The 72,089-nt window shown below is 42.0% G+C and overlaps 2 protein-coding genes across 2 annotated transcripts; one reads left to right on the top strand and one right to left on the bottom strand.

The window, feature by feature from the left end:
• Positions 1–20,668: 20,668 nt before the first annotated feature.
• On the bottom strand, positions 20,669–61,701 carry LOC138967613 (importin-13-like). The gene is made up of 28 exons (XM_070340217.1): positions 61,618–61,701; positions 60,169–60,277; positions 56,517–56,636; positions 55,862–55,920; positions 55,534–55,642; positions 55,078–55,173; positions 54,387–54,440; positions 52,641–52,713; positions 49,842–50,058; positions 48,961–49,045; positions 48,203–48,331; positions 45,862–45,942; positions 44,896–45,034; positions 44,225–44,274; positions 43,654–43,755; positions 42,752–42,899; positions 40,693–40,874; positions 39,765–39,926; positions 39,133–39,279; positions 38,319–38,399; positions 37,687–37,824; positions 37,287–37,383; positions 36,902–36,951; positions 35,052–35,118; positions 33,530–33,588; positions 32,989–33,078; positions 28,266–28,447; positions 20,669–27,477 (listed from the first exon to the last, which is right to left on the bottom strand). Exons 2-28 carry the CDS (start codon positions 60,211–60,213, stop codon positions 27,369–27,371), a joined length of 2,871 nt encoding a protein of 956 aa, XP_070196318.1. The 5' UTR covers positions 60,214–60,277; positions 61,618–61,701; the 3' UTR covers positions 20,669–27,368.
• Positions 61,702–61,880: 179 nt separating this feature from the next.
• On the top strand, positions 61,881–69,758 carry LOC138967610 (uncharacterized). The gene is made up of 4 exons (XM_070340215.1): positions 61,881–62,082; positions 65,552–65,692; positions 66,689–66,912; positions 68,361–69,758. The coding sequence occupies exons 1-4, from the start codon at positions 61,950–61,952 to the stop codon at positions 69,474–69,476; spliced, it is 1,614 nt and encodes a 537-aa protein (XP_070196316.1). The 5' UTR covers positions 61,881–61,949; the 3' UTR covers positions 69,477–69,758.
• Positions 69,759–72,089: the final 2,331 nt, after the last annotated feature.

Below are 72,089 nucleotides of genomic sequence, written 5' to 3'. Positions count from 1 at the left end.
GATCGGTCCGTTCATTCTTGAGATCTATATGCGAACACAAACACAAACACACAAACAAACAAACAAACACATCGACCGAATCCTATACACACCCCTATACCGGGGGTGTAAAAATAGGTGTGGTTACGGTAACCCGACCTACCCTATTTTTAGGGGCCGACCCTATAACTTGTTATTACATTTGTCAAAAAACCCAAAAAAAACACAAGAGAACGAGTGCAGAAAACGCAATGAAAGCGAAAGCGCGCGAGTCGCACACTTATTTCCCTGTCAAGTAGGTTTAATTTGTACACATTAGAAAAAAAAGTTTTATAAAAAAAAGTGATTGCCTACCCTTCCTACCCTATTTTTTTGGGCTATGTTACCGTAACCACACCTTCTTTTTTTTTTGGCCTAATGTATTTTGACTTTTTTGTTCAAATTTCAGTGTGATAACTGTAAAGGATGATGAGTGTGGGTGTGCACACAACTGACCATCTGTACAGTCATACTCTGTATTGTTTTTTTGTGTGTTTCACCCTTAGGGCCTGAACAAAAACCAACTTTCACACCTCCATTAATCCATTATTGGATCCTGCATTGTGTGCAGGTGTAAACTGCAATCATCGCGCCTTTTCACAATTTCAGAGAGACAGTAGCCGGCACTTTCTGATGAGACATTTTATGGTTTATTTGCTGAATGTGAATGAGTAAAATAAAATAAAACGTGTTTGACTTCTGCTCACTGTGTAGGAGCTTTTTATGCTGACCTGTGAGTATTCTTCTTCTTCTTCTGCGTTCATTGGCTGAAACTCCCACGTACACTCATGGTTTTGCACGAGTGGATATTTACGTGTATGACCGTATTTACCCGCCATTTAGGCAGCCATACACCGCTTTAAGAGGAAGCATGCTGTGTATTTTTGTGTTTCAATAACCCACCGAACTGGATTACAGGATCTTTTCCGTGCGCATTTGGTCTTGTGAATGCGTGTACACAGGAAGGGGGATAAGGCACTAGCAGGTCTGCACATAACTTGACCTGGGAGATCGGAAAAATCTCCACCCTTATTAACCAGGCCTGGCCGGGATTCGAACCCATGACCTTCCGCTTGGGAGGCCGCTGTCTTACCACTAGGCCACCGCGCCCCTCACCTGTGATTATAAATAATGTAAGTGCTGTCAAACACAAGTTTTTCTCTGCAATATTCTGCGCAGCCATTTCACTGTGTGTGTGTGTGTGTGTTTGTGTGTGCGTTTGCGTGTGTGTGTGCGTTTGTGTGTGTGTGTGCGTGTGCGTGTGTATGGGTAGTGTGTGAGTGGTTGAGTGTGTGTGTGTCTGTATCCTTGCAGTGTTTGTGTGTGTGTTCATGTATGTGAAAGTGTGTATGCAAGCACATGTGTTTAAAGTGATAATGTCTAACAAAAAAACCTGTCTCTCATTGCCCCAAAAGCTTTATCGTTAAGGTTGTGTGTGATTGTTTGACTGTGTGTGTGTGTGTCCTTGCACCGTTTGTGTGTGTGTTTGTGTGTGTGTTCATGTATGTGAATGTGTGTACGCGCGCACATGTGTTTAAAGTAATATAATGCCAAGTAAAATAATGTGTGGGTGGGTGTGCGTGAGTGTGTATGTGTGTTTGTGGCTGTGTGTGGCTGTGTCCTTACAGTGTCTGTGTGTGTGTTCATGTATGTGAATGTGTGTACGCGCTCATATGTGTTTAAAGTGTTAATTTATAACAAGAAAACTGTCTCTCATTGCCCCAAAAGCTTTATCATTAAGGTTGGGGGTTGTAATAATCATGTGACCACACACCAGGAATACCTTAAAATAAACGTTTAAGCGCTGAGTTACTTAAATTCAAAACAGCTGTGTTTTGAGTGGGAATCCCAGACTGTAATTCTCATTGTAAAGTCCTACCTTTCGCCCCCGAGTTATTCATGCCCTATTCCTAGAGATACAGATTTGATTTTCAGCCAAAAGCTACAGAGTTCGTGTTGGGTGTTGAATAGATGACAACACACACAAGGAAGGTCTTAGAATTAGTGTTTGAGTGTTCTATTTTCAAATCTGAATGCTGTGTTTGGTAGTAATTTCAGACCGTGATATTCTCCAGCGGACTGTGTGTTTGTTTATATTACGCAAAGCATTTTAGCCCTGTATGGCATGGAAAAAGCATGCGTTTGCTAGACTGTAGGTTTGACTTCCTCAATCCAACGGTCTTAATCTGCTTTGACAAATGGGTATCAATGAGGACTAAATAAAATATGATGACGAATGTAATCCGGCTCCTGACACAGGAGAGCTGGGTGAAGCAAACCGCTTGCTGATTAAAATACATTTAATTATTTGGCATAGTTTCGGAGCAGTTTTGAGCAAATCAATGCAGGTGTTTCTAAATTACAGTACAAGGTCCAAATCATCAGAAAACTTTCCAAAATGGTGCCTTCGGTGGGGGCTGGGCCGCTATTGCGCGGGTCCACTATTGCGCGGGGCCCTAACCCTGGTCAACCTCACCAATATTAGTATGTTATTCAACCCTACTCAAAAAGTTATGAACCGATTTTAAATCTCTTTTCAGATTTTGGTAAAGCTTAATGAGTTCGACATCTCCTGTAAGTTTCATTGCCAAACCCTAATTAGTTTAGCGGGTATTCCCGAAAAACCACAGGGTCAGTGCTAATATTGGTGTTTATGGCCTAACCGGAAAAACTTAAAGTCCAAATTAAACATATCCTTGATTTTTTGCGGCCTTTTTTAACCCCGCACATGATCATAAAATAACATTTGACATATGAAAAAAAAGATTTTGGTCATGAAATATATCCGGGGTAGATTATAATGAATTTTTGTGTAAGTGGACATGTTGGTGACATTTTGGTCACTTTTTTCAAAATTGATATTTTTGGTATACAAGTATATATCAATCGATTCTATATCAAAAATGAATGTATTCTGTGCAAAAAACTCATTCCGGGTCAAATTAGGTCAAAAGTTATTGACAAAGTTATTTTAGTCATAAACAACACCGATATTAACCCTGGCCGAAAACTAATCTATAAATAGCTCAGCTATTTTTCAAGATAGAAACTTGTACCTTATATGTTTTTTCATCTACGCATCATTCTCAACACGATGGTATCAATTTTAATTTAAAAAAATTAAAACCAATTTTTAAAATTTTTGACCATTCACTACACCTTCACCGTTCAAGATACACATTTGTTCCTTCTTTCAGAAATGCAAAATTCATCAACAGCTACCTCCTACAACAAACAGAAATCAAATCCAATAAATCAATCAAAAGTTATGACATCAAGAAAAAATGAACACCAATATTAGTGACTTTTTCACGTTTCAACCCTAAAATAATGGTTGCCAGGGTCAAGCATTTCCACTTAATTCTCAAAGGGCTGTGTTATATATGTTAAATGGCATTACAAATAAGGCACAATTTCAAAATATCTCAGCTCTAACTTTATTTTTCAACCTTTGAGAGCCATAAAACAATTAAAGCTTTCTTTTGCCTGTTACAGCCTAATGCATAGTCATAGGGTGGTCAAACTAGAATAATATACATAAGAAAAAGGCCAGGATCATGATTACGAAGAAAAAAAACACTTAAAATCAATATTAAAAAAGTTAGCTTTTTGAGTTGAGTGAAATTTTTCTAAGTCCAATTTAGTCTTGGACTGCACCAATATTAAGGTTAGGATCAACCCTGAGATTGTAAAAAATAATCATAAAAAATCAGTGCTTGTTCTTCTATTACTTTTAAGTGCACATACTAGTCTGTAAAAGTAGCGGCTACAATATCAAGGGTTGAAATGGTGAAAATAGGTGAAAATAAAATAAAAATCCTTCTTTGACCCAAAATCAGCATTTGCTTTCATATGACATTAAGTGTCAAAATTTAACCTAGGATTAGTGTTAGGGTTCCAATTTGTTGCTTGCATTGTACTGAATCAATTTCTATCCATGCACACATGCAAAAAATGGACATGGAATTTATTAGAATTTTTTCCAATTTTTGGGGTTGAAACATGACAAAGTCAACTAATATTGGTGTAAATCGTAAGAAGGTTTTTTTGGCGCCAAAACTATTAAAGAGAGACAAGTGATTGCTTGAAGTAATTAAGGCTTGGAAAAGGTAGATGTCAGTTCTGTACATCATTTAAAGTGTTGAAACTTGAAAAATACAATCTAAAAAAGGGTTAGCGCCACTGTTGTAATTTTTTGACTTTTTCATTAATATTGGTGTAGAACATGACTATTTTCAAACTCAGTAAAACATACATATCTAATGATTGGATAGGCCTAGAGAGAAAAGCTAAAGTGATTTGGAATCATCATTGTATGCTCTACCAAACCCTGTTCGACCCTTGGGGTTTTTAAAAAAAATCGCAAAAATTCTCAAAAAACTTGAGGTGTTGAGAAGTTGCATCTTGAAACGACCTGTTGCTGCATTTTTAGCTATATCTTTCTCAAATATATTTTTCGTGTTTTTTCTTTTCAGAGACAGGTAGGTAGTCATGCAAAGAAGGCACCCTGTGATTTTCAAGGAAATCTAATGATAAATATAGCTCTTAAGTCGACTTTTTGGAGCTCTAACCCTAGACTAATGTTTACTAATATTGGTGTAAATTTAAAGAAGTTTTTTTTGTCTTCATTTTTTTTTGTCATTAGACATTGTTTTCACCAAAACTAACATGGGCATTGTGTAAAGATGCCTTCTCTGCCAAAGGGAACTTGATTTGACTAAAAATAGACTTTTAGTGAACTTAACAAGATGTGGTCTTTCTTTTGTTTATACTGATGAGAGTTTTGCTTACCCAAAGCCCATATTTTCAAAAAGTGCCTCATTTGGGGTTTTATTAAACATAATTGAGAGCCAGGTATTGAAGTGACCTAGAAATGTCTAACCCTGAGCTCATGATATTTTTGTGCCTAACGTTTCTAATATTGGTGAGGTTCATTCTTTCACTTCTTGTGACGTCACTTTTAGGTTTCAAACACCTATATTTTCAAAAAGTGCCTCATTTGGGGTTTTATTAAACATAGTTGAGAGCCAGCTATGCAGGTGACCTAGAAATGTCTAACCCCAGAGCTTGATTTTTTTGGTCCTAACTTGCTAATATTGGTGTAAATCTATATAGCAATACTAAAATGACCACATAATGGTCAGTTTTTAATGAAAAGATCTGAAGATCACTATGTGCCTTCTTTGAACACTTCCAGTAAAGCCCAGTCAATGATTTTGAGAATACATCAAATTTAAGGTGTATATATTTTTTTGCAAAGTGTTTTTTTATTTGTGAATTTGTAATATGGTTAACTTAATATTTGTCTGTGTTTATGTATTTCGTCGGTTATTGTTTTTGTGTGTCTGTGGGTATACTACACCATACAACCCAACCAAGTCCACCCTACACCATACAAACACCATACAACCCCAACCAAGTCCTACCCTACACCATACAATCCAACCAAGTCCACCCTACACCATACAACCCCAACCAAGTCCACCCTACACCATACAACCCAACCAAGTCCCATACTACACCATACAACCCCAACCAAGTCCCACCCTACACCATACAACCCCAACCAAGTACACCCTACACCATACAACCCAACCAAGTCCCATACTACACCATACAACCCCAACCAAGTCCCACCCTACACCATACAACCCCAACCAAGTCCCACCCTACACCATACAACCCAACCAAGTCCCACCCTACACCATACAACCCCAACCAAGTCCCACCCTACACCATACAACCCCAACCAAGTCCCACCCTACACCATACAACCCCAACCAAGTCCCACCCTACACCATACAACCCCAACCAAGTCCCATACTACACCATACAACCCCAACCAAGTCCACCCTACACCATACAACCCCAACCAAGTCCCACCCTACACCATACAACCCAACCAAGTCCCATACTACACCATACAACCCCAACCAAGTCCCACCCTACACCATACAACCCCAACCAAGTCCCACCCTACACCATACAACCCAACCAAGTCCCACCCTACACCATACAACCCCAACCAAGTCCCACCCTACACCATACAACCCCAACCAAGTCCCACCCTACACCATACAACCCAACCAAGTCCCATACTACACCATACAACCCCAACCAAGTCCCATACTACACCATACAACCCCAACCAAGTCCCACCCTACACCATACAACCTCAACCAAGTCCCATACTACACCATACAACCCCAACCAAGTCCCACCCTACACCATACAACCCAACCAAGTCCCATACTACACCATACAACCCCAACCAAGTCCCATACTACACCATACAACCCCAACCAAGTCCCACCCTACACCATACAACCCAACCAAGTCCCACCCTACACCATACAACCCAACCAAGTCCCATACTACACCATACAACCCCAACCAAGTCCCATCCTACACCATACAACCCCAACCAAGTCCCACCCTACACCATACAACCCAACCAAGTCCCATACTACACCATACAACCCCAACCAAGTCCCATACTACACCATACAACCCCAACCAAGTCCCATACTACACCATACAACCCCAACCAAGTCCCACCCTACACCATACAACCCCAACCAAGTCCACCCTACACCATACAACCCCAACCAAGTCCCACCCTACACCATACAACCCCAACCAAGTCCACCCTACACCATACTACCCCAACCAAGTCCCATACTACACCATACAACCCCAACCAAGTCCCATACTACACCATACAACCCCAACCAAGTCCCATACTACACCATAAACCTCAACCAAGTCCACCCTACACCATACAACCCAACCAAGTCCCATACTACACCATACAACCCAACCAAGTCCTACCCTACACCATACAACCCAACCAAGTCCCACCCTACACCATACAACCCCAACCAAGTCCACCCTACACCATACAACCCCAACCAAGTCCACCCTACACCATACAACCCAACCAAGTCCCATACTACACCATACAACCCCAACCAGGTCCACCCTACACCATACAACCCAACCAAGTCCCATACCACACCATACAACCCAAACCAAGTCCCACCCTACACCATACAACCCCAACCAAGTCCACCCTACACCATACAACCCAACCAAGTCCCATACTACACCATACAACCCCAACCAAGTCTCATACTACACCATACAACCCCAACCAAGTCCCATACTACACCATACAACCCCAACCAAGTCCCACCCTACACCATACAACCCAACCAAGCCCACCCTACACCATAAAACCCTAACCAAGTCCCATACTACACCATACAACCCCAACCAAGTCCCACCCTACACCATACAACCCCAACCATGCCCCACCCTACACCATACAACCCCAACCAAGTCCCATCCTACACCATACAACCCCAACCAAGTCCCACCCTACACCATACAGCCCCAACCAAGTCCCACCCTACACCATACAACCCCAACCAAGCCCACCCTACACCATACAACCCCAACCAAGTCCCATACTACACCATACAACCCCAACCAAGTCCCATACTACACCATACAACCCCAACCAAGTACCATACTACACCATACAACCCCAACCAAGTCCCACCCTACACCATACAACCCAACCAAGCCCACCCTACACCATACAACCCCAACCAAGTCCCACCCTACACCATACAACCCCAACCAAGTCCCACCCTACACCATACAACCCCAACCAAGTCCCACCCTACACCATACAGCCCCAACCAAGTCCCACCCTACACCATACAACCCCAACCAAGCCCACCCTACACCATACAACCCCAACCAAGTCCCATACTACACCATACAACCCCAACCAAGTTCCACCCTACACCATACAACCCCAGCCAAGTCCCACCCTACACCATACAACCCCAACCAAGTCCACCCTACACCATACAACCCCAACCAAGTCCCACCCTACACCATACAACCCCAACCAAGCCCACCCTACACCATACAACCCCAACCAAGTCCACCCTAAACCATACAACCCCAACCAAGTCCCACCCTACACCATATAACCCCAACCAAGCCCACCCTACACCATACAACCCCAACCAAGTCCCACCCTACACCATACAACCCCTACCAAGCCCACCCTACACCATACAACACTACATTCTGATTTAAAAAAACAACTCAAATATTCGAACGCATAGCCATAGGGTGATCAAAGAAGAGAAAATGACAACGGGAATACTTATTGACCATACATATGAAAAGAAAATAAATTTAAATCAATATCACAAATTTTGGCTTAGGAGCAAAATCAGCATTTACTTTCATATGACGTTAACTGTCAAAATTTAACCTAGGGTTAAAGTTAGGGTTCCAATTTGTTGCTTGCATTGTAATGAATCAATTTCGATCTGTGCACACATGCAAAAAATGTGCATGGAATTAATTATGATTTTTTTAAATTATGACACTATATAGATTGACACCAATATTAGTTCCGTTAGGCCAGACCCCAGACCCTGACTGACTTTTTCATCTAATATTGGTGAGCCCTGCCTAATGGAACTAATATTGGTGAGTTTTAAAAAAATGACCACAGAATGCTTAGTTTTGACCCCAAAGGTCTGAAATTAACTGTGTGTACTATTTAAATGCTTTTGAACAGACCCGATGGAACGAAAATTCGAAAAAATGTTTTTTTACACTTTTGAAACTATACTTTTGGTCATTAAAGTCATAATTTTTATTTCATCAAAATTTCCTTTTGTATATCGATTTATAATGACCTTAGGGTTCATAACGCCAAATTTCAATCATCTAGAACAAAAACTATGACTTTGAGAGCATTTTTAAATTTCTTGATTTTTAAGTTTAAATTTGTCAATATTGGTGTTTCTGGACATACACCACTATTAATTGACCACTTTGACCCCAGGAAGTCAAAACCCGACTTTTGCCATCAAAAAACCCTAAACCCATGAAAAAGTCAGAAAAGTCACCAATATTAGCTGGGGCCTCACATATATCAGATTTGGATAGTCATAATATGCACCAATATTTTTGAGCATGACGGAGGATCTAATATTGGTGAGGTTCAGCTAATATTGGTGCTGTTGGACATACACCAATATTATATGACCATACCCGCTATTGCGCGGGTCTAACCCTAACCCTAACCCTAAAGATTCGCGCAATAGCGGCCCCGCGCAATAGCGGCCCGCGCAATAGCGGGCCGACCCCCTTCGGTGTACATTCTTTAAAGGTTCTCATGAATATTTAAAATATACATAGTTTATGTGGGTCATCAAATGCTTGAAATCTTTGGTAGTTATGAATATAGGCTGTAAACAGACATGCTGGTCCATGTTCATTTTGATCCCAGACAATAAACCAGAGATACTCCTCCAATCTGCATAATTAAAGTAGTAAAAGTCAAGACAGAGAGACAGAAAGACACAGACAAATACAAAGACACGTATAAACAGACATATCGTCAGTGGCCTTCGAAGACCTCGTAACTTACATTTTCCCGATTTTCGGATTTGTACATGGTTCCGTCCCTTGATTTTTTTCCTATCATCTGTGAAAAGCTTGTAACTCTATCTATTTTGCAAAGGTCTTTTTTTCCTGATTTTAAAAACCTCGTATTGCCGTTGGGTGTTGAGACATTAGCGACATTTGCGGGAAAACCTCGTATTGTCTGTTTGAATCCCTGCGAGTCTGTTGAAAATCCTCGTAATTGTTCCTTAAATTCAAAACAAAAAAGTGAAAACCTCGTATCTACACGTTTTGATCTGGTGAAGAGGAATTTGATTTTTAAAACACTCATTATCTCAGAACTATGATTTTGAAGATACGAGGTCTTCGAAGGCCACTGACGATATGTGCACCCACATACACCCAAACAGACGTTCTCTCTCTCTCTCTCTCTCTCTCTCTCTCTCTCTCTCTCTCTCTCTCTCTCTCTCTCTCTCTCTCTCTCTCTCTCTCTCTCTCTCTCTCTCTCTCTCCAAATACACTCCCTTCCCACACATTCAGGATGAAGAGAAACACAATCATTTTATTTAAAAACAGATTTATGCAGCTTTGGCTTTTGTCCCGGTGGACTTCGATGATAAGGTATGACGGAAAAACACAGCTATCAACATTCAACTATGGAGAAACTTGGCAGAAAATTGTACACGTAACACTCACAGACACAGACAAAACAGAAACCTGACTGCCAATACTCTCACTTTTACAAGACGAGCATAAAGCAATCACATAAGAAGTAAAAATCAGAAGATTTGTCTAAATTGTACGCACACATACAAACCAGTCACCTTATTTAGACGATAAGCTGAGGAAGCAGAAGGATTGAAAAGCGGTCTAAGTGAGAAAGGTATGGCAACATGGCACTCAACACTTAAGTTTCCTGTAAAAGGAGTTGTTTACCCTCACAGAATAAGTCAGAAATAGAGACAGCTTTGTCGATAAAAGTAATGAATCGAAAGGAGATAGTTCTGAAGAGACAGAAAAATCGTACGGACATGCATAATAGAAAACTTTGTTTGTGTGTGTATGTGTCTGCATTAGCACATGTATGCCAGCTTGGTTTTCTTTTTCCCCTTCTCTTTGTATGTCATTGTGTGTGTGTTCTCTCAATGTGTGTAGGTCTGAATGAATGCATGCCTGCGCGTATACATACATGCAAGTGGAATTTTGTTTTTGTCCCTGTGCTTATGTACCTGTTTGTGTGAGTCTGTCTCTGTCCATGTGTGTGTACTATATTGAGAGTTTGAGTATACAATCAACCATTAAAACCCAGTACATGTTCTACAACAGCATTCAGTCTAGATCTGGCCCACTAACCTTTCTAAATCTGAAACCAGCCGTACGCTTGGTTTCAACAGGAGTTTGTACTCAAATTTAACACCCAACCCCCCCCCCCCCCCCCCCCCCCCTGATTGTAAAATGAACCGGTGGGTATTGTCTGCGAAGATTCATAGCAAAACTAACACTCAATTCCAGTCTTTTAAGTGAATATGAAAAACTAGCACCCAGTTACAGTCTTAAGTGTAAAACTAAAATTGTATCACCATGGCTTCTTACTGAATGCAGTGTGTATCACCATGGCTTCTCACTGAATGCAGTGTGTATCACCATGGCTTCTCACTGAATGCAGTGTGTATCACCATGGCTTCTCACTGAATGCAGTGTGCAGGGGCGGCCGAGGGGGGGGGGGGGGTTTCTGGGGTTCCCAGAAACCCCCCCCCCCCCAGCCAAAAAATAAAAATATTTTTGTGTGTTTTTTGGGGTTGAGTTTCAATTTTTGGGGTATTAATCAGTGACAAAATCTGCTGCCTGAAACTGGTAATGATCATCCTCAGAATGCACCAGATTGCACCATTTTGCATCCTTTTTTTCAAAATTTTCCGGGGGGGCATGCCCCCGGACCCCCCTAGCAAACTAGGCGCTTTGCGCCGTCGGCTCGGTGCTTCACACTGTACCCATATCTTCACAATATACTTTTGGAAACCCCCCCATAAAATGATCTGATCCGCCCCTGGTGTGTTTCACCATGGCTTCTCACTGAATGCAGTGTGTATCACCATGGCTTCTCACTGAATGCAGTGTGTATCAATGACAATGGTTGTTGCATTCACAGGGCCTGAATGATATCGTCATCCCAATCACTTGATCATAAAACTTGCAAAGGAAAGACAGGGCAAAGCATTTTTTTTTATGATGTGAAGCTGATGGGACACGTAACTAATAACACACAGAAAAAGATTTATCTCTAATACACACGAGGAATCCAAGCACAAAAAAAGTCTACCCAGTAATTTCATTTTAGTTTCAAGCTAGTACATTATCTTTCTTTGGTAATTAAGCTCAGTATCTACATCATGTCTTCTTTCTAACCATACCTTGTATCTGGAGCTAACTTCTATACCTAACACTTAAGTTTCAGTTAATAATATAGTCAATCTGTTCCTTACATTCAGTATGACAATCTTTATAGCAATGTATTTTTTTGAAAAAACGATAAAGTGTACTTAGTTTGGTATAAAAACTGGTAGCAGCCACCTTGTAGAGTCCTACTTTGGGTGTAATCCACCCTTAAAAAACACGCGATGAAGTTGCGGCACAGATGGCTGGCCATCAATGTGGCGGGCCACTTCCGATTTCTGCCGCCAATGTTTTGGTTTTTGAGAGCAGACGCATTCCATGATTTGACACGTCATTACAACGCTCATGTAGGGAAATGTCACTCATCATCAGCTGTTGTGTGGATAACACACGACTCCTACCAAAGCAAGGTTAGAATGGAAAAACAGAGCAGTGTAGCGATATTCTGTCGCGATTCGAGCGCGTGCTTTGCGGTCACGTACACCGCTGGACTGCCGAACCGGCGTGTCAGTTGAATCGCTGCATCATCCTTTTGCGACAAACTACACATATATGTAAGTGACGTTTGTTTACAATTTTGTTTTATTGGAGTACCTTTACTTCACTTTGAAAGTGCATGCGGGTTTTTTTCATGATGCGTAGGAAAGTGCAAGTGTCTGTGCATGCAATCATTATTTTGGTCGCCGAGTGAAAAAGTATGGTACGCGACTTTTGACATATTGAGAAGAGAGCAAGGTCACAAAACAGCTTCGTTTTTTTGGTAAGGATAGCATATTATACTGAAAAAACAGTTGGTTTTGCTTCCCAGACCCTACGGCTTTCAGTGTCAACGTTCGTCTTTCATTGTTTATTTATTTATCTTTGTTTTTCTGTTTTTAGGAGCAGTTCTGTCTTCTATAAACGGAGTGCGTTTGAAAAAAAAATCTTGTATATATTTTTTTTATATATTATTTTTGTTTATTTGTTTGTTTATTAAAAGACCCTTTTGCTCTCAGAAAAGGCTTACACCATATTTGAGAAAAACTATTAAGTTACGTTAACTTTTTTCTGCAGGAAAAATATGGCGAAAGACTACAAAGATGTTGATCCATTTTGTGAACCCTCAACTTCACAGTCACCTGTTGTTGACTGGAGTCGATGCATTTTCTGTCAGAACAAGACAACAGAACATCTGAACTGCCCAGCAGTGGGTACAAGGAGTGGCGAAGGATACACTTTGTTTGCTGAAAATGTCCAACAGTTTCTTGCATGCGGTTTTGACCTTCCTGTAACTGTGGGGGTATTTCAACTAGATGATGGATCTGGGATTAAAGAGACTGTTCAGAAAAATAGTGCATCGTGGCATAAGTCTTGCAGAGAAAAAATGGGCAAGCGAAGTTTGGAAAGACTTCAAAAGAAAGCTGAGAAACGGCAGGCAGAGGACAGAGCAGCCACCTGCAGCTCAGCCAAAACAAGACGATCTGCTGGCACTCCGGCGTCATCCAAAGATATTTGTTTCTTTTGTAATGAGAGCTCTGGCAAGTTGTACAGCGCAGCAACATTTGGACTGGACTATAAGGTGAGACATGCAGCTAACCTTCTTCAAGACAAGGACTTGCTTAAAAAGCTTGCTGCTGGAGATATGATTGCTACAGATTCACAATATCATCTGAAATGTTTGATTTCCCAGTACAATCGTGCCAATAAATACGAAAAGGAACTGAACTGTGACCAGAGCAACAGTTCTGTTTGTCATGGCATTGCTTTTGCTGAGCTGGTGTCATATATCCAGAGTTTTGAACATGACGAAACAACAGCCACTGTGTTCCGTATGTCAAAACTTTGCACACTGTACAATACTCGACTACAGGAGCTTGGAGTTAGTTGCAGTCTGCATACCACAAGACTCAGACAGAAACTACTGGATGCATGCCCTGAGCTTCAAGAATGCAATACAGGTCGCGAAAGAGATGCTACTCTTGTCTTCAAACGTGACCTGGGATATGCAGTGAGCAAGGTTGTTGATCATCATGATTCTGACGCCTTGCTGCTTGCACAAGCCGCCAAGATTGTCCGCAGAGAGATTTTCTCGAAGCAGGAAAACTTCAATGGGGATTTCCTTGAAAACTGCCAAGAAAATGCAACACCATCTTCGTTGAAAGCTCTCGTCAGTATGATTTTGGATGGGCCAGGAAACTCCATCAAAACAAGCAATTCATCACAAGAGGAGGCTGCATTAGGACAAAAGTAGTCACAGGCAGCGCTTACCATTTCTCAGCTCCTCGTATTTAACAGCAGAAAACATGCACCAAGAGATCCCTTGAAGGACACCCGTCGTAACCATGCAAAAGAGAAGGAAACTCCGCTTCCTGTTTAACTCGGACTGAAAATACACGCCGAGACCAGGAAGTATGGTATTATTGATATTCTGTACAATCTGGGTCTGTCAGTTTCCTATGATAAGGTTATACGTATTTCCAATGACCTAACTGACTGTTCTCTGTTTTCAAGGTTATATATAGCCTGCCAGGTAAGACAAGGAAACATGGAAGAGTTTTTCAGACATGAAAATCAACCCTTCCCCCCTTCTCTTGCCAAGCTGTCAGAAATTAGGTCTGGTAAAAAGTCTGATTTACTTGCCTGCCTCGAGCGCTGTGCATCAAACGGGGAGTATGCTTCTGCTGAACATGACCGCTTGCTGTATGACAATGCCAAAGAAAGTATCCCTGAAGTCGTCATGCCCACTGAGGAAGAGCTCAACGTTCTTGATGAGCTTCTTGACGCAGAGCTGACTCCTGTCCACAACGACACGCTACTTCTGGGCGTTGAAACCCAATGCCAAGACATCACTAATCATTCTGCAAAGATCCTTGATGGTGCTTTCATTATTCAGATGTCTCCAAAGCTGTGCAGGACATTTCACGACTACAGTGAAACGGTTTTCATGCCTTACATGTTACAGCAACTGAGCAGTGTACAGCGAGTTGATGTCGTCTGGGATGTTTACCGCGCAGACAGCCTGAAGACAGCAACAAGACAGAAAAGAAGCCAGGGACAGCGCAGGAGAGTCTCAGGTGCAGCACCAATTCCTACAAACTGGAAAGGCTTCCTAAGCAACAACGCAAACAAAGAAGAGCTCTTCCAGTTTCTAGCAAAAGAAATTTCGAGATGTGTGGTTGATCCCGGAAAACTGATTGTGAGCACTTCTAACGAGAAAGTTGTTTGCTCTAATAACAGTTACACAACCGAAGGCTTGGAGCCGTGCACGCATGAGGAGGCAGACACAAGGCTCTTTCTGCATGCTGCGGACTGTGTCAAACAGGGCCAAACAAGGATCATCATCAGGACTGCAGACACTGACGTCATCGTATTTGCCGTCTCCGTTGCACGTAAACTTCAAGCAGAGGAGATGTGGGTGGCGTTTGGAACTGGGAAGCACATCAAGAACATCCCAGCGCACGAAATTGTGTCAGCCCGGACAAGTGCACGTCGTTACCAGTATTCCACGCCCTTACGGGGTGTGATACGGTTTCCTTCTTTGCAGGGCACGGAAAAGCTAAGGGATGGCAGACGTGGAGCGTGTATCCTGAAGTCACAAAAGCATTTCTTCAGATCGCATCCTGCAGCGAGCAAGTGACTTCTTCAACCTTTGAAATCATAGAACGTTTTGTGGTCTTGATGTATGACCGCAGCAGCTCTTGTTTGAAAGTGAACGAGGCACGAGAAAAACTCTTTTCTCAGCGGAACAGATCCATCGAGTTCATTCCACCAACATCTGATGCTCTCAAGCAACATGTCCTCCGAGCAGCTTTTCAAGGACGCGTGTGGAGCCAGTGCCTTGAAAAAACTCCGGAGCTTCCTTCTCCTTCTGAGTATGGATGGAAAAAGGAAGGCCAGCTCTGGCAGCCTGTGTGGATGACACTGTGTCAGGCCCAGGATGCCTGCTACGAACTCATAAAGTGTGGTTGCAAGAAAGTGTGCAGAGGCCGCTGTAAGTGTGCATCAGTGCATCTGAAGTGTACTGCGCTTTGTGGCTGTGGTGGGGATTGTTGGGTGAGTGAAAACAGATGTACGTCATGCTCAGTCCTTGTAGAGTTAAGAGAGATCTGACTGGGCAAGAGCTATACAGGGGCGGATCAGTTGCTTTGTAAGGGGGCGGGGGGGGCACTTTGAATCGAACGTGAATATGATGGGCGCGAAGCGCCCGACTTTGCTAGGGGGGTCCGGGGGCATGCCCCCCCGGAAACAATTTTGGCCCAATGAAGCAAAATGGTGCCATCTGGTGCCATTTGAACTTAGAAATGGTCATAAAATCAGCTTTCCAATTTTTATTTTATTCGGGGGGGGGGGAGGGGGGGCACGTGTCCCCCCCCCCTCGTCCGCCCCTGGCTATAAAATATTTCATTTTGTCCTAACGAGTGTGAAAATTCATACTCAACTTGTTTGTGAAAGCTGAACTCATGAAATGTTTGTGGTTTTTTTTGTTGTTTTTTTTTTTTTTTTTGGGGGGGGGGTAGATTTTTATGGGGTCAGGCCAGACACTTAAAATTGTATTTTTGAATCTTGTTATCTGTGTGAAGTAAATGTTTACCTCTTATCATTGTTAAGCTGTATTAGCATCAAACGTGTACGAAAAGTAATAACCTGTGCTCTTGATTAGAAATACGAGCATTCTAAGGGTATTTTATTTGACCTAGATTGCGGACACAGCCCTGTCTAACTTAGAGTGTTCAAAATTGGCTGCTACCATTTTTTATATTCAGCATGGTGTTAGGTATCATCACAGCAAATTTCAGATTGCTATATAAAAATGCCTTCTGATGGCATTTTTTTGTGCTAAACAGATTGACTAATAATAATAATAAATAACTTTTCTATGGCACAAGTCCCAGCAATTGGCTCCAGGCGCTTTACAATTTCATTCTACATTCTACAGTTCTTCATCGTTGTTTTTCCTTGCTCGTTTTGCATCGTTTGAATAAACAATAAAGGACGGGAAACAACAAGGATGTAGTTCTACTCCAGATAAACCAACTTTTATGATCTCTCGGCCTATTTAGACTAAGTAAATGTTTTTTCAGCTTGTTTTTTTACAGGACACCCAGCATTAGAGAAATCTTTACAGTGCCTTATATAACACTACAGCAACACACATTAGACAAGGAAATTCGCATTTCTGACAATAGATGGAAGCAAAAGGTAACAATTTCTCACAAACTATAATTATTACGGGAATTTGGGCCTCTCCTTGTAAAAAAACAAAAAACATTTGCTGGATAAGGAGGAGGGGTACGTTTCAGTATCCTTGGAAACCCTCCGCCCCCTTAGATTCAGCCCTGCCTTACACATTGTGGTCTGAAAACATCTTTCTTTATTTGGTGTTTAACGTCGTTTTCAATATATGTAAGACTTGTCAAAATTATGAACTTTACCACTTATTTACCAATCAACTAAATTTATATTTAGAACCCCCCGAAAATGGCGTATGGCTGCCTGAATGGCGGGGTAAAAACGGTGATACCCGTAAAAACCCATGCGTGTAAAAACATGAGTGAACGTGGGAGTTTCCGCCCATGAACAAAGAAGAAAAGAGATATTCAGAACAATGTCTACCATTTAAATATTGTTTCTAACACCAACAGCAGTCATTCATTTCTTTATTTGGTGTTTAACGTCGTTTTCAACCACGAAGGTTATATCGCGACGGGGAAAGGGGAGCCACTTGTTAATTGTTTCTTGTTCACAAAAGCACTAATCAAAAAATTGCTCCAGGGGCTTGCAACGTAGTACAATATATTACCTTACTGGGAGAATGCAAGTTTCCAGTACAAAGGACTTAACATTTCTTACATACTGCTTGACTAAAATCTTTACAAACATTGACTATATTCCATACAAGAAACACTTAACAAGGGTAAAAGGAGAAACAGAATCCGTTAGTCGCCTCTTACGACATGCTGGGGAGCATCGGGTAAATTCTTCCCCCTAACCCGCGGGGGGACCAGGGAGGGGTAAATCCTTCCCCCTACCCCGCGGGGGGACCAGGGAGGGGTAAATCCTTCCCCCTAACCCGCGGGGGGAACCAACAGCAGTGATCAACAATGAAGGAAATGACGAGCAGAGAAAAAAGACTAACAACACTCAGAGAAGAAAAATCCGTGCATACACAAAATTACTGTGGATGTATGGCTGAATAGAACAAGTACGTTTGTTTTTTCGATGACCGAGGAATTGCATAGATCTAGAGGGTGAGCATATCAAAACACACACACTTGACTTTAAAAACCCTGTTGCTTTTGTGGAGGCATTGGTCTTCTACATATCAGAATAATGTCAAACACTCACACTCACTCAAAAAAATACATCAACTCATTCAAGAGTCAAACTCTACTGAAACACAGCCAAATCATGAGAAGAAAATATTGAAATCTGAAATTTAAAAATTTTTAAAATATAAGAATGAAAGGAAAACTTTTTCGAAAATATGAAGAGGCATCTACGCAGCTTGTGTGTCCTTGTTCAAACTGTGAGAGGTGTAGCTGGATACTTTAATCACAAATATAGCATGACTTCCCTTCTTTGTCTCCGTTATTCTAGTAGTGAGAAAATATCCAGCGATATTTCTCTGTAGGCCTAAAGTTCGGCCTTGACCTAGGCAAAATAACTTGCGCAGCCGCAGTGACAAGTAAATGGAAAACTTGAATGAAATGTACAGCTGCAGCACGTGGGTAGCACCCGCACATCGTTATCACTTAACGTTTATTTCGTGCGTAGTGTTCTTCTTCTTCAGCGTTCCAGCGTAGTGTTAAAATTGCGCCTTGCCAAGACTGACACAAAATATAGTTCTACAACTTCTCCTTACTTTGGTTATGCCATATGTGCGTTACAGCTCCGAATCATCCATAGTATCGCGTGGTATTTTGTCTCGACGGGGTGAATGAATATAATGAAGTCAGTCTCGGCAGAGCCTCGAGTGACGTCATCATATTCATTGACCCAGTCTCGACAAAATACCACGCGATATCATGGATGGACGGAGCTGTAACGTATACATATAAAAGTCAAATGAAAGTAGGTAATCTTGTCTAAAATAAAAGGGATGGACAGAGAAAGAAAGAAAGAAAAAGAAAGTGAAAAATTCAACACACTCAGCTCACGAAAGAATCTGTTGCATACCGACAGAGGGAAGGGAGACTCAGACAGCTGAAATTTTGTGCACGAAAATTTGGTCAGAAGTTCTCGTATTTTGTTTGGCAGGAATGTAAGCAGCTGGTCGTTAATGGAAGAAAAGCTCAGGTTTCACGAGAAAAATGGAACAAAGACAGATATAACAATAAAAAAAATAAAAAAATATATATAAAATAAAAAAATATTACAAATAATTTTTTGTTAAAACACTGCACAAGACAAGAACATAATCTGCCACTACCTCTTCTACCAAACCCACCACAACAATTACAATCAATGGCTGAATAGTGGTACCTGCCATAAAAGGACACCACCAAACAGTGGCCCTACATTGTAGGTGTTTCTGCATGACTGGTATGTTTTGGTCATATTCACAGACAAATGGATACAGGGCCGAGTGCACGAGAAAGTTACCAATCGGATGAGAGTCGGCCACAGTGTTGGATTGGTTGGAATTGAAATTTGTTGCGATTTGAACCAATCAGACCCCGCGGTTTGTTCTCACCCGTTTGGGTCTTACCAACTTTCGCTTCGTACCTCAGCCCAGGTGTCCTTTATTGGGAGGTGTCCTCTCATCAGAGGGGCCTCTCATCCCAGTGGCCTCTCATCGGAGGGGCCTCACATCCCAGTGTCCTCTCATCGGAGGGGCCTCACATCCCAGTGGCCTCTCATCGGAGGGACCTCACATCCCAGTGGCCTCTCATCGGAGGGACCTCACATCCCAGTGGCCTCTCATCAGAGGGACCTCACATCCCAGTGGCCTCTCATCGGAGGGACCTCGCATCCCAGTGGCCTCTCATCGGAGGGACCTCACATCCCAGTGGCCTCTCATCGGAGGGACCTCACATCCCAGTGGCCTCTCATCGGAGGGGCCTCACATCCCAGTGTCCTCTCATCGGAGGGACCTCACATCCCAGTGGCCTCTCATCCCAGTGTCCTCTCATCGGAGGGACCTCACATCCCAGTGTCCTCTCATCGGAGGGACCTCACATCCCAGTGGCCTCTCATCAGAGGGACCTCACATCCCAGTGGCCTCTCATCAGAGGGGCCTCACATCGCAGGTACCACAGTAACTGTGAAAAGAAGCCTTCCTAACTTTTTTAAACCTAAGTGATTGTCCAAGGGTAACCACACCATCTGCACGAAAAACTGAGTACAAAACACACCGATCTAACTCAGAAAGCTACATCTGAACACAGCAAGCCAAACACTCATTAAGTACTTTCAGCTAAAAGGGATAGAAAGAGGATGACACAAGACTAAACAAAAACGAAAAGTTGCAGTACAGAAGAAAAGAGAGAAGGAAGGAACTAGCAGCAAGGCAGTACAGTTTAGTACTGTGGTCTGGGTGTGTTACACAACTCACACCATCTCCAACTTCATTCACAAGTCAATACAAACTTATCAAACTACCAAACACCAACAGGAAAGGAAGCCTCTTGTACACAGGCAGACACACATACTAACAGCAACAGTAACACACACACAAACACATGTACACACACACACATATATATGAACACAGACTTGGACACACACAGGCTAACAGTAACACACACACACGCACACACACACACACACACACACACACACACACACACACAGCTATATGCATACACCCACATACACATGTATACAAACACACACAAATGGTTCTACTCTACTTTTAATGTTTATGGCACAGAGTAGCGCTGAGTTAAAAAAGACATTCCAAACTCGCTCCACAACCAAAACGCACAACTCGGAAGCATGCAGCACTAAACTAATAAAATGGTTCAGTGAAAAGCAACACAGGGTAAACATCACTACATCGCTCTGCCCCTCCCTTACCCTACCCCCCCACCCCCAACACCAGTTGGCATATATAGTGAATAAAGATTTGCATTGAAATGTCATGATCTTTTGGCTTTCTTTATTTGGTGTTTAACGCCGTTTTCAACCACGAAGGTTATATCGCGATGAGGAAAGGGGGGAGATGGGATAGAGCCACTTGTCAATTGTTTCTTGTTCACAAAAGCACTAATCAAAAATTTGCTCCAGGGGCTTGCAACGTAGTACAATATATTACCTTACTGGGAGAATGCAAGTTTCCAGAACAAAGGACTTAACATTTCTTACATACTGCTTGACTAAAATCTTTACAAAAATTGACTATATTCTATACAAGAAACACTTAACAAGGGTAAAAAAGAAACAGAATCCGTCAGTCGCCTCTTACGACATGCTGGGGAGCATCGGGTAAATTCTTCCCCCTAACCCGCGGGGGGATCTCAAAACATCACAAGGGGGGTAATAGGACATGCACAGACAATTCATTTCTAAGGGAGATTACTACCCGGAGTCAAGCTAAAACAGACGCACAACCAAACCATCTATGTACATATAAGTACTTGAGTGCACACACTTCAACTGATTGGGATACACAGTCGCACAGACAAACAGCTAACAAAAGCGCTAACAAATAAATATGCATGCTATGGTTTTTAACCTACACCTTAAGAATGTCACACCCAGCAACACTGACACTACAGTATCATAAATTACCCTACCCTAGTGTTAAAGGATCACTCCGCCTCGTGAAAACACATGGCCTCACTGTCTCAGATCTAGCCAGGCTTTAACATGGAATAAAACCACCCTTCCTCTTGGTTGCATAGCAAAAATTAACACCCTGACCTTTTGTTGTGATGAGATAAGGCCTAAAAAAAAAATACGTGTGGTTACGGTAACCCGACCTACCCTATTTTTAGGGGCCGACCCTATAACTTTTTATTACATTTGTCAAATTTTTTTTTAAAAAAACAAGAAAACGAGTGCAGAAAACGCAATGAAAGCGAAAGCGCCCGAGTCGCACACTTATTTCCCTGTCAAGTAGGTTTAATTTGTACACATTAGAAAAAAAAAGTAAAACAAAAAAAAAAGTGATTGCCTACCTTCCTACCCTATTTTGTTTGGCTATGTTACCGTAACCACACCTCTTCTTTTTTTTTGGCCTAACATTTTGTGATTAATTCATTTCGGAAAATTTCACGAAAAAAACATTTTTCTTTTAATAGCACTGTGCACAAAGAGGACCAAGGCTCTTCAATTTGGGTATGTGACCAAGTGGAGGGATGGTCTTATCCCATGTTAAAGCCTGACCAGATCTGAGACAGTGGGGCCAACTGTTTTCACGAGGCGTAGTGGAGCTTTAAAATACATCATTGTACATAAATACATGAATAAGATCAGTCATTTTCAGCATCTTTGTGATCAGAAACAGGAGGCGAAGAATCCGACATGAGTACATTTTCAAAATAAATCATATGTGTACATGTACAGTACAGGACCCCAACAGTAACCCACGTTATTTGGTATGTACCAGTATAGAAAATGTTGACTTAAATTTTGATCATTGTATCTGTTCATTGTATGCGCTGAAATCAACAACAGAAGAACTAAGATTTACCTTTTTGGGTGGTTGTAAAAATGTGTATGTGCTGTTCTTGTATTGGCGAGTACACAATTGTTTTGTTTTTCAACTTTGTTAATCTCACCCTGTGACTTTGTTGTTGACTATGTTGTTTAGATTTTTGGTTGTAAATAGATAACCAAAATAATATAGGTTATGTTGAAATGTGTCCCCAATACGGTAGATGTCCACATATGATTTGTGCATATCATGAGTCCCTTGAGACAGCTGGCAGAGGATACAGTGGCCTTTACGTCGCACATACACACAAAACACACACATGTAACGATAACAGTATGCATATTTGTACTTTAAGAAGCAGAGTGGTGAAACTGAAACGTTCCATATTGCTGTGGCTAGCAGTAGCAAGATCACAAATTCTCTGTCAATTTTTAAATTAAAAAAAAATACACATCTGAAAGAAGAAAGAGAATATTGGTATCTTTTCCAATGATCTTACTTTCTCTTATTCTATACCTATACATGCATTTCATTACTCTAAGAGTCTCACAGAACATTGAGTATAAGCAAGCTACTTTTGTGGAACAATAAATGATATCTCAAAATCACTCAGACTTCCAAGAACTGAGCATTAGAAAGTTTGTTTGTTTGTTTATTTGTTGCTTAACGTCCAGCCGACTACGCAGAGCCATATCAGGACGAGGAAGGGGGGGGGGGGGATGAAGGGGGCCACTTGTCAAGCGATTCCTGTTTACAAATGCACTAACCCATTACTTGTGTCCCAGCAGGCTTTAGTAAAACTAAATTAATACCTACTGGAAGATTACCAGTTTCCAGTATGTTAAAATAGGCTTAACCTATCTACTGCTGGACTTACATCAGAACACGAACAGATTAAACTATACATGAATCGCGAGACAAGCGGCAAGAGAAGAGATTTTTGGAAAAAATACAGGTGAATGAGCAAGAAGGCAGAAAAAAGAAAAGAATTCATGAAGAAAAAGAGAGCATGACAGGAAAGAGGAACCAAAAATCTACCTAACAGCAAACTAGAAAGCTCCTGCGGTTCCAAAAACAGGAGGGGCCTTTAATTTCATAACCGCAGTGCCCCACTGCGGGAGCATTAGAAAGTGTGTAAGGAAATGTTTCCCAAAAAGAACTAGTGTTACACATGGTTTTTCACTGACCATCATTTTAAGTCAGATCTGTAAGTAAACTACAAAGATTTACATATTTTGATCGATCATTTCATTCAACTTTTCTAAAAATATTACATTTTCCTCATAAATAAATTTTCTAATGATTACATACTTTTCTAGTAATATACAATTTCTTTCCTAGAAAAGACAAAGCTAGAATATTTGCTTTGGTCAACTGTCCTAACTTATATCGTTTAGAATAATCTATAAGTTCATCAAAAACTACTGTACTCATTTACATTTTTGACAACAAAACAGGACATAATTTGTAACATTCACATCCACGAGCAGAGCAGATGTCAAAAATACACCATCACACTTTCAGAACATCACTTCGCAAAACGTTTGGCAAGAAGACCAGCTACAACTAGAAGCAACAAATGTTCAGATGTCCAAATACCCAGTAACTTAACAGAAATAAGACAGACTCAACAGCGTACAAAGATTATCGGTTCTGTACAACACACAGCGCTGAGGTGCCAAGCAGATAAAACAGACACTGACTATTGGTGACTAGGAGTGGTCAAAAATCGTGAGAAATTCACACTGATCTTAGCAATATCAAACCATATTTGGAAGAGAAAACAAAAACAAGAAAAGGAAAAACGAAGCAAAGAAAGCAGATTAAATTAAAAAAATAAAAATAACAATAACATCTGAATAACCAAGAAAAGTAAAAATAATGTTTGCATTTCAAAAAAAGATTGTGTTGAAATTAACTTCAATTCATCATTATCTCGACATCAATGCTTCCCGCTTAAAAAGAACACCAAAATGTAAGCATTATATAACTCAGTCTATGTAACTCAGTCTATGTAAATGAGATTCCTTAGACCTTTCACCCGTGACACGAACTTTCATCAACCTCAATGACATTTTTGCTTTCAATTTATCTGGATGGCTAAGTCACATGATAATAGTAGAAACAAACCTTCCCCAGAACACTGCTCACCAACCACTTTCTTTCCTCACAATCCTATTCAACAAATGCAAATACTTTGAAAGTCTGCATTTTCTGTTTTTTTGCAATCCTTTTTGGTAGAACGCTTGATTGTTTTAACAAGATAAATGACACAATAACAAAAATCACCGAAGTCCAAACAAAAATGCAAAAATAAGATTCGGAGCAGCTAACTCTTCTGTGATCAAGTACATATTCAAAAAGCCAGAAAAATATGACAGATGGATTTCATTGTGAGAATTACGAAGAAAAACTGTACAGAATAGTTGTCTGACTGTAACAGCACATGGCACCATTTTAACCTGTCTATACACACACCTGTACACATGAAAGACTTGACTTGCATCTTTAGTTCAACACTAGGGTAGCTATGCATTATGCTTATTCCGGCACTTCACACGCACGTTCCTTCTATGTACACTGGCCTAGATCTTGCATGGAAAATGAATATCACGAACTAACTCCACTCTGAATTAAAACAGAATTATCTACACCTAAAGGCATATTAGTACACTCATAATTGAAAGCTAAACCACATCACAGAATTACTGTTATTGCTAAGTAACATTAACCTGCCATTCAATTCTTCTTTAACTGACAATATCACTATGCTACGAGCCCAATAGTTTAATCACAGGTAATTTGACATGAAACCTGCATGTTATTGATACATTTTTTTTGTTTCATGCTAATTCCAAATACATTCTCAACATTTGACCATCAACCCAAACCTTCCCATTATCCATGGCTGGTCATTTGCAATTTACACAATCAACATTTTTGCCACCAATATTGTCTGAACAAACTCCCCTTTAAAAACCAAGTAATTCTAAAAATGTGGTTCCATAATACAAGTCTTATTCATAGCCCAGACTTCACTTCCCTGCGTTTGTAAATTGTCCTTTTATTTACTGCTATCTTGTCATTAATTTTGCCATAAAATATGCTGAACGTGCCAGGCTTAGGCACAATTCAAATTTTCTTGCCATTTTTAGAGGTACATGTACATGTTTTCCTGTTTCCTGTAAAACAGGCACACAAAATGCCCCAGAAAGAAAGTTTACAATACAAAATATCCTCAAAAGCACCTGGCGAAGATAAAACTTTACAAGCCTGACTTAGATGCAAGAACACACAAACTTCAAAAGCTACACTCGACTGATATGGATTACAAAGCAGTTACAATCTTAAACGGCAAAACGTCATGGTCCTCATAGTTATAGCACAAAACCGACAGACTGGCTTGCACATCACAACCCTACACTCCATTTCTACGGCATGGCAATTTGAAACACGATTAAAATCCATCACACGACAGCAATAAAACGTTACACAAATCATACAGACCAAACCTCTTTCTTCAGCTTTCACACAGTCCTTCAGTATTGTGCTTTTTTGTGCTTTGTGAATTGAAGTTTGTTTTTCTTGGAGGAGCTGATTCATCTCTTCAGCATGCGGGCGAACACGGACTCCTGCAGAATGTGCACAATGTCTTTGGAGAGTACGCCCACACTTTCAGCATCACAGACAGGAGCATTCTTTTGGCAAGTTCACACACTGTAGTCCACGAAGACAGCCTCAACTGAACGACTTCAAAGCCCTTCAAAGCCCCCCAAAACATGAAAACAGCAACTGATCTCTATAATCTTCTGAATGATTCAAACTGTTCACAACTGAACATTTCCACACAAAAACGTCGGACAACTTTAGTAATAAAGTGTCTGTAACTGACTACCGTAAATCTCTGCTATTTTAGTATTTACAGTTTCTTTTTTTGGCCAAATTCAACGTGTAAGGTGCTTGAAAATCATGGTTGATGTTCAGCAGATGTAACACCTCCCGAGGCACAGCAGCGGCCGTACCTGTTGCTTCTTTCTCAATCACTTCACTGAATAACTGGCGTCTTCTGCTGACTTACACAAACACTGGTGTAGCTACCACACTCTCCAAGAGATTCTGTGCTGAAAATGCAAACTGGGAAAGAACAACATCTGCATCGCTCTGTCCGGCTTCACAAAACGTGACTGCTGCGAAAACGTCTTCAGCGTTCAAGGTCTTCACACCTACAGTATTGACAGTGACACACCACAGTGCAGCAAGCCGGCACCCAATGTACCAAGCTCACGTCCAGGTAAACAACAGTGAAAAGTTTGCCCTGTGGTTTCTGTAGGAAGCATAGTCCTTGCACTGATATCCGAGGCAACAAACTAATGTTGCTTTTTGGTATTTGTGAAAACTAAAGCTCATCATGAAGAACTGACATCTCACTTCTTTTTGTTCAGCTGTCTTGGCCCGCAATGCATTCACAAAAAGCTGATCATTGAAATAAAGATCTGGTTCTGAGGAAGCAGCTACGTTTGCTTTTTGGTACGTGTGAAAATGACATCCCCTCAGGAGAGAAACAGACATCTCTTTTTCCCACAACCTTTAACCTGTCTCAAGCAGTGAAACATTCACTAAAAGCTGATCACTGAGAGCAAGAGGAATCCTGTAAGCTTGCTGAAAATTGGATCCCAAGAAGCTGAGTGGTACAACCGTTGTTTCAGTATCCATAAAAACTTCAATCCTTTGGGAAATAACTGGCTTTGACTTTTTTCCACTGTCTTCATCACCAGCAAAACGTTCACAAACTGTTGATCGTTGAAAGAAAGAAGAGTCCCATCTCCTTCGAATCACTGACAACTGGACTCAAAGAAGGTCGGTGGTATGACCTTGACCTTGTCTCCACTACAAAAGTCTGCTGAAAACTTAGATCCAGTTCCAAAGAAGGTTGATGCTACAAGAGTTGCTTGGCGACCTCCACGTACTCTGTTCCCAGCAGGCCTCGGCACAGGAGGGAGAACTCTTTCACCTGGTCCCGCATTTTGCGCTTGTTGTTCTTGTCGCTGGGAAACAAAGACAAGCTGGTCAACGTTCTGTTAGAGTCATGTTTTGAAAAGAGTGGCGTTACACAAAGTGATGGTAATACTCTCTGTCTCTTTCTCTATCTCTCTATCTCTCTATCTGTCTCTTTCTCTATCTGTCTATCTGTCTCTCATGCATGCATGCACGCACACACATACACACACAAACACACTTCCAACTCTCTCTCTTTCTTTTAGTTCTCTAACCCTCTTTTTTTTTTTTTTAACATAATAATAGTTAGGCAGTTCACGTACTTCTATGTATATGTTGTAATGATAAACCAGTCAGCCATCTTTTTATTCTACCAAGAAAACAAGCCTGTTGAAATCCAACAACCCATCAAATCCCCTTCTTCCACCCAACCCTCCCTCCTTCTACATAACAAATGTTCAAAACAGTACAAGCAATTAGATCTTAATGTCAGACTACCTCATGAAACAAATCAGATGAAAGTCGTTGCTCATTTCAATGCTTGTTATTCTCTAAGGTGCCAGGAGGCTGGTTCCGTATGACTCTCACTCTATTGCGCATGTCGTATGCATTTAGAGCGCTTATTCCCCTTTGTTTGTCATACCTCATGAGACTTGTTCCATAGGATTCTCATTGCTCTCATTGCTCTATTGTGAATGCTGTATGGTGAATGCTGTATGGTGAATGCTGTATGGTGAATGCTGTATGGTGAATGCTGTATGGTGAATGCTGTATGGTGAATGCTGTATGGTGAATGCTGTATGCATTCAGAGCGCTTACTCCCCTTTGCTTGTCATACCTCATGAAAGTCTTGAGGAAGTTTTCTTTGTCTTCCTGCTGAGCGCGCGGAGAAGGGTACCCCTCGGTCTGCAGACACGCTCGCAGCGTGGTATTCAGCACGGGGAAGTGGAACTTGAAGCACGCAAACAGCACGTCGGACATTATCTCTGTCGTCTGCCGCACGGCTTCTCCACCTATCGCCTGCAAGCACACACCAATTTACATCTCAGCATTATGCAACACAGCGGAGTTTTTTCTCCTATTGCCTGCAAGCACACACCAATTTACATCTCAGCATTATGCAACACAGCGGAGTCCGTTCTGCACCAATTCCATTACGACAAGAGCTTCGGCAACCTTCAGACCCAGCGCTGTGAAAGTTATGTGGTTCTCATGGCAAGCCAAATGTTCTGTTACTCTTTCAGTGCAATGGTGCTAATTGCAGACCTGTCTTATGGAATCTTGATCTCTTCCAAAGCCATATGAAATCTTAAACGTGAAAGCAAAAAGACATCATTTTAGAAGTTATAGATTGACGTGAAGGTTCTCAAAATTCTTCCAGAGGAAACAGCAAACGCAAAAGTATTTCGAGAATGGCGTTTGTCTCGGTGGAAAATGAGGTTCCTGCAAGACTAGACTGGACACAACCTCAGTTGCATGCAGGCTGATTCAACCCTTCCTTTAACTGTTTTCTTCTCTCTTTTTTTTCTTTCCTTTTTTTCCCTTTTTTTCCTTTTTTCTTCTTTTTATATTTAGTCAAGTTTTGACTAAATATTTTAACGTAGAGGGGGGAATCGAGACGAGGGTCGTGGTGTATGTGTGTGTCTGTGTGTGTGTGTTTGTGTGTGTGTGTCTGTCTGTCTCTGTGTGTGTGTAGAGCGATTCAGACTAAACTACTGGACCGATCTTTATGAAATTTGACATGAGAGTTCCTGGGTATGAAATCCCCATACGTTTTTTTCATTTTTTTGATAAATGTCTTTGATGACGTCATATCCGGCGTTTCGTGAAAGTTGAGGCGGCACTGTCACGCTCTCATTTTTCAACCAAATTGGTTGAAATTTTGGTCAAGTAATCTTCGACGAAGGCCGGGGTTTGGTATTGCATTTCAGCTTGGTGGCTTAAAAACTAATGAGTGAGTTTGGTCATTAAAAATCTGAAAATTGTAAAAAAAAAAAATATTTTATAAAACGATCCAAATTTACGTACATCTTATTCGTTATCATTTTCTGATTCCAAAAATATATAAATATGTTATATTTGGATTAAAAACAAGCTCTGAAAATTAAAAATATAAAAATTATTATCAAAATTAAATTGTCCAAATCAATTTAAAAACACCTTCATCTTATTCCTTGTCGGTTCTTGATTCCAAAAACATATAGATATGATATGTTTGGATTAAAAACACGCTCAGAAAGTTAAAACGAAGAGAGGTACAGAAAAGCGTGCTATCCTTCTCAGCGCAACGAATACCCCGCTCTTCTTGTCAATTTCACTGCCTTTGCCGTGCGCGGTGGACTGACGATGCTACGAGTATACGGTCTTGCTGCGTTGCATTGCGTTCAGTTTCATTCTGTGAGTTCGACAGCTACTTGACTAAATGTTGTATTTTCGCCTTACGCGACTTGTTTTCTTCTTCTTGTAAATAGGCGGTGAGCATCCTTCTTCATTGGTCTTATTTTTTTCTTTTTTCTTTTTAACTCCATCATAGTTATATTACACTAACGAAACATGGACATTTTCTATTTACAATGGAAATATTCCTTATATTTACAATTCAATTTTTCTACTTAATATTTGAAACTCAAAACAATTTTTCTACTTAATATTTGAAACTCAAAAATTACAAACACTGATCCCCGACAAGTTGTTTTTCTAAAAATACTAACACACATTTTCCCAATTAATATTGCGTGATTTACACAATTTCTCATCTTTTTACAACAACTTGTGTCTTGATAGCCAAATATTATATCCTGTATCTTAAACTTAACCCTTAATCCAGCCTTTTCCTCTATCCAATTTTCTGTCTTTGTCCAAAACAACTTTACCGGTATACACTCATAAAAAAAATGTTCAACAAAATCAACTTCCGTACAACATATACAACATCTGTTATTCTCCCTGACTTGCATTTTACATAATAAAATATTTGTATAATTTTCCATTGCAATTCTCTTAACCTCACTTCTTTAGAAACATAGGCAAGGGTCCAAAATTCCTTATCTACATGTACTTGTACACCAAACTTCCTCAACCAAAAACTATATACACAAAGTTTTTCTACAGCAGTAATTACACTTTTCTTTTCTATCATTTTTCGTATTTGGCTTATTTTTATCATATACAGGCTACCATCAAACAACTGCTTATCCATCTGGACAATAATATGTTTATTTTCAATCCAATTAATCCATAATTTGGGTAATGCGTTTTCTTTCTTTATTTGGTGTTTAACGTCGTTTTCAACCACGAAGGTTATATCGCGACGGGGAAAGGAGGGAGAAGGGAAAGAACCACTTGTCAATTGTTTCTTGTTCACAAAAGCACTAATCAACAAGAAGGGCAAAGCCCATACGACTCACATGCTTTACACATTTTTCCTACCAAAATACATGTGACCTTGACCCAAGGTCAAGGTCATCCAAGGTCTTGCAACATAAAGCTGTTAATTCAAGACATAGGAAGTACAATGGTGCTTATTGGCTCTTTCTACCATGAGATATGGTCACTTTTAGTGGTTCACTACCTTATTTTGGTCACATTTCATAAGGGTCAAAGTGACCTTGACCTTGATCATATGTGACCAAATGTGTCTCATGATGAAAGCATAACATGTGCCCCACATAATTTTTAAGTTTGAAACAGTTATCTTCCACAGTTTAGGGTCAAGGTCACTCCAACTTTGAAGAGCTCCTGTGACCTTGACGCAAGGTAAACCAAACTGGTATCAAAAGATGGGGCTTACTTTGCCCTATATATCATATATAGGTGAGGTATTCAATCTCAAAAACTTCAGAGAAAATGGGAAAAATGTGAAAAATAGCTGTTTTTTAGGCAACATTTATGGCCCCTGCGACCTTGACTTTGAAGCAAGGTCAAGATGCTATGTATGTTTTTTGGGGCCTTGTCATCATACACCATCTTGCCAAATTTGGTACTGATAAACTGAATAGTGTCCAAGAAATATCCAACGTTAAAGTTTTCCGGACGGACGGACGGACGGACGGACGGACGGACGGACGGACGGACGGACGGACGGACGACTCGGGTGAGTACATAGACTCACTTTTGCTTCGCATGTGAGTCAAAAATTTGCTCCAGGGGCTAGCAACGTAGTACAATATATTACCTTACTGGGAGAATGCAAGTTTCCAGAACAAAGGACTTAACATTTCTTACATACTGCTTGACTAAAATCTTTACAAAAATTGACTATATTCTATACAAGAAACACTTAACAAGGGTAAAAGGAGAAACAGAATCCGTTAGTCGCCTCTTACGACATGCTGGGGAGCATCGGGTAAATTCTTCCCCCTAACCCGCGGGGGGAGGGTAATGCGTTTATTAATGCCCAATAATCCAATAAAATATTTGCATTATTCTTTCCAATTTGTATATATATACCTCTGCTGCTGACTTCAATCTCTTTTCTTCCACTATAAACAAATCACTTACTCTTTCAATCCCAGCATTTTTCCAATAGAAATAAAACAATATTTTCCCTTTATACCGAATCAAATCATTACTTGTGTCTCGACACAACCTCATTCACATGATATACACACGTGTGAATATATGGTTTTGTCATGACATGGGTTGTCTCTCTCTCACGTATGTGGGCACAAACAAGAGCAGTGTGGACCTTACCCTCATGATATACACATGTGCGAGTATATGGTTCAGTTATAACATGGGTGGTGTCTCTCAGGTATGGAGGCTCAACCAATGGTAGTCTGGACCTTACCCTCATGATATACACACGTGTGAGTATATGGCTTAGTTATGACATGGGTGGTCTCTTTCTCTCACGTATGTAGTCCCAAAGAGTAGTGTGAACCTTACCCTCATGATATACACATGTGTGAGTATATGGCTTAGTTATGACATGGGTGGTCTCTCTCTCACGTATGTAGCCCCAAAGAGTGGTGTGAACCTTACCCTCATGATATACACACGTGTGAGTATATGGCTTAGTTATGACATGGGTGGTCTCTCTCTCACGTATGTAGCCCCAAAGAGTAGTGTGAACCTTACCCTCATGATATACACACGTGTGAGTATATGGCTTAGTTATGACATGGGTGGTCTCTCTCTCACGTATGTAGCCCCAAAGAGTAGTGTGAACCTTACCCTCATGATATACACACGTGTGAGTATATGGCTTAGTTATGACATGGGTGGTCTCTTTCTCTCACGTATGTAGCCCCAAAGAGTAGTGTGAACCTTACCCTCATGATATACACACGTGTGAGTATATGGCTTAGTTATGACATGGGTGGTCTCTCTCTCACGTATGTAGCCCCAAAGAGTAGTGTGAACCTTACCCTCATGATATACACACGTGTGAGTATATGGCTTAGTTATGACATGGGTGGTCTCTCTCTCACGTATGTAGCCCCAAAGAGTAGTGTGAACCTTACCCTCATGATATACACACGTGTGAGTATATGGCTTAGTTATGACATGGGTGGTCTCTCTCTCACATATGTAGCCCCAAAGAGTAGTGTGAACCTTACCCTCATGACCCTGTCGACGATGAGGTGCATGTTGTTGTTCACAACGCTCTTGATGCTCTCCTCTTCGTAGCCAGCGTTCAGAAACTCAATCTGCAAAACACAAAGTCAAATATAGACACAACGAACAAAAGCTATGATTGGAATCACTGTGCAACGCCACTGGTAGCTACAATGAAAAGCTGCAAGCATTATAGGTATCATCTATTTTTTTTTCATTTTGTTCACGAGAATCCTTTGAATAGAGGTATCACCCCCGAAAATATTGAGAGAGAAAAACAAACGAACAACAAAGAATAGAAATCTGAACACCTGCACTGTAAGGAAATCCATCCACGCACATTAAAAACCACACCCACACATACACACGCTCACTCACTCATACTCACACACAAACAAACACACACATGATTTTATCCACATGCACACACACAAACGCACATACTTTACATGTAAGCACTCCTACACTTTGAACAGGGTCACTAATGATAAATAGTCTAAAAGCTTTAAAGACTAACAAGAGTAACACCGATACAAGACTCACCACAAGAAAGCAGCTAGCTTTGACGACACACAACTCTGGGACTGACATGGTAACTACCCCTGCAACAATGCACACAGTAATAGCACTACAGTGGAACCCGCCTTGTAAGACCTCACAACATCAGGTCTTCAATAGGAGAGAGTCTTAGTTTGGAGCTACAAGTTACAGATGCTATCAACACAAAATCTGAAAAGCATATTTGAAAAACAAAAGAAATGGGTACTCACCTACACAAATACAGCCCAGACAAAGTGGAATTGTTTGCCTATGGAGGTGAACCTTTGACTTTGTCTGTGCTGTATTTGTGTTTGTGAGTACCGTACTTTCCGGGTCATAAGGCGCGACTTTTTTCCTCGAGTTCGACCCCTGCGTCTTGTATAACAAAGCGCCTAATCCGTGTATGAAATACGAAAAAAATCAAAGAGACCGCTTGAGTACCAGTCAAACAACTTGTGATAATGCATGTTTCAGCTACTAGGTACTGCCCTGCCTTTGATCTGGCCGCACACACAGATTTCCACTCTGTTAAACTCGGTCACTGACCGACTGACCCCGGTGCAGGAAGTGTTTCCTCTCTCAGATATGACAGGGGAACCACCTCTCATGGCAAAAACTGGGTCATTTTGGTGCGCCCTATCGGCCCCCTGCGTCCAATGAGTGACTGGATTACAATTTTTTTTTAAAAGAAGGGGGTGCGTCTTGTATAACGAAGCGCCTTGTCACCCGGAAAGTACGGTACCTATTTCTTTTGTTTTTCAACTTAGCTTTTCACCCACAGCCATCTTGTTGTTTACATTTTGAACAGCTAAGGTTTAAAAAAGAAGGAAGTCTTAAATTGGGGGGGGGGGGGGTGTGTGTCTTAAAAGGGGTTTCTACTGTATTTGATAAGCACTTCACCCAAAGCGTGACTGTTAGCACTTGCGCAAAACGCAGGCACATTTCAACCTCATGTGCATTTCTGCACACACATCAGCTCCCAATATACAGCTCTTTGGGACAAACTAACAGAGAAAGCTATTCAAACACAAAGAGTCATACTTCTCATTTCTGATCTTCATTGCTACTATTCAACCACTGCAAAACCAGAAATAGGCTGGCGATTCTACAGACACACTAACACAATGCTTCAGACGGGTTGGAACGACAATGCTAAAAGGAAAGGTCAAAATCTCTAACTGTCAGAATTGTACACGAGTACCCCACGGGTGGCACACTACAACCATCCTCAATGAAAAATGCAATGACTTTGTGTCTAACCAACGTATGATTAATATGATTACCAAAGAAACAGGTCACCATGCTGTGGCATCCCAAGGGGTGAAGGTTGAAAAACAAGATACACGTGATCATCTATTTAGTTCTCTTTTAACAAAAAAGCAATTACAAGCTTTCCAAACCTTGCACTTGTGCTCTAAAATCTCTAACTTGACTATACATTATTGTGAAGCTCACCACAACTAAATACATGTCTCAACAAGAAGGGAGACAGAGTGGTAGATAGAGCAGAAAGCAGCCAGCCTACCTGTTTTCAGCACAGCTTCCAAGTTGACTCCTGAGGAAACCAGCAGAGACCTTGTTTTCTTCAGCAGCTGTCGACACAAACAATTCTCACTTCATTTCATTTACTTTATTTTATCATCCCCCTTGCTGGGAAATTTGGGTCGCTTCCTCCCAGTGGACAGCTAGCAGCAACAAGAGTCGCGCTTTTACTTTATTTGGTGTTTAACGTCGTTTTCAACCACGAAGGTTATATCGCGACGGGAAGAGTCGCGCTACCCAGGTGTACGTGTGTTTAGGTGTTATCAGCTCCCTGCACTTCTGGCATGACCGAGGTCTTGTACGTGCCACTGTGGTGACACGGGGTGGGACATGGAAACTGTCTCTGAGTCTGCACATAAAGTTGACCCGTGTCCGTCCCAGCCTGAATTTGAAGTTATGACCCAAGGATCACAAGTCCAGTGGCCCCCCAATGATGTACTGAGAATTTGAAGTTATGTCCCAGGGATCACAAGTCCAGTGGCCCCCCAATGATGTACTGAGAATTTGAAGTTATGACCCAGGGATCACAAGTCTAGTGGCCCCCCAATGATGTACTGAGAATGTGAAGTTATGACCCAAGGATCACAAGTCCAGTGGCCCCCCAATGATGTACTGAGAATTTGAAGTTATGACCCAGGGATCACAAGTCCAGTGGCCCCCCAATGATGTACTGAGAATTTGAAGTTATGTCCCAGGGATCACAAGTCCAGTGGCCCCCCAATGATGTACTGAGAATTTGAAGTTATGTCCCAGGGATCACAAGTCCAGTGGCCCCCCATGATGTACTGAGAATTTGAAGTTATGTCCCAGGGATCACAAGTCTAGTGGCCCCCCAATGATGTACTGAGAATTTGAAGTTATGTCCCAGGGATCACAAGTCCAGTGGCCCCCCAATGATGTACTGAGAATTTGAAGTTATGACAGGGATCACAAGTCCAGTGGCCCCCCAATGATGTACTGAGAATTTGAAGTTATGTCCCAGGGATCACAAGTCTAGTGGCCCCCCAATGATGTACTGAGAATTTGAAGTTATGTCACAGGGATCACAAGTCCAGTGGCCCCCCAATGATGTACTGAGAATTTGAAGTTATGTCCCAGGGATCACAAGTCTAGTGGCCCCCCAATGATGTACTGAGAATTTGAAGTTATGTCCCAGGGATCACAAGTCCAGTGGCCCCCCAATGATGTACTGAGAATGTGAAGTTATGACCCAGGGATCACAAGTCCAGTGGCCCCCCAATGATGTACTGAGAATTTGAAGTTATGTCCCAGGGATCACAAGTCCAGTGGCCCCCCAATGATGTACTGAGAATTTGAAGTTATGTCCCAGGGATCACAAGTCTAGTGGCCCCCCATGATGTACTGAGAATGTGAAGTTATGACCCAGGGATCACAAGTCTAGTGGCCCCCCATGATGTACTGAGAATTTGAAGTTATGTCCCAGGGATCACAAGTCTAGTGGCCCCCCAATGATGTACTGAGAATTTGAAGTTATGACCCAGGGATCACAAGTCCAGTGGCCCCCCAATGATGTACTGAGAATTTGAAGTTATGTCCCAGGGATCACAAGTCCAGTGGCCCCCCAATGATGTACTAAAAGGTCATGTTTATCCATTGAACATTCAATTTTCCTTCTTTCAACCATGTGACGTCAGAGTCCAACAAAAACTCAAATTTATGCGGCCAGCCAAGACTACAAAGGAATGCATGTTTGTGAGCGTTCAATCTTAAATAAAAGGAATTCTAACTAAAATCGATCAATACATAAATGTTATTTGTATTTCTGATTTCAATGTATGTCCCATCTCTTTGGCACAATGATGGTTTACTTACATTTGCAATGAAGATCATGAACGCCTCCACAACATCAGGCTCATCCAGAACTGTACAAGAAAAAACAACCCAATGTAAGCCATATGCTCAACATAATGTTCACTTTACACACACACACACACACACACACACACACACACACACACACACACACACACACACACAGCACAAATCTCTCCCTACTTGCACTTACTGAAGTGAAGTTGTTGAAAGATATAAGACCTTTGTTTACACAAGATTAAATCTCCCCAACTAAACCATCAACCTGATTCAGCAATCAATGTCTTACTGTTCTCATCTTATTCTTCTCAGCATGTGAATGCAAACGTACACTTCATAACACAGCCAATGCACCAGCTCAAGTAACGAACAAAAGCCTGTTTACCTCTGGGGAAGGCTTGTAATGTCTTATTGCAGATGACGTTTAACAAGGTGTTGATGTAGTGAGTGAAACTGGTATCAGATCCAAACAGCAGCACAATCTGAAATGAAAAGAATCCAAAAAACAAATGAGATGATAGCTCATGCAGTGATTTGTTCAAGTTTTCTTCCTCACACAATAATACAATGTGTCTCTAATGACCCCATGAAGCACACACACTGTCCTCACAGATAGGATGTCTTTGAAGGTTCTACACTTCATTCAAGTTTAGCAGCAAAACTGTCCAAAAGAAAAGCATGTGTCTGTCTCTCTGTGTCTGTCTGTCTGTCTGTCTGTCTGTCTGTCTGTCTCTCTCTCTCACCCACAAGTAAGCATATAAACACGTAACAGTGAGTGCACTGACCTGCCTGGCGACATCAAGGACGGAGGCGTGTGGCGTTGTCTCGTACATCTCGATCATCATGGTGGCCACGTTGTTAGCCAGGGGTTTGAAATCCGTCATAAGCACACTCAGCGACTTCTTGAACAGCTCACTCACAGCCTGTCATATAAATCATTGTATTGGTATTAGTATTGGTATCATATCGTCCTGTAAGGTTACCCTCAGGCTGCTTTCTGACTAGGGATAGAGAGCTGCCATACAGTACAGCGCTACCCAATTTTTTGTGTTTTTTATCTTAAAAACTTGGATCGTAAATTTATGTTCATTTGGTTGAGCATGAACCTCTTTCAGACCATGTTTTGCAAGTGCACTTGCATCTTTCAGCTTCTGCTACAATGGGATAGGCGGGGAGATAGCTTAGTTGGTAGCTGCACTGGCTTGAAAACTGATTGTCGCAATCGACGTGGGTTGAACGACCCCCCCCCCCAGCAAGGGATTTACCTCGGTGTCAGAACACCCCTGTGTGCACGCATGCGCACATTGAAGATACTGAGCTCACAGTGAAAGTCTCAGGGCTTTGGAAAAATGAATACACTCATGCAGGAAAAAATTCAATCTCAGTTGATGTTTGAATAAAAGTGTGTCGCACTGACCTCCACAACGGTGGGTTCTGTCTTCCACTTGGTCACCAGCTCCTGGATAGTGGGCACGATCTGCTGCATCACCACAAACACCTGCAACACAACATACACACATACATGGTGGGCACGATCTGCTGCATCACCACAAACACCTACAACACAACATACATTCACACATGGTGGGCACGATTTGCTGCATCACCACAAACACCTGCAACACAACATACAAACATATTGCTATTTCATATGTTACGTAGATTCGACAACATTTCCGTCGATATCAATTTTGATATCAACGACCTCTTTATTGCTTCCCCACTTCAAAAACAAAGACACCTAGATTTAAAAACAAAAGAATATATATGAAAATGCAATTATGCAAGAATTTAGTTGAGCAAGTGACTAATTACTTTTTGAAAGAAAAGACATTTGGAAACACTGGAAAGTACAAGAAAAGAGTGAACAAAAAGAAATGATAATCAGAGGGAGGGATATGGAACAGCCAAAACTGAGACAAATACTTTGGTAATTTCTTTACAGTGAATACAAAGTGTCCAGAGAAATAGCAATATATCTAACATTGACGGACTGTGTGATGATATCTTCTGCTATTGGTCTGTTTCGACAGTGATATCAAAATCGAGACCGGAGGTCGAGATTTTGATATTACTGTCTCAACAGACCATCGCAGAAGATATCATCACACAGTCCGTCAATATTGGGTAATACATTCTATCACAACAACAACAACAATAATCAAACAAAGTAAAGAGAAAAGTGTGACAAGTACAGTTCTAGGAGCTGATGGAACAACAACAACACGTACAGGTTTAGGGGCGGGCGGTCCAGGGGGCTGTGCGGACTGTTCGGCTTCAGGCGACTCTGAAGCCTCCTTGTCCGTGTGAAGCGTGCTGAATAACCATGACAACAGCTGCACCTGGAACACCAGCTGTTTCTGCACCGCGTCGGACGGCTGAAACAAACCATCAACATGTGACAACACATCACCATGGGGATTCTCTCTCTGGCATGAAATGGCCTTGTGTCTGCTGCGCTAAACTGTACCATTCCTATCTCTCTTTTCCTAAAACAAGCATGACCCATTCCATAGCCGATTTTCTCAGATTTGTTTGGTCTCAAAAGGGGGGTTGCCACTGCACATCAATCAAATATAAATATTTGCTGTTCTAGCTTTTTAAAATATGTTCAACTTCAAGAGAATGTTGATTTCCTACTTATTGACCCAAACTTGATCCTAATGCCACCTGTCTCAACTCATTTAGATATCAAATTTTAACAAAATCCCACAAAAACTAACTCTAACCCGCCCCCCCCCCCCCCTCCAAATTTGAAGAGACAAAAAACAAAAACAAAAAAAAAGAAGAAACCAGCCTAACACAGCTCATTGCTAAGACTCCTGATTACTCGGGTAAGTCAAAAAGGGAGGCAACCCAGTACCTCCTGCTTGACGAGGTGCTGCATGTGCTGCAGACGGGGCACCAGGATGGCGTCCAGGTAGTTCATGATGTGGGGGATGGGGAGGGTGGACAGGACTTGACCCACACACGCCATCAGGCGCAGTGCGTCTCGCTCCAGCAGGATTTCTTTCTGAAGGATCAACTGCAACAAAACAAGGATAAGGACAAGATTTTATAAAGTCCTGTGACGGGCGCAGTGGCGTAATGGATAAGACATTCGGCCTCCTAATCGGAAGGTGGTGAGTTCAAATCCCGGCCGCAGCTGCCTGGTGGGTTAAGGGTGGAGATTTTTCCGATCTCCCAGGTCAACTTATGTGCAGACCTGCTTAGTGCCTTATCCCCCTTCTTGTGTACATGCAAGCACAGGTGTGCACAGAAAAGATCCTGTAATCCATGTCAGTGTTTGGTGGGTTATAGAAACACGAAAATACCCAGCATGCATCCCCGAACGTGGGAATCGAAGGTTGGAGGCCTTTGACATCTTTTGCTTGAATCTGACTGTTCCACTTATTGCATGAAATTTTACACATAATTCCGCCAAAAACTGGTTTTAATCAGATCTACAAGTATACACATAGCAGCCCTGAAAGTGGCGAGTATTTTACTCGCCATGGTGAGTAGAAATGTTCATCTACTCACCAAATGCGAGTCAAGTTGCTGAAACAAATGGTTGGTTTATAGCAAGTAAAATTTGCTCTCTGGCTAGTAAATTTTGAGAAGCACTGGCTAGTGCACCATTTTTGGACTTTCAGAGCTGCATAGCAAATAACTTTACTCCTTGGTTAAAGGCACTTCTATCAACATGCAGATCAAACACAGCTTTCTTCCTTGATGCTCTTCATACAACACTTCAACATAGCACTTGAGGTAAAGAATGAGTGTGGCTCTGATCACGCCAAAACACTCACTTGACTAGTGGAGAGGATCTGAGGTATAAAGGGACGGATGTGGTCGAGAGATTCGCGCGTGATGTCCTTGAGGGCCATGGTTGCCGCGGTGCCGACCTTGCTGTTGCCGAGACCTTGGAGTACCAGCGGCAACACGCAGCTGAGGATTTCCGGGTGATTGTTCATCCATTCTCCAAATGAACCTGGATAAAAGCAGCAACATGTACGGAAGGCAATAACCCGAAGCACATCTGCTCGCTTGCATGTTAATGGAATTATTCGCTTTCACAATCACAAATGGGAAGATGCTGAAGTGTACCTATCATGTAGAGAGCTGTGCAGAGCAGTGTGATGTTGGTGAAGTGTATGGACAGTGATCACAATAAAACACAGAGAGAGGGAGCGTACCAATCATGTAGAGAGCTGTGTGATGTTGGTGAAGTGTATGGACAGTGATCACAATAAAACACAGAGAGAGGGAGCGTACCAATCATGTAGAGACCAGTGTGATGTTGGTGAAGTGTATGGACAGTGATCACAATAAAACACAGAGAGAGGGAGCGTATCAATCATGTAGAGAGCTGTGTGATGTTGGTGAAGTGTATGGACAGTGATGACAATAAAACACAGAGAGAGGGAGCATACCAATCATGTAGAGAGCTGTGTGATGTTGGTGAAGTGTATGGACAGTGATCACAATAAAACACAGAGAGAGGGAGCGTACCAATCATGTAGAGAGCTGTGTGATGTTGGTGAAGTGTATGGACAGTGATCACAATAAAACACAGAGAGAGGGAGCGTACCAATCATGTAGAGAGCAGTGTGATGTTGGTGAAGTGTATGGACAGTGATCACAATAAAACACAGAGAGAGGGAGCGTACCAATCATGTAGAGAGCAGTGTGATGTTGGTGAAGTGTATGGACAGTGATCACAATAAAACACAGAGAGAGGGAGCGTACCAATCATGTAGAGAGCTGTGTGATGTTGGTGAAGTGTATGGACAGTGATCACAATAAAACACAGAGAGAGGGAGCGTACCAATCATGTAGAGAGCTGTGTGATGTTGGTGAAGTGTATGGACAGTGATCACAATAAAACACAGAGAGAGGGAGCGTACCAATCATGTAGAGAGCTGTGTGATGTTGGTGAAGTGTATGGACAGTGATCACAATAAAACACAGAGAGAGGGAGCGTACCAATCATGTAGAGAGCTGTGTGATGTTGGTGAAGTGTATGGACAGTGATCACAATAAAACACAGAGAGAGGGAGCGTACCAATCATGTAGAGAGCTGTGGAGAGCAGTGTGATGTTGGTGAAGTGTATGGACAGTGATGACAATAAAACAGAGAGACAGGGAGCGTACCAATCATGTAGAGAGCTGTGTGATGTTGGTGAAGTGTATGGACAGTGATCACAATAAAACACAGAGAGAGGGAGCGTACCAATCATGTAGAGAGCTGTGTGATGTTGGTGAAGTGTATGGACAGTGATCACAATAAAACACAGAGAGAGGGAGCGTAAAGGACTGGGTGGCCGAGTGGTAACGCACTTGCGCTCGGAAGCGAGAGGTTGCGAGTTCGACCCTGGGTCAGAGCGTTAGCAATTTTCTCCCCCCTTTCCTAACCTAGGTGGTGGGTTCAAGTGCTAGTCTTTCGGATGAGACAAAAAACCGAGGTCCCTTCGTGTACACTACATTGGGGTGTGCACGTTAAAGATCCCACGATTGACAAAAGGGTCTTTCCTGGCAAAATTGTATAGGCATAGATAAAAAAAATGTCCACCAAAATACCCGTGTGACTTGGAATAATAGGCCGTGAAAAGTAAGATATGCGCCGAAATGACTGCAATCTGCTGGTTGATGTGAATGCGTGATGTATTGTGTAAAAAATTCCATCTCACACGGCATAAATAGATCCCTGCGCCTTGAGTCCGAGTCTGGAGATACGCGCGCGATATAAGACTTCATATAATAATAAAACACAGAGAGAGGGAGCGTACCAATCATGTAGAGAGCAGTGTGATGTTGGTGAAGTGTATGGACAGTGATCACAATAAAACTCAGAGAGAGGGAGCGTACCAATCATGTAGAGAGCTGTGGAGAGCAGTGTGATGTTGGTGAAGTGTATGGACGGCACCATGTTCATCAAGGTCGGCAGGTAGATGGATTCCTCCAGGTCAACACACTCCGCCATCGAGCCGAACATGAAGAAGATGCCTTCTATCGTCTGCAAGGGCAAACACACAAACAAGACACATCAGCTAGATGAAGGAAAGAATTTGTCTAGCAGAATGTTAGATCTTGGAAGAAAAGAAACAGTCAATAAGTACAGTGGTACCCCAATGTAACACTCTCCCCTTTTCAGACCTTTTAGATTGTCTGTTCATCACCTCTGTCAATTTACCTCCGTTTTAAGACTCCCTCCTTTTTAAGACCTGATTTTCTCCGATTTGTGGAGGTTCTAAAAAGGGGTTCAACTGTAGCAATCTCTCCAGCACAAAATGAAATGAGAGACACTACAGTAATAACAGAGAGAATAAGCTACAAGTACAAGTGGATTTTACAAGACTTGTATTACTCTACCAAAACGTTTTCAATAAATCATGGAACTCAATTTTAATGCTATCATCAGTGTGTCCACTCAATCATTGTTCATCCCTATCGTCACTGTGATACATAAACATTTACAACTAATATCAACTGCCTTGCTAGCTAGGCATTACAGTTCAACATCTGTCTGTCCCACATCTGTCTTATCAGTGTGTCCACTCAATCATTGTTCATCCCTATCGTCACTGTGATACATAAACATTTACAACTAATATCAACTGCCTTGCTAGCTAGGCATTACAGTTCAACATCTGTTTGTTCCACATCTGTCTTATCATGTTCAATCTCTAAAGGCAACTGTTGTACAATTCTAAACACTGCATCCAGCCAACAATGACACATAAAAGATGTACATAACTAGCTTCGCTCACCTGCCATCGTATCGCTTGTGTTTTGCTGGCCTCAATCAAGGATTGTAACGTCGAACAGAAAAACCCAAGCACTGGCTCCCGCACCACATTGAAACAGTACATCTGTCAAGGCAAAACAACACACTGTCAAATATCAAAAACACATTTCATCCATCAATACACTATTGTACATCTCCCACTGCCTATTTCTGAATCTGCATATCCAAGACAACACTTGAATTAACCAATGAAATTGCTTCTTCACTTTACAGAAATGAATCATGGAACATGTATGCCGAAGTGGGAATCATATCACACCCTTGTTGAACAGTATCTGTCATAACTTCTTGTCCATTGTATTGAACTTTTTGTTTCTCCGTTTTATGCATTATACCGCATTATACCATTATGTTCTGTGCATTGCATGACAAACTGTTAACAAATTGCCCGAATAAAAGACAAATTTGAATAAAAACTTTGAGCAGTCTAAAGAGATACATGAAACAATCTTTGTTGAACATGATGTCAACATGTATCCATCTGTAAGTCTCGAATGGGAGAGAGAAAAGATGATTGTGGTGTCACTGCTTACCATAGTGTCTCCAATGTCTTGTCGGAAACACCGGAATGATTCTTGTTCATCTGAAAATGCAAATCATGCTCAATTTGAAAACCAACATGTTGCAAAACAATCCATGAATAAATGTATCATTCCATCCATCACTCTGTCAGATTCAATCATTCAAACACTCCATCAATAAATGTATCATTCCGTCCATCACTCTGTCAGATTCAATCATTCAAACACTCCATCAATAAATGTATCATTCCGTCCATCACTCTGTCAGATTCAATCATTCAAACACTCCATCAATAAATGTATCATTCCGTCCATCACTCTGTCAGATTCAATCATTCAAACACTCCATCAATAAATGTATCATTCCGTCCATCACTCTGTCAGATTCAATCATTCAAACACTCCATCAATAAATCAACTAATGAATGCAAAATGGCTAAATGCAAAACACACTAAGCTGAACCATTTGGCAGGCAGCACAAGATTGAGATCTTCCTTGGGCTCTTTCCATTTGAATCTGACAAAGTAATCAAAATACAAATACGTTCCTTTATGACAGAAGCCGTTCCGCTTCATCTAAATATTCAGAATGCACCAAAATAAGAAAGCCAGAGACAGAGACAGAGTGAAAATTGTCCAGAAATATATATGAGGAAGAGAGAGATGCAGTGCAAAGTGTGTACCTTTGGACCATGATTCAAACTCTGCTTCCTCGGGGTACTGCACTTTCTGCAGAAGGACCTGGATCAGGTTGTAGTACAAGGGCTGAAAGACTGGCGTCAGCAGCCGGTAGTCGTCTTCTTCACACTCAAACACATCATCCTGGAACAAACCAAGTACATTGAAAACCCCATTGAAGACATCCTCCCCCCCCCCCCCCCCCCCCCCTTGTAGACCTTGCTTTGTCAGATTTTCTGTTCATAAGTTCTGTATGTATACCCCCATTTTAAGACAACCCCATTTTAAGACACCCCCCATTTTAAGACACCCCCATCCCCCCATTTTAAGACACCCCCATTTTAAGACACCCCCATTTTAAGACACCCCCCCATTTTAAGACACCCCCATTTTTAAGACACCCCCCATTTTAAGACACCCCCATTTTAAGACACCCCCATTTTAAGACACTATCCTTTTCCAGACCTGATTTTCTCAGATCTCTTAACAGGGAGGTGTGGTGTGTGTGTGTGTGTGTGTGTGAGGGGTGTGTGAGGGGTGTGGTGTATGTGTGTGTGTGGTGTGTGTGAGGTGTGTGTGAGTGGGGTGGTGTGGTGTGGTGTGTGTGTGTGTGTGAGGTGTGTGTGAGAGGTGTGGTGTATGTGTGTGTGTGGTGTGTCAGAGGTGTGGTGTATGTGTGTGTGTGTGTGGTGTGTGTGAGGTGTGTGTGAGGGGTGTGGTGTATGTGTGTGTGTGTGAGGTGTGTGTGAGAGGTGTGGTGTATGTGTGTGTGTGTGTGTGGTGTATGTGTGTGTGTGAGGTGTGTGAGTGGGGTGGTGTGGTGTGGTGTGTGTGTGTGTGTGTGTGTGTGTGTGTGTGTGTGTGTGTGTGTGTGTGTGCATGTTGAACATGTACCTGTCTGTATGTTTGTGTGCATGCATATGTACCTGTCTGTGTATGTGTGCATGTGTGTGTGATGGAAGTCTACACACCTGTAGCATGTACCAGAAGGTGAAGGACATATCACTGCAGTTTTCATCCACAGGATACTGACCAGGTGGGAATGCCATTTTCTGTCGACATATAAAAAGAGCAATTTAGTGTATCACACTACAACAATAATAACAAACAAACAGGCACCGAATCACACAAACATACCAACAAAAAGGCTATTTCCGGTGCTAAGGGACTCTGGTTTGCAACATTATGTCAAAATTTCCTTATTGATATTCATGAAAAAGAAGTGACAGTGACAAGTTGCAATTAGCTGATTATAATGAGGACTCCATAAACAAACCTGATATCAAGACCTGCTCTCGTATTTTATTTCTCTTCCATCTTTCTCTCATCTTAAGAAAACAATTGTGCTGAAGATTTCTTTTATCTTTCTTCCATTCCAGAAAAGAAGTATACGTTATTTGTATTTTTGACCAAAATAATACATTTGACACAGATCCAGAGAGTCCACTAGTGTCCTCTGAATCCTCGCTGTCGAGATCTTTGTCAAATGTCCTATTTGGGTCAAAATACAAATAACATTTACCTATTGATCCATTTTGTTGAGAATTGCTTTTAATTTTTACTATTAAACACACACAAACATACACCCTTTGGTAGTCTCTGCCAGCAGCCTAAATAGAAGTTTGGCTCAAAGAAGGGACATCCAGTGTTAAATCGATACATATTAAATTACAGTGGAATCCCCCTTTTAAAACCCCCCAATGTAAGACTCCCTCCTTATTAAGACCTTGCTTTTTGGTTTAAGCGTGTTTTTATTAATTTCTTGTATACATGGTATATACAGTAACACCATTAAGAACGTTAACAAGCAGACTGCTTATGGACACGTTCTAAAACTAATAATCAATACACATTCTGATAACAAGACATGGCGAACAAGTGATAACTTCAACCCTTTTCTTTCAAAATATTTCATAATATTTTATACAAATAAAGAGAGAGAGAGAGAGAGAGAGAGAGAGAGAGAGAGAGAGAGAGAGAGAGAGAGAATGCTTTGCTACATCTATTGCTATCACTGTTAATATAATATCAGCCGAAGCGATCAGTTGACATAACGTAATCTTGTACAGCAGAAAATATTTTCGTGTTCACATTGTTCAAAACCTCTGTCAATTGACCTCCAATTTAACCCCTTCACTGCCCAGTGGTCATGTTTGGTTTGTCATACGCCCATACACGTACTAGGTACGTGGCATTTACATCAGCACTTTTCAGGACATTTGTGAAAACTAAATGGGAGGTAACCACTGTCCAACTTCTTGTAGGGGTTTAAACACAGTTCTTTCCCATTGACCGTTCAGATAAGTTAGTACCACGTGGTAAAAACATTTTTAGAATTTTTTCCCGATCTATAAGATTCAAAATGGCGGCCGAAAGTCGGACATCAACTCGTAGACCTGTTTTCAAATGATACAGTGTTCTGGAAGCTCTACAAGAAGTGATTTATGAATTACCACACAGAAGAATACTGTTATGGGCTTTAATGTGAGTATCTGATGTTTGACACCAGTTTTAGCTGTGTTTTCTGCGGTTTTACGTGCTGCAGTGTGTGTGTGAAAGTTTGGAAACTGCAATTTTTGACAAAAAAGGTCATATCGATTTGTACTATAACAATCACAAACAAAGTCCAATGATCATGTTATCACATAATAGCCCAGGGTGTAAGCAAACCACATGCCATTGATCCAAGAGATATCTCAATAAATGATTGAGCAGTGAACAGATTAGTGAACCTACCGAAGAAAGCGAAATTTGCCCTGGCGCACAGCAATACCAAAATGCCGTTATACTGTGGCAGTGAAGGGGTTAAGACTGCCTCCTTTTTGAGGCCAGATTTTCTCAGATTTGTGGAGGTGTTAAAGGGCGGTTACACTGTATTCCCTACCAATGGGCAGCCAATGCCACAGTTACTTACACTGTATTCCCTACCAATGGGCAGCCAATGCCACAGTTACTTACAATGATAGTGTGGAGGTGGGCGGCCCACTGTATTCCCTACCAATGGGCAGCCAATGCCACAGTTACTTACACTGTATTCCCTACCAATGGGCAGCCAATGCCACAGTTACTTACAATGATAGTGTGGAGGTGTTAAAGGGCGGCCCACTGTATTCCCTACCAATGGGCAGCCAATGCCACAGTTACTTACAATGATAGTGTGGAGGTGTTAAAGGGCGGCCCACTGTATTCCCTACCAATGGGCAGCCAATGCCACAGTTACTTACACTGTATTCCCTACCAATGGGCAGCCAATGCCACAGTTACTTACACTGTATTCCCTACCAATGGGCAGCCAATGCCACAGTTACTTACAATGATAGTGTGGAGAAAGGCGATGGCGAACTCTCTGCTCTCCCCTTCCTTCTTCAGCATGGCCACCAGTGCTTTGGTGTGGTGTTCTCCCGCCGCCACCACCACCCGGCACAAACCATTCACCGTTTCCTGGCACAACAAATAGGTATGACATTTGGGTACGTTTGTAAGAATCCAGCAGCTAGATAAAAGCAACAAAATGCCTCAGCAAGACAAAAGCAGCAAAAATGCCTTTTGTTCAAATTTAAAAAACGCCTTTTTTTTTTCTTTTTAAAGAAATAGGTATGAAATTTGTGTCACATTTGTAAGAATCCAGCACCCAGACAGAAGCTACTAAATGCCTTTTTTAAAAGTCAATATGGGGTGGCATGAGGGCTCGACAGCTGTAGATCTGTTTTCTTGTGTCTCGACTACATCCGGCGTCTCTGATGACATTCACTTTAGCTCTGACGCCTTACACAGACTTAACCTGTATTGTCCTCACAAAAATAACCAGATGTGCAAATAATTTTTCGAAAATAACTTTGTCGGGTTAGTATGGGTTGTGAAAGAGTGAATACCCTTGCTTTTTCCTCTGACAAACAATGTCACACTTGCTCCTGTCCACGTGGTTCTGACACACCCCTTGCTAGTGATTGGTCCCTCCACTCTTTCACAACCCATACAAACCTGACAGAGTTATTGTCGGAATTTGTCTATTGCTGGGTTAACACCTGAGGCCCCTATGTCCAAATAATTGTGTCTTTTTCTCCACTCACCATGTCCCGTTCGTGGAGTGACTTGTCGTACATTTCTTGCAGCCCCAGTACCTGGACAAACAGCTTCTGCAGTGTGTTGGGGAACCTGGAACAGCCAGCACTCACTTATTCACAGCCGTCAAACCCTGTCAAGCTTAAAGTGTAGTCATTTACAATTTGAAGCGTAGCAAATGGTGTATAAGTGTAGCATTGTCTTAAGTTCAACTGTGTTTATGATATCTCAAACAAGAATACATTTTAATAACAGTATTTAGACTAGGAAACAACAGCAAGAACACATGCCTATTAGAGAGTGTCTGCAGTGTCACTTTTCAGTGTGGACAACACATTGTGACTGCCTACTAGAGAGTGTCTGCAGTGTCACTTTTCAGTGTGGACAACACATTGTGACTGCCTACACAGAGTGAGAAGTAGAAACCCGGTCTCACATCAAAGAAGGACACTGTTGCACGCTTGTTATTGTTCGTTGCATAACAATGTTTTGTTTGGCAATGCATCGTAACAATTTCTGCAACAACATAGCATGCTACGCTGCTAACTTATGAATATCAGCACCATACCTATGAATATCAACGCCATACCTCTGAATATCTGCACCATAACTGACAAGGGTGTCCACAGCCGCGTCGAACAGTTCGTTCTTGTGCAATAACTACAAATACCTATGAATATGAGCACCATACCTGTGAATATCTGCACCATACCTATGACTATGAGCACCATACCTGTGAATATCTGGGTGGGTGAGGACCTTGACAAGGGTGTCCATGGCTGCGTTGAACAGTTCGTTCTTGTGCAATAACTATGAATACCTATACCTATGAATATGAGCACCATACCTATGAATATCTGCACCATACCTATGACTATCTGCACCATACCTGTGAATATCTGGGTGTGTGAGGACCTTGACGAGGGTGTCCACGGCCGCGTCGAACAGTTCGTTTTTGTGCAGCGACTGGAAGACCAGCTCCATGATGGGCTCCATGACGTCGGACTGGAAGCCAAACTCGCACCAGCTGCCCACGCACTTCAACGATTGCTCGATCACTCGCGGGGGGAAGCTGGCATTGAGAATGTTCCGCAGAAGCCACATCACTGAAACAAAACGTCGTGTAACGGAAAACTCTTTCAGTGAAACACAACGTTAGCAATCGTTAGCTAGGGGTAGTGTAACAGAAAACTCTTCAAGTGAAACAAAACGTCTGCAATCATCAGCTAAGCGTATATAAAAGAAAACATTACGTGACAAAAGACCCATCACATTTTGAATTTTTCACAGCATTATCAGTTACAAAACCATATATCTACAACCAAGATCAATACATTTTTCATGGCATTATCACAGTTACAAAACCATAATCTACAACCAAGACTAATACATTTTTCATGGCATTATCACAGTTACAAAACCATATATCTACAACCAAGACTAATACATTTTTCATGGCATTATCACAGTTACAGAACCATATATCTACAAGCAAGTTAAATACATTGGACTTTGTGTTTAATTAACAAGAGCATCTGAACAGATTGTCTTTAGTATCAGAAACAAATTTGACGTTCAAATATCACACACAAATTCAACTGTGATTCATTAGCTGTTTTTATTCAGTCAGTCGATCTAACGTTAATGTTTGCTGTAATCATCGCCCCAGAAGCCAAAATAAGTTTTCCATCTTCACTTTTTATTTGAAAATAAATAACCACTATTGTATGAAATAATGATTATGAAAAATAACAACCCCAAATGTATAAAATGATCTTTAAAGAAGTCTAACTCTGGAATACAACAATACAAACAAACTGTGAGGTTAACCTCTAGCCATGTTTGTTGTTTGAGCTAAGCCTGTCATGAAATGCAAACTGTGAGGTTAACCTCTAGCCATGTTTGTTGTTTGAGCTAAGCCTGTCATGAAATGCAAACTGTGAGGTTAACCTCTAGCCATGTTTGTTGTTTGAGCTAAGCCTGTCATGAAATGCAAACTGTGAGGTTAACCTCTAGCCATGTTTGTTGTTTGAGCTAAGCCTGTCATGAAATGCAAACTGTGAGGTTAACCTCTAGCCATGTTTGTTGTTTGAGCTAAGCCTGTCATGAAATGCAAACTGTGAGGTTAACCTCTAGCCATGTTTGTTGTTTGAGCTAAGCCTGTCATGAAATGCAAACTGTGAGGTTAACCTCTAGCCATGTTTGTTGTTTGAGCTAAGCCTGTCATGAAATGCAAACTGTGAGGTTAACCTCTAGCCATGTTTGTTGTTTGAGCTAAGCCTGTCATGAAATGCAAACTGTGAGGTTAACCTCTAGCCATGTTTGTTGTTTGAGCTAAGCCTGTCATGAAATGCAAACTGTGAGGTTAACCTCTAGCCATGTTTGTTGTTTGAGCTAAGCCTGTCATGAAATGCAAACTGTGAGGTTAACCTCTAGCCATGTTTGTTGTTTGAGCTAAGCCTGTCATGAAATGCAAACTGTGAGGTTAACCTCTAGCCATGTTTGCTGTTTGAGCTAAGCCTGTCATGAAATGCAAACTGTGAGGTTAACCTCTAGCCATGTTTGTTGTTTGAGCTAAGCCTGTCATGAAATGCAAACTGTGAGGTTAACCTCTAGCCATGTTTGCTGTTTGAGCTAAGCCTGTCATGAAATGCAAACTGTGAGGTTAACCTCTAGCCATGTTTGTTGTTTGAGCTAAGCCTGTCATGAAATGCAAACTGTGAGGTTAACCTCAGCCATGTTTGTTGTTTGAGCTAAGCCTGTCATGTAATGCAAACTGTGAGGTTAACCTCTAGCCATGTTTGTTGTTTGAGCTAAGCCTGTCATGAAATGAATAATAAAAAAAAAAGAATGGCTAGTTATTGGAACGTTAAATTTATGACAAAACAAAACATACACAGATAAGTCGACCCAGTGGTCTAGATGACAAAACAAAACATACACAGATAAGTCGACCCAGTGGTCTAGATGACAAAACAAAACATACACAGATACGTCGACCCAGTGGTCTAGATGACAAAACAAAACACACAGATACATCGACCCAGTGGTCTAGATGACACAACAAAACATACACAGATACATCGACCCAGTGGTCTAGATGACAAAACAAAACATACACAGATACGTCGACCCAGTGGTCTAGATGACAAAACAAAACATACACAGATACGTCGACCCAGTGGTCTAGATGACAAAACAAAACATACACAGATACGTCGACCCAGTGGTCTTGAAAGTGGTACAGATCATGGTACAGATCATGGTACAGATCATGGTACAGATCATGGTACAGATCATGGTACAGCTCATGGTACAGCTCATGGTACAGATCATGGTACAGCTCATGGTACAGATCATGGTACAGATCATGGTACAGATCATGGTACAGATCATGGTACAGATCATGGTACAGATCATGGTACAGATCATGGTACAGATCATGGTACAGATCATGAAGTTAGATCCTCGCCAGAGTATCATCAACACTTTGGAGGCCGAGTTTATTATCTGTACCATAAGGGTTTGTCTGTGTAACTTTCGAGACCAATGGGTTGACGTACCTGTGAATGTTTTATCATAAATTAAACGTTCCAATAACTTACTATTCTTTTTTTGATTCTGAATTTTGGAACGATAGCAGTTTATCTCTTTTGGGGGTTTCTGTCATGAAATGATCAACACTCACCACTTGGCAACGATTTCTCAAGCTCGTATCGAACAGCAGCTTTTTTCTGGTGTGTCATGGCGGAGCTAACAAACTGCAAAATGAAATGCTGTGTCATGGCACACAGAGGGGAGACACACAATGAGCGTGGGCAGTCCAGCGATGAACATGAGCGTACACCAAACCAACAATGATGTACAAACACAAACACAGCACAGTCTGATATGAGTGACTTCTGACAATACACTGGAACCTCCCTTCTGAGACCACCCACTTCAAGACTTCCTTCCTTTTTAGGTCCCTGATTTCTACAACTTTTTGTTCATTACCTCAGTAAATTAACCGCCACTTTAAGATTCCTTCCTTTTTATGACATGATTTTCTTTAGAGTTCTGAAGGTCTTGGAGGTTCGACTGTATAACCAGCTTTCATTATGTTCAGAACAATGATGCAAGACTTCTTTGTGCAGTCACTTTTCCTGTTCCCAGAAGTACGGCTTTGTGTGTGTTTCCAGAAGTACGGCTTTGTGTGTGTTTCCAGAAGTACGGCTTTGTGTGTGTTTCCAGAAGTACGGCTTTGTGTGTGTTTCCAGAAGTACGGCTTTGTGTGTGTTTCCAAAATACAGGGGCAGACAAGCAAAGAGCTTTTTATTAAAAAAATGTAAATCAAATAAAAAGACATCTGGTGGTTTTGTTTTTACATTTGATGCTCTGTAAAGATTAGCACTCTCTTTATTATAGGGACTGCTGATCTCAGTTTTAGCACTTACGAAAATAAAGTGAAAATCAAAAAGGTTGGAGAAAAGACCCGAGGGAAGTCAATGAAGTAGAATGTGCATGAACAAACAACTCTGAATAAAAAAAGGTCAGAAGCCAGTTGTAACAGACTCTACTGTAAAGCAACAGTCACAGTTGATATCTACCAGTAAACATATAACAGTTGATATCTACCAGTAAACATATAACAGTTGATGTCTACCAGTAAACATATAACAGAGGAACGTACAGTAGCGGATAAACACAGGTAATTTCTTGGTTTACTACCGGTAGTCAAAGAGATAGGAGAAAATAAATAGAACTCGAGAGACGTTCATCACTGACAATGGTTACACTTCAATCTACCATCAGCTACTGCTTCTTGTCACCTTCCAAACTGCCCCAAACAATAAAGAGAAGCAACAATGAATAGCGTTATTTCTACAGCGTTTACGCAACAAGAGGCTTCGATGCTGGCAGACAGGGCACAAAGTTAACAACCGCAGCTCAGGAGCGTAATTCCTGATGATTTTCTGAAAGAGCAATTCCCATGCTTTTGAAGAGAGAACCTAGTTCTCTAAAACAGCATTGCAGTTATCCACCGTACCAGTCACTAGCAAATGCAGTAATTCAAAAACAGTGTGTGAGAAAAAAATCTCAATTAATTTCATGCCCTGTTAAAACAATCTTTCCAAAGGTATATATATCAACCATTTGTTTGAACAAAAAAACTAAATTATACAGAAGTGATGTGCTCAAATTTTGTTATCTTTCGAACTCCAAAGAGAAGACAGCGAGAGAGAAAAAGACATAAAAAGAGGCTAACACAAGCAGAAAAATGAAACATTTTCGCTTTGTTACCATCTTCTTACTTCCAGCCAGCTTACATTTACATTTTCACAATTTTCAAAACTCTGTAAAATCAGTCATACATTTGGAAAGATTAATATAGCAGAAAATATCAGGCATCTACATTATTCAACTACAAACAACCGCTACATACAATACTAACCTCCTCGGGCAAAACTGTCAGAATTTCTAGAAGTAGGTGGCATCTTTGTGTGCTCTGTCAAACAAAACGGCATGTGCAACGTAAAAAATTCAGTCCTGTACAAAAAGGGAGGGGAGGAAGAGGGGAGGGGGGTGGAGAAAAAGAGAGCTAAGATCGAAACAAAGAGACCAAAATGTCGATGATAAAAAAGAAACACCCAAATCCACAACAAACAAAGCCAGGCTACATCGTCCACCGAAAGGGTGAAGTCTTCTTTTTTTCTTTCAACACAAAACTTATAATCACCTCATGCAGTTAATCATGCTAATATTAAAAAAAATAGAAAAGAAAAAAAATGTGTGGCTTTGATTTTCATGACTGAAACTGCTGTACTAACGGACAGAACAAATGCCTGGCATATAATGCGTCTCTACGGCCAAGAAAAAACATCTTTGGCTAAAAGAAAAAATACAGATGTTCCACTACCTCACTACACAGCTACATATACACATCTAGATGTTATTTTCACAACAGAGAAGCAGAGGATAAAGCCGGCACTGAAGATTGCAGCATCGGCGATGGCGGCAAAATGCTAATGGCCTCTACAGGTATTGAGCATTACACGTAATATAACGCCCTCGCATTATGATCAGTAACCCTGCGTAAAGAAATGGTGTGGGTCATGGAGAGAAAGGGTGTAAGAGATACTGACGTCCAGGTTGGGGTTGTCCTGCTGGAACATGGTGATGAGTGACGGAATGGCGTCCGGCCAGTGCTCCGGCGTCAGGTGGAGAACCAGCGACGACAGCTGGACACAACAGAGAGGTAGGATGTTATCTAAGCAGCGTTGTTCCCAGGCCTCGGTCTTTGGTCATTTAATCATACTTTTTTTTATTTGACACATTATTCTGACCCCAGGCCGTTAAGAATAAAAAGAAAACTTTTGGGTTGAGCTATTTACACGTTGCTTTAAAGAAGTCCTTCTCTCTCTTTTCTGTCATTACAAATCTCAGGAACTTGGTGTTAACGAAAAAACCCACCCCCATAGCCATTGCTTTCATAGCTAATTTCGCTACAAATTTTCACGAAAAATGGCATTGACTTCCAACTACATTTGTTCATTCATCAGTGTTAAAACAAACATAGTACAGATTTAAACTATGCTTACCACAATGCATAACCGTGTGAGGACTATTCTGGGTCCCTTGGCTAACTGTGCTATTCTCTCAATCAACTGTTCCTTGAGGGTTTGGTACTGGCTTGGAGGAAGTTCATGCCTGTAAAGTACATAAAGTAATGCCTGTAAAAACCACCACTGTGCACACAATAAGCCCAAGAGCAAAGATGTAAGACACTTAAGTACACGCATGCTTTTAGCCTGTGACGTTTACAATTTAAAATACCCATTAAACACAAAATGTTCTCTCTCACAAGCACACTCATACTTAAACACACATCGTTTTGTCTACAGCAAGTAAGTGTGAAAGAAATCTCACCAGAATCTTGCAATTCTTATGTGAAGACAGCTGGCGCCAAAAAACTGCACTTCCACAGACTGAAAGAAAACAAGTACAATTTTGCAAATGAAAACTAAACAAATGAAACTCAGAAACTAGTGAAAAACATCTGATTTATTTATGACAGCCAGTCAACAGAAAAGCTCCCATTGGGTGACACTGACAGGACTTCTTTGTTCAACTATACATCTGGGTGTTTTTTTCCGCTCTGCTGAAAGAGGTTCTGTAATCAGTAACAACATGAGTTATAAAGTCAACGTCCCATGAAACCCATCAAAACCTTTTTTATTCGCTGTTGAAAGTTTTTGGTGGCTATAAATCAAATCAAAATAAATAACTTTATCGTCTCAATCTGAGAAATCACATTGGTGGCATATAAATATGAAGACAAACGGAACACGACAATATTGTTAACATTAAAATAAATTTACTAACGTTTGTTTTGTTTCTCTGATTTCACCCTTTCGAGCCAGAATCTGCACATGTATCAAGGGTTCCCCCAAAAACTAAATGGCAAAAATGATCTCTTTCAATAAGCTAACCATGGCTTCTGAAAAACAAAAATGCTCTTTATTTTAAGTTTTAATCTATTCTATTTTTCAGTTTCTTGTGTTAAAGTTTCGCTGAGCCTCACTTTGGTGGGGAGAATGAGGTCCCAGCTGAACGTCCAGGCGGTGGGGGAGTACTGAGCGTCTGACAGCCATTTGTGGACCTCGTGCTGCACGTAGCCTTGGTGATAGAACTGCAGCACAGCCTGTCACAAACACTCATAATGTGAATACAGAGAAAGAGAGAGAGAGCGAGAGAGAGAGAGAGAGAGAGTGAGAGAGAGTGAGAGAGAGTGAGAGAGAGAGAGAGAGAGTGAGAGAGAGTGAGAGAGAGTGAGTGAGAGAGAGTGAGAGAGAGAGTGAGAGAGAGAGAGAGAGAGTGTGTTTGTGTGTGTGTGTGTATGTATGTGTGGCAATCCATGCAGTGGGTGGTAATGTGTTGCTGACAGTAATCGTGGATTTCAGCCTTGGTGACAGCGCCACAGTACAGCCTATCACAAACACGTGTCAATTAAATAGTGCATGTATTGGTGTCACGGTTTTAGTGACATGGATTGAGAAAGGAACACTCTGAGGGGTGCCTTTCTCAAATTGCAACGAAAAGCGCCTGTGCTTTTGGCGACGGGCTGGTTTCTGCTGACCGAGCTTGGCACGGGGATTTCGTTTTCTGCACGCCTGGCTGGCATGCAAGGGACGACATTGTGTACAGGGTTTCCACGTGCGTGATTTTGCTGTCTGGACAAAATCAACTGGGAACTGAGCTGTACGTGTGACGATAGTGATTGGTCGCTAGAGTCACGTGATGTTTTTCATGGTGTTTTGAGGATGAATTGAAACGACACACTTGAAACATAGCAGCAAGAGAGAAAGGTCCTTGTTTCTTCTTCCTAACAGTTTGATGGTTTTCAACGCGGGGTGATGTATTATTTTATGTCAACGTGCCGTTCTGCCTGTACAGTAGGGCTGTTAGGAATGTCAAGAAGGGACCACTTTTCGCTGTTTACATGTTGCTGACGACGAGGTTGTCAGGTTGTTTCTTGGCTGAGCGGGGTAAAAATTTCCACGCATGAAGTAAATTCAGCACAAGAGGAGTGTGGCAGGAAATTCGTCGACGGACAAAAGCCATACAAAGGAAGCGGATTCGCTTAAAGGAGAGCTACTTACATTAGGCTGTTGAGATAATAAATCGTTATTTAACGGTGTTGACGAGTCTATGTTTGTGGAATGAAATACTCTCTGTTGTTCTTTCCAGGTTAGCGCATAATTTGCTCTTTGTGACGCTAAAATAATAATCTGTACAGTGGAGTCCGGGTACAACGAATCTCAAGGGAGATACATTTTAGTTCGTTATATCAGTAATTCGCTGTAGAGTTTTCAACCCTAAATGGCCTTTAGAGAAGTTTTCCCACTCACCTTCAAATGATAGTCCCATCGATCTTTCCTTGGAGAGTACAATCTCTGCATGTTTTCAACAGCTTCATAATATAATCCATAGAGGCATAGTTCAAATGTTCACTTTACTGTCACAATTTTAGAAGTAAAATTTAAAAAGTCGTGTAAAAGCATGTACCGTACTTTCCGGGTGACAAGGCGCTTCGTTATCTAAGACGCACCCCCTTCTTTTTAAAAAAAATTGTAATCCAGTCACCCATTGGACGCAGGGGGCCATAGGGCGCACCAAAATGACCCAGTTTTTGCCATGAGAGGTGGTTCCCCTGTCATATCTGAGAGAGGAAACACTTCCTGCATCGGGGTCAGTGACCGACTTTAACTGAGTGAAAATATGTGTGCTCTGTGTGTGCGGCCAGATCAAAGGCATTGTGATAGCTGGGTGGCCTTGTTAAAAGACACGACCTTCTTCCCAGGGGTCAATGACCCAGTTTTTGCCATGAGAGGTGGTTCCCCTGTCATATCTGAGAGGAAACACTTCCTGCATCGGGGTCAGTGACCGGTCAGTGACCGAGTTTAACAGAGTGGAAATCTGTGTGTGCGGCCAGATCAAAGGCAGGGCAGTACCTAGTAGCTGAAACATGCATTATCACAAGTTGTTTGACTGGTACTCAAGCGGTCTCTTTGATTTTTTTCGTATTTCATACACGGATTAGGCGCTTCGTTATACAAGACGCAGGGGTCGAACTCGAGGAAAAAAGTCGCGCCTTATGACCCGGAAAGTACGGTACATGTACATCTGATCAATCTCCGATTTCATGGTGTCCACCAGTTCTGGTGCATGTCCTACCCTGGCCAAGTTTCCTCTCAAGACATCAAAGAGACCGCCCCATAGGTTAAACTCCCCATAGGTTAAACTCGGTCACTGACCCGGGTGCAGGAAGTGTTTCCTCTCTCATATGAAAGGGGAACCACCTCTCATAGCTAAAACTGGGTCAATGACCCCTGGGAAGAAGGTCAGTGTCTATAAATAAGGCCACCCAGCTATCACAATGGACCTGCCTTTGATCTCGCCTGGCAGATCGTTGTAGCCTTGTGACTTTTTAGAGCACAGTCATAGCTTAGCAGCTGATTGGAATAGTGAAAACACAGCGGCGGTGGCTGTTCCGTGCACCTCCCGCTGTTTGTTCAGAGTTCGCTCATCACGCGATGTGCACTTGTGTTTGTGTATTTTTGTCTTTGGAGACAATTATTGACATCAGTTCGTTGTAGCCTTGTGACTTTTAGAGACCAAACGGCTCTGGGGCGATGAAAACGTGTTTGTTATAAGAGGGGTTCGTTATGCAAATGAGTTCAAAAGGTTCGTTGTAGCCGGAAAGTAACAAGTAAGAAATAGAAGGCTGTCTGCCGGGAAATCAATGGCAGTTCGTTAAAAGCGGGATTTCGTTATACCCAGGTTCGTTATAGCTGGACTCCAATCTGGTTTTTGCAGATCTATATGGAGAGAAGGAAGGAAAATAGCTGATTTGTTGTTTTAAAAGTTCGTTTGTGCAGGCCACGTGCTCGATGAAATATGTAAAGGTGACATATTTGAAGGTGGAGGGTGAAGGGTTGCATGGCATGTTTAGTGCACCGATGCTTTTTGTTGCAGCCTTTTTCCTACTCATCGGATTCAGCGGTATCTACTACTCAGCGGTAACCGGAACATCTTTATCTTTATCTATTTGTATGACTGCGAGAGTGGATCGTGGTGTGGTTAGTTAGTTAGCAGTAACTAACCGTTCATAATCACCTTTTGTGATCAATTGAAACGTGACAATTGGTGTGTGCCGAGATGTAAGACGGTGTGTGTTTCTATGCTATCCAAGAATAATTATCTTTCTGTACGAGCAAGTGTCCTTCTGTGAGACAGAGACACTGGATGTGCATATTAATATCTGTGACTTGTTGTGAGCACATGAGATAGCAAGAAATAGAAAGCGTCATCTTTCTATGTAAGACTAGACAGACCAAGTATCGCCACAGATGGACAATGGAGGTAACTGGTAAGGGAGACTGTGGGTTCTAGTGAGCAACAGCATGCACATGTGCATCTGTGTGTGTGTGTTGTGTGTGTGTGAGTGTGTAAGTGTGCATGCTTGCGTGCATGTGTGAGTGTACGTGTGCACGCTTGCAAGTGTAAAGGATACAAAGCAAGCACCTGCACACATTGCATGCATACAATTAGAGGCCTATAGTATATATATGCAATTGTGAAGGAATGTGCATGCAGACCAGCACATGTGTAACCCAAACAAGAGGTGCGCTAGTTTTAAATACTAACAGTAACATCCATTACAGTGAGTCTACCTGTTCAACATTGGCAGCTGTGAATTCCATGGTGTCCATGGACATCAGTCCATTCAGATGTGCAGCATTGAAATGTATTCCTTGGCCAGATCACACAGTGCTATAATCTCTGCAACATGCACACTTTTCTTTGTACAACAAACATTGCCTTAAAATAGAACAACCTTCTGATTATACTACATGGGTGCAACCTGGAAAATTCCAAAAACCGGCAAAAGTTGGGGTCCAGCTTTTTTAGTATTTAAAATGCCCAAAAAAACCTCTCCTGGAAACAAAAACATCGGCAGCCGATGAAACCAAAAACCGGCTGCCGGCGTGTAGCCGGCAGAGTTGCACCCATGATACTATCTTCACTTCACTGGCACAGTGGCAGACTTTTTAGACCACTAATTTCTCTTCCTTTCCCAACTGTAATAATTCACTGGAAAAAAAAGTTTTGCTTCAACTATTAGTCTGTAGCAAACTATATTGAAAGGTTCAAACGACACCTAATAGTTTATTTTAGAAACTAAGAAAGGCCTCTGTGTCTATTGCCCTTGAATAGATCTTCCGGACTGCTGAGTGGCAGATATGATGTAGTACATCATACATTGATACACGACTGATAAAATAATAACACTAAAAGATGGAAGCCTTTTTTGGGCAAATTTTTGCTTTCATTTTTTCATATATTGTTCTGTTGTCGTTTTTAAATAAATTCAAAATTTTCACTCAGGATGAAGTAGGCCTAAGTGTATGCACATATTTTACCATCTAAATTCTAATGATCTATTTTTAGGAAAGTGTGATCACCACTTTTCTGTACAGTTATTACAATCCTTGAATAAGACGGTATCCACACCTCGAATGAAGCTTAAAATTCGGTGTTCCAACTCCCAGGTTGCATGATCTGATTGATCACCTAAATTGATCTTTGACCAGTACATTAGTAGACTACTGGCACAGTGACAGTATTCAAATTGCTTTAGTGATTCAACCAACACCCCATGTACGAGTTCTGGATACAAGGATTTTAGCAATGTAAACTGGGAGAAATTGAACTTGAAGTGGTCCGTATTACAAAATGAGCCTGAACAACGAAACACCCTACTTCAGCAAGCATCCCTGCGTTGGGTATTATGCTGAGTTCAATCCAAAGGCAAATCTAACCTAGACAGAAGACACAGACAGTCGGATCGGTAAACGAGAAGCATGAAAACAACCTCTCTTCGTTTATGTACATGATGGCAGCAAACACGCAACGTGCTCTCCTCATACAACTTACAAGGGCGAAACATCGACCCCTCCGTCGCGATTCAATTTGTGGCAAAATTGGCTCTGACGCAAATGCATCAAACAAAAGGCAAAATTCCCAACACAATTTCTTCAAATCAAAAGCGTTACAGCGAAAAATATTGGGACACAATGAAAACATCAGAGCTAAGGAAGCTCAATCTAGCAGTTGTTTACCTTTTTCACAAGACAAACACCACCTTTGGGTGATTAATTTCTCAACCTCGTATTTTCGTTCTCAGACAGGCGCCATGTTTAATCACGACATGAACGAGAGTAATGAAATTAATTCTAAATTTCCCATCATGTCTAACTTTTACTATACCTCTTGCATCTAACTTGCATAGTCTAAAACAGCATAATTTTTACGGTTATCTTATTTTTGCATATTTTTCTTATTTTTTTCTTTTTCATTTCGTGCAGGTTAACTTATCTCCCTTGGCAGAGGAGCCTTGAAGGATTTCAGGAAGCGAAGTTTCAACTGAGACAGAAACCTCTCGTCGCTAATAATGGCTCATCATTATCCAGGAGATCGCGTACAGTTCCGTTTTAGCAATGTTTACAGGGGGTGCAAGAAATATTTCATATTGCACATGCTTGTTGCGTGCCTAGTTATGTACGTGATGTATACTATAGGTGGAGGTGAGAATTTCAATTTGTTATACGCGTTATGAATCATTCATTGAATGTTGTTACGAGTAGTGTGTGTGCCTGTCTGTGTCTGTTGATCTTCGTTGTATATGTTGGGTTTTACATGATGAACAGATGGAGGAATAAGCCAGGGAAACTAAGGAGAGAGAAACTTCTAAGAATATCTGACCATTGTTTCTTGTGTTTTCATACTTCTTCTTCTTCTTCTGCGTTCGTGGGCTGAAACTCCCACGTGCACTCGTGGTTTGCACGAGTGGAATTTTACGTGTATGACCGTTTTTACCCCGCCATTTAGGCAGCCATACGCCGCTTTCGGAGGAAGCATGCTGGGTATTTTTGTGTTTCTATAACCCACCGAACTCTGACATGGATTACAGGATCTTTTTCATGCGCACTTGGTCTTGTGCTTGCGTGTACACACGGGGGTGTTTGGACACCGAGGAGAGTCTGCACACAAAGTTGACTCTGAGAAATAAATCTCTCGCCGAACGTGGGGACGAACTCACGCTAAACAGCGGCAAACTGGATACAAATCCAGCGCGCTACCGACTGAGCTACATCCCCGCCCCGTGTTTTCATACACATTGTCAATAAAAAAAACAAGTCGCGTAAGGCGAAAATACGGGCGCAGTGGCGTGGTGGTAAGATGTCGGCCTCCAAATCGGGAGGTCGTGAGTTCGAATCCCGATCGCTGTCGCCTGATGGGTTAAGAGTGGAGATTTTTCCGATCTCCCAGGTCAACTTATGTGCAGACCTGCTTGTGACTTAACCCCCTTCGTGTGTACACGCAAGCACAAGACAAAGTGTGCACGGAAAAGATCCTGTAATCCATGTCAGAGTTCGGTGGGTTATAGAAACACGAAAATACCCAGCATGCCTCCCCCGAAATCGACGTATGCTGCCTGAATGGCGGGGTAAAAACGGTCATACACGTACAAATCCACTCGTGCTAAAAGCATGAGTGAACGTGGGAGTCTAAGCCCATGAACGAAGAAGAAGAAAGGCGAAAATACAACATTTAGTCAAGCTGTCGAACTCACAGAAACAACTGAACGCATTGCATTTTTTTACCAAGACCGTATACTCGTAGCATCGTCAGTCCACCGCTGGTGACAATGGCAGTGAAATTAACAAGCCAGAATAACGCGGTAATGGTTGCGCTGAGCAGGATTGAGGTCTAACGAATGACGTCTCACAACGTGCGTGGTCGTCCTTGGCGGTCAAGAAAGCCGCCGCGATCATTGCGCAGACGACACTTCTAGACCGCCAATATTTTTTGTGCGCATCACGTGCTCCACATAAATCGGCCGGAAACGAAGCAATTGGGAAACCTGGATAGCACGCTTTTCTGTATCTATTCTTTTTAACTTTTTGAGCTTGTCTTTAATCCAAACATATCATATCTAGATATGTTTTTGGAATCAGGAACCAACAAGGAATAAGATGTAATTGTTTTTAAATCGATTTCGGAAATTAAATTTGAATCATAATTTTCATATTTGTAATTTTCAGAGCTTTTTTTTATCCGAATATAACATATCTATATATTTTTGGAATGAGCAAATGATGAAAAATAAGATGAAATTGTTTTTGGATCGTTTTACAAAAATAAAATTTTAATTATAATTTTCAGATTTTTAATGACCAAACTCATTAATTAATTTTTAAGCCTCAAAGCTGAAATGCAATACCAGCTTCATCGAAGATTGCTTGGCCAAAATTTCTATCAATTTCATTGAAAAATGAGGGTGTGACAGTGCCGCCTCAACTTTTACAAAAAGCCGGATATTACGTCATCAAAGACATTTATCGAAAAAATGAAAAAAAAACGTCTGGGGATATCATTCCCAGGAACTCTCATGTACAGTTTCATGAAGATCGGTCTAGTAGTTTACTCTGAATCGCTCTACACACACACAGACACACACGCACTTACACACAACGACCCTCGTCTCGATTCCGCCTCTATGTTAGAACATTTAGTCAAAACTTGACTAAATGTAAAAAGTAAGATCTGTCAATATGATCCACTCCATTCAATATCTTGTACGCCTGAATCATATGATCCACTCCATTCAATATCTTGTACGCCTGAATCATATCATCCACTCCATTCAATATCTTGTACGCCTGAATCATATCATCCACTTCATTCAATATCTTGTACGCCTGAATCATATCATCTCTCTTTTGTCTGTGCTTAATTAGTGATGGGAGTTGTAAGGCAAAAAAAAAAAATAGTCTGTTTACGGTAACCCGACCGACCCTATTTTTTTCGCGCGACCCTAGACTTTTTTTTGGCATTTGGGAAAAAAAAAAAAAACAATTTGGTTTTTTTGGCAAAATAACGTAAAAATATGGTTTTTTGGAGGGGGAAAAAAAAAAAATCCCGACCTACCGACCCTATTTTTTTGGCCTATGTTACCGTAAACAGACCTATGTTTTTTTTGGCCTAATGATCCTAAGTGTTCACCGTAAGACGAAGTCTTTAGGTCAGGCAGCAGCTTAGTAGCAGTAAGTATAGGTCCCTGGTAGTAGTAAATATAGTCAAAAAAGGTACACAGTGCTCAAGATTAGTTAAGGCCAAAAAAAAAAGGTCTGTTTACGGTAACATAGGCCAAAAAAATAGGGTCGGTAGGTCGGGATTTTTTTTTTTCCCCCAAAAACCATATTTTTACGTTATTTTGCCCAAAAAAACCAAGAATTTTTTTTTTTTTTTTTTTCCCCCAAATGCCCAAAAAAAGTCTAGGGTCACGCGAAAAAAATAGGGTCGGTCGGGTTACCGTAAACAGACCTTTTTTTTTTGTTGGCCTAACCAGTTAACAGTTGTAAAGAGTTCGAAATGATGACATTTATATGTGCAGAGTTGAGCCCTTTTGGTTGTACAGTACAGTGACTAAAGTGGTATCTTAGCTGCAATAAAAGAACACCCTTAGGGCCAGCTGATTAAGTTCTCCTATCTTCCAGGTAGCCTGGCATGACAGGTATATTTTGCTTAAATTATATAGTATAGGAATACAGAAGGTGTTCTTTATTGGGAGATTTTCTCATAGTAGGTACCACTGTACTGCATTCTAATATTGTAGTAAGGCCCCCCCAAAAAATAGGTCTGTTTACGGTAACCCGACCGACCCTAGTTTTTTCGCGCGACCCTAGACTTTTTTTTGGCATTTGGGGGGGGGGGGGGGAAAAAATCTTGGTTTTTTTGGCAAAATAACGTAAAAATATGGTTTTTTGGAAAAAAAAAAAAAAAAAATCACGACCTACCGACCCTATTTTTTGGGCCTATGTTACCGTAAACAGACCTTTTTTTTTTTTTGCCTAATACTAATTAAACTTTAAAGTGTAACAAAGTTCATTTTTTAAATCATTTCTTGATGTGTTGATGAAGCTGCTGCTGGCACAATCAACAGGGATGATGTTAACGGATTCTTTCACAAAACGTTCAATGACTTTGCAGGTCTGATTCCTCACATGCCTTTCCTGCGGATCGGGTCTGACATCAACGCTCTCATGTTCTTTGACGTGAACAACGACGCCAGCAAGGTCACCTGGGCGCGGGCCACCAACTCCAGGGAGAAGCTAGAGGAGGCTGCCTCGTGTAAGTATGACATACTGCTGCCTGTGACGGGTGCAGTGGCCTAGTGGATAAGAGGCAGGCCTCCCAAGCGGAAGGTTGTTGTTTGGAATCCCAGCCGCGCCTGGTATATTAAGGGGGGAAATTTTCCCGGTCTCCCAGGTTAACGCGTGTGCAGACTTGCTAGTGCCTTATCCCCCTTCTTGTGTACACGCAAGCACAAGACCAAGTGCGCAAGGAAAAGATCCTGTAATCCATGTCAGAGTTGGGTGGGTTATAGAAACATGAAGATACCCAGCATGCATCCCCCGAAAGTGGCATATAGCTGCTTGAATGGTGGGGTAAAAACTTGCATACATGTACAAATCCACACATGCAAAAAGCACGAATGTACATGGGAGTTTCAGCCCATGAACGCAGAAGAAGAAAAAGATACTGCTGCTTGCAGAGATAACATTGACTGGCTGACATCATTTTAACGTTATAGTCTTGAGACGAGCGGTTGGAAATGCCGGAGCCGGTAGGACTAGGACCGGTGTAATTTACACCTCTTTGAATCAAGTCTGCCTTCAAGGTGAGGCCGAAAGTCAATCAGATGGCCAGAATAACGCAGTGCATTTTTTTCTAAAATGAGTGCAACTGAGGCACATCAGCTGCAAAGGTGCATGAGCTTAACACTGGAATGTACTGCTCAAAGCCCTTCACAGAAATACAAATAACATTTTATGTATCAATCTATTTTAGTTACAATTCGTTTTATTATTTACGATTGAACGCATACAAACATGCTCTTTTTTGTAGTATCGGCCAACTGCAGAAATATGAGTTTTTGTGGCCTCTGATGCCACAGGGCTCAAAGAGGGAAACTCCAATGTTCAATCGACTAATTAATATAATACACCTGTACATCGACACATTTAGTGTCATTTAACAGTGAATATTCATTGTGGTTCTATGCAAAGTCTTCTTTATATGGTCAGCATTGTTTGCATTCTCAATTCTTCTCGGTGTCTGTTTCAGCCCATGTGCACATGGTTGAAGGGGACGTCATTCTCAGGGGTCAAGGAACTGACCACCAGAAACTGCTGCCCGTTATGGCTCAGCCCCCCCAGGCCGACAGCGACCTTCTGCTGGTGGACTGGATTGACCGCCTCAAGGTCCTGGGGAAGGGCATCAAACTCGACTTCTCCACCATTGACCCCTTTGAGCTTTCTCTGCAGCGACTGCAAGAAGCGGACCGTGCGGTAAGGACTCCCTCCAGGCTGAGAATGGCAGTCTTAACCCTTTGAGCTTTCTCTGCAGCGACTGCAAGAAGCGGACCGTGCGGTAAGGACTCCCTGCAGGCTGAGAATGGCCGTCTTAACCCTTTGAGCTTTCTCTGCAGCGACTGCAAGAAGCGGACCGTGCGGTAAGGACTCCCTCCAGGCTGAGAATGGCAGTCTTAACCCTTTGAGCTTTCTCTGCAGCGACTGCAAGAAGCGGACCGTGCGGTAAGGACTCCCTCCAGGCTGAGAATGGCAGTCTTAACCCTTTGAGCTTTCTCTGCAGCGACTGCAAGAAGCGGACCGTGCGGTAAGGACTCCCTCCAGGCTGAGAATGGCAGTCTTAACCCTTTGAGCTTTCTCTGCAGCGACTGCAAGAAGCGGACCGTGCGGTAAGGACTCCCTCCAGGCTGAGAATGGCCGTCTTCCAGGCTGAGAATGGCCGTCTTCCAGGCTGAGAATGGCCATCTTCCAGGCTGAGAATGGCCGTCTTCCAGGCTGAGAATGGCCATCTTCCAGGCTGAGAATGGCCGTCTTCCAGGCTGAGAATGGCCGTCTTAACCCTTTGCCTTTCTGCACACAGTGATGTCCCTTCCCGTGTAATTCCCATGACATGACAAGTTACTCCCTAAATTTCAAATGTAATCACAGAAAAAAATAAAATCTGAATCAGATGAGGCAGAGTGCTATTTGTAAGATCTGAGACACAAAGGGAAGTAAGGGCTCCACTAGTCTCACTCACTCTAATCACAGCAAATTTCCTGAAACTGTAAGGCAAAACAAAAAAAAGGTCTGTTTACGGTAACATAGGGTGAAAAAATAGGGTCGGTAGGTCGGCTTTTATTTATTTATTTTTTTTCCATTTTTTTTTAAAATTTTTTTTCTCCCCGCTCTATGATGTTTCACAGTTCATTTCTTCTCATCAATCCCTGTTTTTGCCCAACATAACTATAAACAGTACTTTGAGCTTACCTCCCTTCTGTCGTCTGCTGTTTGAGCGCAAACAGCTCTATTTTGGATGCGTTTTTTTTTTTTTCAGACGATCCAAAAAAAAGATAAGGGTCGGGCCTAAAAACTAGGGTCGGTCGGGTTACCGTAAACAGACCTTTTTTTTTTGTGGCCTAAACACTCAAACCTCACAAGAAGTCGGTGGAAATAGACAGAGATAACCAAGTCACATTGCATTGTAAGTAATATGATAGCAAAAGTGTAAGTAACTGGCATATTGAATCGTGGGTGTTGTTGAACCTGGGTAACGGTTCTCTAACAGGCAGTATTTGGCACTCTGGGAGGCCCTAATTTGGGCTGATGTTGTAATAGAGATCAGGTCTGTTCACAAATGGGAGTCATATCAACAATCAGGTTAGTTCGAATTTCACGTTTAACAACCAGTAACATTTCTTTTGAATAAAATATGTTTCTGCTTCCAGTATCCAATGCGTTTTCCTGTGTGGATCCACGCCAATGTCCTTCAAGGTCCTCATGGTGGCAAGGTCAAGGTCGACCCTGCCCGTTTCTTCCAGACGTTGAAGCGAGTGTTTCCCAAGTGCACGGTGTCCCTGGGTTGGACGACCGGCACACACACAGACCTGAGTCAGAGCGGCTACTCGTGGAACATGGTCCTGGACATGTACGACCTGGTCAAGAAATGGAGGATCAACGACCAGCCCGTGATGTTCGAGGCGCGACTGTCGCTCATCAGAAACTCCGTGCCGCAGCTCAAGTGGCTGTGCGACAACATCGCGCACTCTGCGCTCAACATCATCCACGTCGAGGGTGACCACGTCCTGTCTGAAGACTTGATGCACGTCGCCTTCCGCTTCCCGCCAGACGGCGTCTTCTTCGACCTCAACCACAAGCCCTTCGAAACCATGCTGTCGCAGTATCGGCACTTCTCCAAGGAGAAGGTGAGCCACCTGGTGGGCAAGCGGGACGAGGTTGTCTTCAAGCCAAAAGCCTGGGTCAAGATGGGCTTCTACATCCAGAAGGACTCCATCCTTCCCAGCACCGAGGCTCTCATCCTCACCAGCCCCATCGTCTATGTGGTCACCAAGAGTAAGTACCGGCCCACCGGGGAAATCTACATCCAGGGACGGGTTCAGTTCCTCAAGAGGACTGACGAAGAAGCAGAGGCTTTTCATACGGGCCTCAACATCTACTTACGCCCCACTGCTTACGCCAATTTCGACAACATCGCGGGAATCAAGTGCTTCTTGGGGGTTGAAGGAGAGGTGGAAGTGAAGGGGGAAAACCTACCTGCCAGCGTCCCTGACTTCAGGAAATCGGCGAGGATCACTCCCAGTGCCATCCATTGTTTCCGCTTCCGTATCACCGACACAGGCGATGAGGTCATTTTCAAGGTCACGACGGAGCATGACTGCCATACTTTGGAAAGTGTGATGCCTGATCGTGACAGTGTCCCTTTGATTTTTAGTGTGAAAATTCCACACAAGTTGTCACATGAGCAGCATCCCTTCATCTTGCGTATGGAGGATAACAACCGACAAGCGGTCATTGACGAACTGAGCGTCAAACACGAGTTGTAGCTTAGATCATGAAGTGTGGGTGTTGGATGTGTATTTATGCGTATGTGTGTCTGAGGGCCAATGAGTGTATGTTCATTGTTCAGGTGTGGGTGTTCATGTGTGCATTCATGTCCTTATGAAGTGTGATGACCAGTAAGAGTGTGTATGCCAGTAAATGTGTGTGTTTGTGTGTGTGTGTTTGGGCCAGAAAGTGTGTGTGTATGTTCAGGTGTGCATTGGCAGTTTTATGTCTGTACGATGAGCTGAAGAGCTGAGCATGATGAAGATATTGTCATGAAAGATCATGGCACTGGAGTTTGGCAGAGTGGTGTATGGGTGTGTAGCACTGTGTGGGCATGTGTTGTGAACTAAGAGTGAGGTGTCATGTGTGTGGTGCTAGCATATGCAACTGATCCACCATTCATTGAATTCTGATTCCTGTGCATTGCACACAGAGTATGGAATGTGTCCACTCTGACAATCAATGTGTGACATGTCTCGTTTTGTTACCGTTCTCACGAGATCAGCTACAGTTGTTTTTCTCTCTCTCTCTCTCTCTCTCTGTATGTATGTCTTTGTCTGTGTCTCCCTCTGAGTCTCTCCGCTTCTGTCTTTCTGTGCCTGTCTCTGTCTGTGTGTGTGTGTGTCTCTCTCTCTCATCCGACTCCTGGCACGCAGGTCAAAGCAGAGGTTAACTTGAGTGCACGTGTACCAAGCAGGAGGGGGGTGATTCGGGTCAGAAGTGGGGTAAAGCACTTTGGTCTTCAGTCTTTGGGTTATAGTTTTCAGTGGAGAAGATGCCAACATGCATGAATTGCACTATGCTCTACTATTTATTGTCCTTGTCTATCGGACACGAAGAAGGGAAGCTACAATCGCCCCAGGCCATATATACTCTTTGTTTCCTGAGCCTGGACCATTGAGACGGTTACCTCATAGATCTGTTCATTCTTCAGTTTGTCTGTGTCAAAAGTTATACCCCCATTCCACACAACCGTTCTTTGTCCCGTTCTCGTACCAACCAAGGACTGCTGCCACAACAATGGAACGTTGCGCAAACGGCCGTTTTTTGGCATCTTTCAGCAGCGTCTGACCATAGTGGCAGCCGTCCTTGGTCGTTAAGGGAACAGGACCTAGAACGGATGTGTGGAATGCGGGTATGACAACTCAGTGTGTGAGAGCGCTACCGTTGCGTTACCGTTGTTTTAAGTTCCTTTAACGATCCAAGCGTTCCGTTACCGATGGGTTGAGGTTCCATTACTGTTCATTCTGATCGGGAGGGGAACGGCTACAAATTTGAACATGCAGCCCAAACTCAGCCGTCCCTACCGACCCTACCGTTGAAAGCAGTTCTGTTAACGATCAGTTACGTTCATTGCGGTTCTGTCCCGATCCCTCCCGTGCCCGCACCATTCCTTGGTCGGTACGGGAACGGGACCTAGAACGGGTTTGTTTGTTTGTTTATTTGTTGCTTAACGTCCAGCCGACTACGCAGAGCCATATCAGGACGAGGAAGGGGGGGATGAAGGGGGCCACTTGTCAAGCGATTCCTGTTTACAAATGCACTAACCCATTACTTGTGTCCCAGCAGGCTTTAGTAAAACTAAATTAATACCTACTGGAAGATTACCAGTTTCCAGTATGTTAAAATAGGCTTAACCTATCTACTGCTGGACTTACATCAGAACACTAACAGATTAAACTATACATGAATCGCGAGACAAGCGGCAAGAGAAGAGATTTTTGGAAAAAATACAGGTGAATGAGCAAGAAGGCAGAAAAAAGAAAAGAATTCATGAAGAAAAAGAGAGCCTGACAGGAAAGAGGAACCAAAAATCTACCTAACAGCAAACTAGAAAGCTCCTGCGGTTCCAAAAACAGGAGGGGCTTTTAATTTCATAACCGCAGTGCCCCACTGCGGGAACCTAGAACGGGTGTGTGGAAAGAGGGTATAAGACTCAACCACTTGGCTTACGGTGGAGACAGCTGGAAGATCTCTGAATATAATTGAAGAGGAGTAGTCTTCCTTTTATAAAATGTGTACTCTGCCTTGCAGATTACAAATTTGTGCTGTCGGGGCTGGGTTAGGGGAGTGGTGGGTAAGGGAGTGGGTAAGCGAGGGGTAAGAGAGACGAAAGAGAAAACTGGACAGGGAAAAGTCACTGCCTGAAGTATTCAATAAAGCCACACACACAAAAAAGAAATTACCACAAATGTAGGTTTTCAATTCATATTTTTGCAAAGTATCTGCACAAGCATGTGTGCCTCTGTGAGTATGTTCGTGGCTGCTTTCATGGGGTGCCTGTATCCTCAGGAATTTGAGGATTTCTTTTATCTCTTTTTCTGACACCGTTGATTTAATGTCATTTTTACAGGACAGTTTTTTCCTTTCAGTTATAAGTTGTAGTAGTTTGACCTTATTGTTTTAGGACAAGTAGAGCTCGTTCACCAGTAGCAAAGACTTGCTCAGTCCGTCAGTGTGCCTGAGTGTGTGTGATGGGGGGGGGGGGGGGCTCTCCGTGACCGGCCATGCACCTGCAATGTACGGACAGGTTTGCACTGGCCCAAGGGTGTCCGTTCATGAGAGGGACTGCTGTAACAGCAAAACTAGTGTGAAACATAAGTAATCAATTT

This window comes from Littorina saxatilis, linkage group LG5 (assembly GCF_037325665.1).
Source record: "Littorina saxatilis isolate snail1 linkage group LG5, US_GU_Lsax_2.0, whole genome shotgun sequence".
Classification (NCBI taxonomy): Eukaryota; Metazoa; Mollusca; class Gastropoda; order Littorinimorpha; family Littorinidae; genus Littorina; species Littorina saxatilis.
Note: the sequence above shows the minus strand (reverse complement) of the source record. Positions and strands in the feature narration are given on the sequence as shown.

Bases quoted from the DNA above. Each gene is read 5' to 3' on its own strand.
- LOC138967613 (XM_070340217.1), bottom strand. From the start codon at position 60,213: ATGTCCATGGACACCATGGAATTCACAGCTGCCAATGTTGAACAG. The intron at 39,280-39,764 runs GTACTGGGTTGC...GGTTTGTTTCAG, and splicing joins AGCACCTCGTCAAGCAGGAG to CCGTCCGACGCGGTGCAGAA. The intron at 36,952-37,286 runs GTAAACAGGCTT...TTTCTTGTACAG, and splicing joins ATTACAAGCCTTCCCCAGAG to TTCTGGATGAGCCTGATGTT.
- LOC138967610 (XM_070340215.1), top strand. From the start codon at position 61,950: ATGGCTCATCATTATCCAGGAGATCGCGTACAGTTCCGTTTTAGCAAT. The intron at 62,083-65,551 runs GTGAGAATTTCA...ATGACTTTGCAG, and splicing joins GATGTATACTATAGGTGGAG to GTCTGATTCCTCACATGCCT. The intron at 65,693-66,688 runs GTAAGTATGACA...TGTCTGTTTCAG, and splicing joins GCTAGAGGAGGCTGCCTCGT to CCCATGTGCACATGGTTGAA.